Source organism: Carlito syrichta, unplaced genomic scaffold (assembly GCF_000164805.1).
Source record: "Carlito syrichta isolate Samal-C Ts95f unplaced genomic scaffold, Tarsius_syrichta-2.0.1 Scaffold315821, whole genome shotgun sequence".
In the NCBI taxonomy this organism is placed as follows: Eukaryota; Metazoa; Chordata; class Mammalia; order Primates; family Tarsiidae; genus Carlito; species Carlito syrichta.
Genome location: NW_007259917.1, coordinates 569,670 through 641,758, shown reverse-complemented (window position 1 = coordinate 641,758; position 72,089 = coordinate 569,670). Strand labels below are relative to the sequence as shown.

The 72,089-nt window shown below is 39.9% G+C and overlaps 1 long non-coding RNA gene across 1 annotated transcript; it reads right to left on the bottom strand.

Annotated features, from left to right (window-relative positions):
* Positions 1-27,745: 27,745 nt before the first annotated feature.
* On the bottom strand, positions 27,746-54,448 carry LOC103275917. The gene is made up of 2 exons (XR_505343.1): positions 54,354-54,448; positions 27,746-28,173 (listed from the first exon to the last, which is right to left on the bottom strand). It is a non-coding gene; the product is annotated as an uncharacterized LOC103275917 (long non-coding RNA).
* Positions 54,449-72,089: the final 17,641 nt, after the last annotated feature.

Below are 72,089 nucleotides of genomic sequence, written 5' to 3'. Positions count from 1 at the left end.
ATTCTAATAACATTTCATTTTTCATATGTGGTCTTCTCTTGCTCTTGCTTTTGGTCATCTTGCTAAGGATTTACTGGTTAATTTCTTCAATTTGGCTTTGTTGATGTTTTCTATTGTATGTCTGCTTTTTACTTAATTAATTTCTTCTATTCTTATTATTACCTTTGTTCTAGTCTCTGTGGCTTTAGTTTCTTAAAGTAAAATAACAGTTTCTTGAGATGGGTGCTTGGATCATTGTTCTTCATTCTTTTGTCCCCTAATACATACATTTAAGGGTATATATTTTTTTAAGCTCTGCTTCAACTTTATTCCACAATATTGATATGTTATCTTTTGATTAAAATCCACTTCAAAATATTTTTTAATATCAATTGTAATTTATTCTTTGGCCTGTGAATTATTTAGAAATATTTAGAAGCATATTGTCTTACTTCAAAACACTTGGAGGATTTTTGAGTTACCTTTGTCTCCTATGTCTGGCTTAGATTTTTTGTTGTCAGAAAGCATACTGTATATAATGTCTACATTTTGATATTTGTTAATATTTTTTCTTTAATGCCCAACATATAGTCAATTTTGGTAAATTTTTTACATTCGCTTAAAAAGTATGTTTATTCTTCAGTTGCTGGGTGCAGTGTGCTACGTATATTTTTTGGGTATATTAGTATATTGATATTTTGCATATTTGATTTTTGAGGTTTTGAAATAGTTGTTAACACCTCTGGGTATGATTGTAGATTTGTTTATTTTTATTTTTAGCTCAGTCAATTTTTTACTTTATATATTTTGAAGCAATATTATTAGGTGCATACAAATTTAGAATGGTATTTCTCCCAGCTGTACTTATATTTTTATTATTGTAAAATATTCCTTTGTGTCTCTCCTAATATGTCTTGCAGTAAAATCTACTCTGTCTAATACAAATATAGGTCTATCAGTTTTCTTTTGGTAGATACTTTCATGGCATATCTTTTATCATCTTTTCACCTTTAATCTTTCTGTTTCTTTATATTTAAATTATACTTGTATATGAAATCTGTAGTTGGGTTTTGTTTTTTATCTAACCTAACAATCTTTATTTTTTAATTGCTTGGCCCATTTTCCACTTAATATAACTGCTGATATATTAGGAGTTAATTCTACCATATTGCTACTAGTTTTCTATTTGTGCTATTTCTTTTTTGTCTATCTGTTCCTCATTTCTAACCTTTGAGGATTAATGACTTTTGAAATTATTATTGTAAATATATGGGGTACAATTTAGAGTTAGGTAAAACAAACATTGTTTATGCAGGTACCTTTGTTGATGAGGTGTGCCCCTCCCTCCCCTAGCAGTTTTCTTCAACGGCCAATCCCACCCCTCCTCCTCTGACACTTTCCCACTACTGCCAAACACTTTCTTATAGTATTATAATTAGTGACATCTTTTTACTAATGATTTTTCTCTTATTAGATATCGGCAGACAGACAGATAGGTAGATAAATAGATATTTTAGAAGTTACTTTATATTTTACAACATTCATCCTCGATTTATCCTTGAGTCTGTCCTAAATTAGGTCTTTTATCCTTATGCCAAAACAAAGATCTTAGAATATTTCATTTATTCTCCCCTCTCACAGCCTCTTGTGTTAGAGTGGTGTGTATTTTAATTCTATATTAATTTTAATCACCACAATATATTATTATTAATGGTTTAAAAGTTAATGTTAACTTAAATTTACCTACATGTTTATTCTTTCCCGGCTCTATTTCTTTCTTATTTAACATGCTGCCATTTGGGATAATTTTTCTTCTGCTTAAAGAAATCCCTTTAGTATTTACTCTATTGGTGACACATTAACTCTGCATTTGGTTAAAATATTTTCTTAAAAAAATTTTAAGAACATTTTTTACTGGGTATAGAATGGTTAAGAGTTTTTTTTTTGTTTTTTGTTTTTGTTAGTACTTTAAAGACGTGATTTAATTTCTATCTTATTATTTATGGTAGAAAATTATTTTTGTCTTGATTCTTAAAATTAATATATCATTTTAATTTGGATACTGTTTTTTAAAAGAGCCCTTTTTAAAAGAATACTTTTAGATATATAGAATAGTTACACTAATAGTGCATTGAGTTCTCTCATAGCTTATGCCTAATTTTCCTATTACTACCATCTTGCATAAGTATAGCTCATTTGTTACAATTAATCCACCAATATTGATGTTATTATTAACTAAAGTCTATATGCGATTCACATTTCTTTAGTTTTATTTTTTATCTGTTTCTGTGTCCTATTCAAGGTGTCATATTACATTGAATTAATCATATCTTCTTAGGTTCTTCTTGGCTGTGACAGTTTCTTAGGCTTTTGTTTTTAATGACTTTCAATTATGAGAAGTACTGGTCATGTATTTGTAGAATGTCTCCCAATTGTAATTTGTCCTTCATTTTTCTCAAGATTAGACTGTAGTTTTAATTTTTTGAAAGGAAGATCACAGAGTTAAATTGCATTCTTATCACATCATATCACAAATACATGTTATCTAAATGACATCACTGTCACTGCTAACCTTGATCACCTTGCTGAGGGTAGTGTTTGTTAGATTTCTCTACCATAAAGTTACTTTTTTTCTATTTTGTACTCTTTGGAAGAAAGTTGCCAATTGCAGTACACACTGAAGGAGTGGAGAGTTATGCTCAACCACCTTGAACTTGGAGCATGAGCATCTACATAAATTATTTGAAACTCTTCCCCACAGAAGATTTGCTTGTTCCTCCTTGTCTATTTACTTATCTAATCATTTATTTATGTTTGCATGAACTCTTGAATATTTTAAAACTTTCAGCTATAATCCTGTAACACTCTCTTTTTTAATCCTACTGTTCCAGCTTTGGTCACCTGTAGCCTTTTTTTGATGGCTCTTGTGTGTCTATACTCTTTTGCTATACCCTCATCAATGTAGGTTTGTTTGTTTTATCACTTCTTTGTCTACAAGATGCATATACAGTTGCAACTATATGATATCAACATGCCGGTATTTTCATCTGAACACCTTTAAGATTTTCTCTTTTTATTTTATTTTCATCAGTTTGACTATGTGTCCAATTGTGGTTTTCTTTTTATGTACCCTGTCTGAAATTTTTAGAGCTGCTTGAGTGTGTGGTTTGATATATATCTATCAATTATTTTTGGAAAATATTTGGTCAGTATCTCTTCAAATATTATTCTGTCCCTCTATTCTTCCTTATTGGAGCTATTATTTGTATGTTACATTTCTTTATCATATTCCAAAAGTCTGTTATAGAAATGTCTGAATATTTCATTTTTTATTTCTATGCACTTCTATCTAGATATATTCTCTTATAGAATCTAATCTATCTTTTGGTTTACTAATTCTATCTCTTGCATAGTTTAATGTATTAACTCCACCTGTTAAATTATTTTTCAACTGTTTTCTTTCTTATCAACTCAAGTAAATTATTTGCTTTTTTATAGATCAATTCCAAACTGTGATGAAATTCATATTTTCGCTTATTTTATTTAATATATCAATCTTAGACATTGTAAAATATTTGTCTCCTATCTACACTAACCAAAGCACCTATAGATCTGTGTTTGGATTGGCTTGCATAAAATAAATCATAGCGATTCTGGGATGATTTCTCTTCCACTAGTGAACATTTAATTTTTTCCTGAAACACAGTCTATGAGCAAATTATCTTGATTCATTCAGTCAATACTAGTATATTTCCATTTCCTCCTAACTCCTGACTCTTAAGTGGAACTCTAGTTTTTTGTTTGTTTTTTTGTTTGTTTGTTTTTTAACAAGCCTCCAATTTTCTCATCCATAAAAAGTGGTTTACTGTTGAGGCTATCTCATAAAGTTATGAGACTTGAGTTAATATTTGCAAAGCCCTCAGAATAGTATCTGACATGTAGTGTTATATAAGTTGTGGTTAATTTTTAAATAAAAATGTCTTCTTTAATGGTAGCAAACAATGTCCTTAACAGCACCCCAACAATATGTACCATTGCAAGTGTCATTTAGCTAGTTTGTGTGTGTGCATGACTGTGCACATGTATGCAAACATATCAGTTTTGGTAGCATCTCTCTATTCAGATTCATGTCTTATGCCCAAAGTTCAGGCAAGTAAAAAACATCTGTCTGGAGATTTTGAATGATCCAGGTACAAACAAAAGACATATAGAGTCACTGATTTCAAACTATACTCTCTGGCATCTCCTCAGACTCTGCTGGGAATTAGAGTGGAGAGGGAAGGAAAAAAAGTGCGGACAAGGGTCTTAGTACTTCATCCACCTCAATCAGAAGAGATCTGCATATACCTTTTTATGTTCAAACAAACATTTCCATGGTTAAAAAAGCATTTAAATACTGCTTTAAAGGATGATTTGAGTCTGTGTCCCTCAGACAATTATCTACAGCTATTTTTTCTCATTATCGAGTCTTAATAGGTTTTGGATGATAGCAAGTCCAAGGCTGTTCTTCTCAGCAAAAACATGAGGTGAACTTTTTCCAGATTAAGGAGTAAGTTATATGTTTTGATAATCAACTCAGCATATCAGGTTAAAGCTTCCTTATGAAAATAATGAAGCTTAACACATAACACATAACACATAACTGCTTCCAAAAAAAAAAGACATTCCAACTTCACACTGGGCTGAAGGAGAACCTCTGGGCTGGGTCAGCTCATTCTTCAAAGACTGTCTGGGCCTTACTACAATATGCCAGACTCTTAGTTGAATGACGCTTCCATGTCCTAGAGAATCGCAATGTGTTTAACCTGGAGGATGTTCACTACAGGTCTTACCAATCTTCCACCTGGCTTATAAAAATCACACCAAAATCCCACCATGCATTGAATTGTAACCAATGTTGACTTCATTCTAAGACTATAAAATAATGACAGCCATTCAGGAAAAAAAAAGATACACCAAAACATTAAATATACACATAGGTTGTAAGACATGCTCCCATCTTAAAATCATCTTAAAGAAATATGGTATCTTCAAATTTGTACCTGCAGATATTATATTGAATTATCTGTTATGTGCAACTGAATGTTGGAAAACATTAGTTGGACATGATGGTTTGGGCTTTGAAATAAGTTACTTTTAACTGTTAGGCAAAAATTACCAGCCAAGTCATCCTTGGAGCAATGCATAAGATTATTCATCACAGAGAATAATATTTATCTTTCTAGTTTAGTTGATAAGTTTCTAGTTCTTTCAGAAGTCAGATTTAACTGTTGAGGTCACTGTCAAAAAAACAATGTCAAGATCTTGCAAAATAATTATAATTCTTTTTTTTCCAATTATCTCCTCTTTCAATTTTTTTTTCTTATTTTGTTGTGTTGGTTAGAATTTTCAGAACAATGTTAAATAACATTGTTTAATAGTTATCTTATTCTTTCCATAATTTTGAGATAAATATCTTTAGTGATTCATTATTAAATATGACACTGGCGGTAGTTTGAACAATTATCCTTTTGGAGAAATATCTATCTATCTCTAGTTTACTAAGACATTTAAAAAGTGGAAATAGAAGCAGAATTTAATCCAAAGCCTTTAAAAATATCTAAAGAGATCATATAATTATATTTTTTCTTATTTAACACATTAGCCCCTTATAATATCGAACTTTTGAGTATTAAATTATGCTCAGAGTTTATAATGTTAAAAGCACATAGAACTATTCTGCTAAACTAATCGTTTGTTTTGTGAATTACCTATGACAAGTTTCTAAATCCAGGCAGCCAGTCTCTAAAAGTCAGCATGTGGTTGGTGTCTCAGGGACCTGAGACTAATTATAATAGCATCAGCCTGGGCTGGGCACCATTAGGAGGTCAGACCTGCCAGAAGAAATCAATTATAGGATATGAACCTTGTTTGGATGTACTTGGTGACACTGCCCCCTCCAAGGTCCATGGCCTTGCTTCCTGGTGCAAAGATCATGAATGCCAGAGCCTGTCATTCGTATACCACTTGGCGCCGACCTTCCCTCCCACCCCTCCTTGCCTTTCTGTTCATTGCAAAGTTAATGATGAGATGTGGGGAAAACGTGGGGATAAAGACTCCTCTTTATGGAGTCGCAGACTTCAGCCAAAAGAGCAGATTGCAGACAAATCCAATAATCTTCCAACTGAAGACAGGCATGTGGGCACATTTGCACACATGTTCTTAGAGATTATATGCATATTCATACACATATCCTTCCCCTCACATTGGGAGATGTCAGGTACAGTGAAGGCTTACTATGGGCTTTTCTCTTTTTATAAATGAGTAAACAAGTAGACTCAGTCATCCAAGAATGTCCTCTACTCACTCACATACCCATGTATTAATGTATATTCACAGGTGCAAAGGCAAGTGGGCAGATACCCTCTCCACAGTCCCCCACACACATGCCCAAGCTCTCTTGGGCCCCTCTCAGCTGAGACAGGTATCCTCTGGAAGTCTCTGCCACAGTTAAGTTGCAGATCTCATTTAACCTCAAGGATAAAAACCTCAACCCCAACTGCCTCAATCCCAGATATATTTACTGCTGCACATAATAGGAAGTCCAGAGAGAGAAAGACTACTTTGGGGACTGATCTGGAGGTTGTCATCAAGGGTTTAACTTTATCCCGCCACCCTTTCCGCCTTTTGCGGGATTACACTCACTCTGATTCTGGTTCCTCTGAGGGTACAGGATGACTCCCAGGAGCAATCAGGGCTACATGTCTCCGAGTTCATATCCAGGAAGAGAAAGCAAGAAGCCTTTCTTGGCTTTCTTAACAGCCAGGAAGAACCTTCCAAGGCTTCCCTAGACTTTCATAAGAGCAAGGAAGAACTTCTCAAAAATCAACAGCAAACTCTTACCGCATATCAAAGGCCATAAATAGGGCCGTGCTTTTTCCTGAATTGGGAGCTGGGATTGTACTTACACCAGGCAGTTTCTACCTTCTGAGGGAGTCATAGCCAAGGAACAGTTGCTGGGAAGTCAAGAATTAAAATCATAACAGTCTGAAAGCTATCTGCACCCAGTAAGTGGGTCTCCACTACTAGCCTCATGGATGGTAATAGGTGGCTGTGATACAGACTAAAGATTTGTGTGCAAGGCGGCCCCGTCTGTCTCCCTTGAAATTACACCACTGAGGCAGCTGCCTTTTGCAAACATAAGGCAGGAAGGATCAGCTGGTCCTACTAGACCTCATTATTTCTTTCACTCCTGGGACCTGTGCATGGAGGCTGCTGACTGAGAACAGAGTCTCACACATGCGGTGAGTAAGAAGTTCAAAATGAGATGTTGTCTTCATCCCTTCTTTTCTACTCCCTCCTCCTACTCCAGGGAAGATAAAGGAAGACAATTGTTTTGGTACAGATTTGTAAGAGTCCCTGGCTCTGTCTCACTTCCCCCATCACTGCTGCCCTGATCAGAAAGCCAGAGTAGTTCCTGTAGCCAATGAGCTGGTGTGCCTGTGAGGGTGTATGTATGAGTGTGTATGTGTGTATGCATATGTATGTGTGAGTGTGTATGTGTGTGAGTCTGTGTATGAATGCATATGCCTGTGTGAGTGTGTGCTTGTACATGTGTATTTGTATATCTGTGTTTGTGTGTGCATATACACGCACTCAGCATCTGCTGATCAAGCCATTGGCTGGTAAGCACAAAGTACAGGCTGTGGAGGCCTTGGGAAGAGAAGAGTCCCCAGATAAAAAGAAAAAAAATCTAAGTAGAGAGGACATTAACATTTTTATTTTTTAACAGTTTATTGATATATAATTTACAGATTATACAATTCACACACTTGAAGTGTACAAAAGTCCAATGGCCTTTAGTATATTCACAGAGTTGTATATCCATTACCACATTTTAACCCATTCTAACATTTTTAGAATGTTATCATTACCCCCCAAAGAAATGCCACATCACTTAGCCATCTCTCTCCAGTCTCCCCATCCCTCTTCGTTCTAGACAACTATTAATCTACCTTCTGTCTCTATAGAGTTGCCTATTTGGGACATTTTATGTAAATGAAATTATACAGTATATATCTTTTGAGTAATTTTCTTCACTTACCATAATGTTTTCGGGATTTATCCATGTTGCAGCATGAATCAGTACTTAATTCATTTTCATGGCTGGATAATAATCCATTGTATGAATAAACCACATTTTATTATCCATTAATAGACTGATAATCATTTGAATTGTTTTCGCTTTTTGACCATATGAATAATACTGCTATGAACATTCATGTACAAGTTTTTGTGTGGACATATGATTTCATTTCTCTTGGGTATATATCTGGGAATAGATTTGTTGTCTCACATGGGAACTCTAGGTTGAACTATTTGAGGAACTGCTGAACTGTTTTCCAAGGCAGCTGTACCATTTAATATTCAGCAGTGTATGAGGGTCCCAATTTCTCTGCCTATTCACCAACATGTATTTTCTAGTTTTTTGGATTACAGCCATCCTAGTGGATATAAAGTAGTATCTCATTAGGGGTTTCTGCATGGGAAATGCAAATATGATGCTATGCATCTTTTCATGTGCTTATTGGATATTTGCAGGGCTTCCTTGGAGAAATGTGTCTATTTAGATCCTTAGGTCAGTGATTCCCATTTCTGAGCCTCAGACTCACCTAAAATGAGGATGAAGAATGGTGAACTGAGTGATCATGAAGGAACCTTTTCATTCTAACTGTGTCTGGCTCCATGGAGGAGTCTAGAGAAGAGGTCTTGCCCTTTTCAACTCTTTGGCCTAGCATGATTTTCTAGTTCTCACTCTGCTTCCTGAAGAGGGCTCATATTTGGCATTCAACTTGAGCTGTTTGGAAGATTCAAGTGTCATTCACTTTGGCTTTGAGAGAGTACTCACAAGCTGCAAATATTTCTGCTCCCACTGTGGGGACAAGGTCAGTGTCTGATATTCCACTTACTGAAGTTCTCCCCTTGGTCTGCCCTTCAGGCATGCAATGCATTATACTTATCAGTGATCAATGACCTATTCTTCTTGGATAAATGGATATGAACAGTGCTTCCCAAATGTGAAAGGTAACAGTAATTCTTTTCACGATAATAAATGCTATTGACTTAGACAAAAGAAAAATCTTCAGCAGCCCATCTTTATAGTTTGGGGTCTTACTTGAAGATACAAATCAAATACGTATAAGCATTTAATGGCCTATGCAGAATTGAAATCTTATATCAGACTACTATATTTCTTGATAGGTGATAGAATAATATTTCTTTAATCTGTTATGGATTATTCAGCTATTCTAGATTTTGCAAAAGGTAAATCTTTTAGCTAGAATTTCTTTTTTATATTTGGAGCAAATGAGAAATTCTTAGAGCTTTTAAATATTTTGAGAAGTATGTACATTTCACCTTTTCCCAGCTTTGATGAGTACTTCCAACTAGAAATCTTCATGGAGAAATGAGAGAAATCTGAAAAAGAAAGACACCAAACCACTTTCTTCAAATCACCTTAGGCCAATGAGGTCGCTTAATAAGAAGGTGAAGACCTTGCTAACCTGAGTATCCATTTATTCAATAAAGTAGACAGGAGATGAACTTGGTAGCAGGGAATATTTAATTGCTGCAGGCAGAGTTCTGAATGCTTTTCTTTAAGAAGAAAAACTGCACATCTGATTTACAGGCTTTTTTTTAAAAAGTGTTCCCTTTTAGATATACAAGCAGATAATTTTACCAAAAGAAAAAAAAATTACTTATGGTGTATTGTTGCTTAGTAACAAATACTCAATATCTTTTCTGTGACTTCAGTCCGGGGGAGCTCTCATCCTAGCTGTGGAATCATTTCCGTTTACATTGAGCATCTCTGGGCTTTGCTTTCTTTTTCTGTGCACCTACTATGCACCAGGTGCTTTACATACACTATCTCATTAAGCCAATGCCGGGAAACAAAATGGTAAGTCCTATCCACAGATGCTCTCGCCCATTTTTCTTTCCCAAAGTAGTGAATAAGGTTGGGGTGCACAACCTAATACTTAGGTTTGAATCTCAGCCTTACCGCTTATTGACTTGTTAATATTTGAATATGAATCTGAGCCTCAGTTTCCCCAGGAGCGTGTGGCAGTATTCTTAGCTTGAGCCTAATCTACCCTCACTCTGGAAGTCAAAATGATTTGGACATGCCTAGAAGGGTCCACTGAGTGAAGAGGAAGATTCTGTAATCAGTATTATAGCTTCCCCCAGACAGACTGCTGATGAAAGTTTGGTGGATAACACTGAAGGCAGTTTCCTTTCCTTTAATTATTTATATGCTTGCTTTATCTGTAATAGTGCTAGCTATGCCAATCAAATGTTAGGCAGAGAGATAAGCACTCTGCATGGACTGTATATGAAGAATTTAATGAGTTAGCACTTTTTTTTTCAGTTAGTTATATCAAACACTATTGACTGACTAACCAACATCCATTCCTTCCAAATAGTACCCTAATTTTATTTGGGTTTTCACTCTTTTATATGTAACCGGGTGGTTCAGGGGAGGTGGACTCCATCTTCTGGGTGTGAATGCTGATTGGTCATTCTGGGTGTGAATGCTGATTGGCTCCATCTTCTGGGTGTGAATGCCACTTATTATAATGCAAAATTCCTTGCCATTGATTGGCTGGAGCATGAACAAGAGAGATAACTCAGATCAATCAATCATAGAGGGAACGTGGTATAGATAACAGAACAGATAGATGCAAAGAACTTAGATCCATAAAGCTACCATTGTAAGCTGAATCAACCAATCTTATGGGATAATAAATGTTCCTTATTGTTTAAGCCTTTTAATTTTGAGTTTTCAGTTATGAAAAAGTACCCTAACCAACACAGAAGGCTTCTGTTTAGCTATTTTTTTCAGGCCTCTTTCACACGAATGAGAAAGGGAGAGCATGCTTCCTCTTTTAAATCTATCAGGAATCTTTGCTTCTAACCAGGTGTTGCTGGGGACTCGAGGAAGTTTGTCATGTGAAAGGTAAAGTGGTCCAGGTGTAACTAGCCTAGAGAGTCTATCTACAAGTTTCTTTAGGTGAAATTGAAATATAACATATAGAAAGGACAAGCCATCACACTGATGGCCTGAGGTCCAGTTGTCTTTTGAAGATAATGTTTTATCGTCTTAGGAGATTCAGAAACAGATATACTTGATTTTAAGTTCCTACTCTACTGTTTCCTAAGTGTGGCTCAGTAAAGATCACATACAGTCATTCTGAATTTTAATTGAGCTAAGGCATATAAAGGTAATAGCACAGTGGTCAGCACATTAAAGTGCTCAGCACTTGTTAGTCACCATCATCCCCATCATTATCAACACTATCATCCTTCTCTTCCTCTTTCTAATGTTGAAATTAGATTTACGTTCATAAATAGGCAATGCTGATTAACAACTTCTTGAAATGTAGTCGACTAATGGTTCTATTTCTATAGATAAAAATAGTCTCCAATAATAATACTAACAATAACAATAATAATAATAATAGAAGATACATTTTATTAAAAGCTAACTATGTGCCAGGCCCTGTTATAAGCATGAAATGTGCATTACCTCATTACAGTCTTGAGAAAACTGAGATACAGAGGTGAAGTGACAGTCCCAAGACCTCACGGTAGTAAGTGACAGAGTCAGGTTTGAGCCCAGGCAGTCAGATTCAAAAAACATACTTTAAAGACCCTACGCTTGCTGCCTCATTAAAGAGACCTTTCCTGAGTGTCTATCATAGGCCAGACACTAGTCAAGGACTTTATAAGTATTAACCTAATTACTCTCACAACAACCTTTATGCTGTGGGTGTTAAGAACTGTGAAGGGTCTGAGATTCACCCTACAAGAACGTTAGCAAGTTAGCCTGCCACCATTTTATGGATACTGATAGAAGTATCCATAGGTTAGAGACCAAAGACAATGTATTACTCATAGCAATAAAAGTAGCCAGAGCATCAGAATTTTTGTGCCAATTTCCCAAACCCCAATTCCCACAGAGTGGTGAGCAGAGAGCCAGATAACACCTGTACACATAGTGGGTTCAGTTCCAGGAGACAACTGAGCTTGGAGAACCTGAATCTTTTATCATGGTCAGTAAGCATGCCTAACCTTTGCTCTGGAGGAGGCACAGTCTCCATCTTCCACGGCTGCTCATTCTACAGACATTCTTGGAAAGATAATTCAAAACAAAGGGCAGTAAGTGCCTTGTTCACAAGATGTGTGGGAATGAATGACCCATGGAGAACTGTCTCTCAACGACAGGGATGATAAGTCTTATGCAACCTGCTCAAGGTCACACAGCCTGGTTGGAATTTCTGCTCTGCCTCTTCTTTGCTATGTGATCTTGCTTCGTATATATAATCTGTGGATTCTAACTCCTTAATATCTTTACTTGTGTCCCAACCTCTCTGTTTCCATTGTCTCTCTTATACCAGACTTGTGCGACTTCTTACCTGGATCATTGTACCAGCTTCTGACTACCTTAAGCTTGCTCTCCTTCAGTTTCTCTTCCAGATTTTGACCAGGGTCATCTTTCTAAAGTGCAAATGTGATTGTCTGATTCCCCATCCTTTAAGTCCTTTAATGACTCTCTCCTATTTATAATGCTTGTCATGGTGTATGCAATCCTTACACATTTGGCCTCTGTCTTCCTTTCTTATAGCGCCTGCTAGAATTAACTTCTGCTAGAGCTAATTACAGCTCACAATTTTTCAGGCTTCTATGCACTTACTTGCAGGTATGGTTCCCTTTGCTTGGAAAATCCTTTCTCTTCCAGAGCATCTGGCAAGTTCCATCAGCTTTTAAGAATCTCACACATGACACAAGCTCTGTGAAACTTTGTCAGAATCTCTCTCCCTCCCACCAGTCAGATTACCCACTCCTTCTTCCCTCTTCTTTCCTTTCCCCGATTCATACCCTTTTGCTATTTTCTTCTCTCTTGTGTCTGATTCATTCAGATCCCACATCCCCAGTCACCCATGTCCTGCCAGTGGCAAAGACCTCTGATCTCCAGGGTGTATGGGCATTTCATTGCCATTTCTGGAGTCTTGAGCCTGCATTTCTGAAGTGTGGCTTGTCATTTCTCAAAATTGAGTGATGCTTTGACTCCTAAAACATGCAGATATCAGTGGTTGCCTGGGGGTAGAAACTAGAAGTAAAGATTGACCGGAATGGGCATAAGGGAAACTTTGGAGTTAATGAAAATGATTTATATATTGATTATGGTGCTGGGAACAGTTTGGGTCAATGGGATAGAAGCTGAAGTCGCAAGGCAATTTTTTTTTTTTAAGGGAACAGACTCAGACTCAGCAAACACATGTCCTTCTGCCTCTTCTTTGTTTCTGCCTGCATCTTGGAAGCAATGGTAAAGGAAAAGCAGGCATCTTATCACCATGAGGCAACAAGAAAATAAGAAAGATGACAGAGGAGAAAACAAGAGTCTGGGTCCCCAACGGCATCATGGAGTCTTTTTAGCAGTTCTCAGTAGCCGCCTGCAGATGCTTCATTTGTGCATAAATTGTTTAAGCCATTGTTTTTATGATTCCTGTTGCAGGGACCTGAGTGCAGTTTCTAACTGATACATCTTTTGAAGTTGTGTGTCTACACTGGCAAAAGTCAGAGAATCAATGAATAATGTATTCAATCAGTGCAAATCACCCAACTGACTTGGGATTTTGACTGAAGGCAGTCAAAATCATGTGCTTGCCCCACCCCTTCTGCAATGAGTGGAATTCATTGCATTTGCTTTGTCTTCTTTGCCTCTGCTGATGTGGATGCCTCTTTCTTGTTCTCAGGCTTCTGCTCAGCTGGAAATCAGGCCCTCCCTAACTCCACAAGGTGGAACAAGTTCTAATGCAATCAGCCCAGGCCAGCCCTGGGGATTTGCTTTTTGTTCTTTATTTTTATATAAAAATCTGCCAACCGGAACCAAAATAAATCAATAGTGGCTAAACATGGAGGTTCCTCTTTTCAAATTTCTTTGAGCCCCTTAAGAAATCTGAAAACAAGAATGAAAGAGGTTTTATCAGGGGTCCTCGTGGAGGCTGAGAGGTGAATGGTAACTGCCCTAGGGTGGGAGCAGAGAAAAACACACATTCTTCATTAAGCCTTGCCCTACCTGCCTCACCAGCTCACCTTGATGCCTGGCTCCTTCCCAGGCATGGCAGAGGGGAAGACTTGGGTCCAGCCACGCTTAATCTCTGATAGAGGACTCACAACGTGCACACACTTGAGCTGGAAACTAGTCTATGGAAGCTAGTTCCTCTTCCATGAACAAGAAGTCCAAGTGCTTTAACCTTTGCCTGATGGTGCCCTAAGTGCAACCTCTTTATCTCTTTCTCCTCCCCATGGCCATGTCTGTCTGTTTCCCTTGCCAGCTCTGAGCTTTCACTCCATGTCAGCTACTGGAGACTCATGCCAGGCTGGAGACCCCAAGAGGAAGCACTTGTGGTCCCATTCTCACAGGCTTCTGGCGATTGGAATGTCCTGGGCAGGCAGAAGACAGCTGTTTGGGAATTACATTGACAATGCTTTATCCCAAGAGAAGCTGAGTTTGTCAGTCTGATGAAAAGGGAGATTGGGAGTGTGTGTTTTGACTCCACTCCCCATTGAAGTCTGATGCAGACTTATGAACTACATCCAGATTTTGGGACATTGTTTCTAGTGGACACCAAATCCTCCAGTGACTACTCCATTCCTACCCCACCCAATCATATTCTTGCCCACCTTTGCTCATGCCCTCCTTTGGTTCTATCCTATTTAAATTCAACATCACTTCAATCCCTAGAGCCAAATGATCTTCACCATCTTCATGAAGCCATCAGAGGAAACCCCAGTTTGCAGTGGTTTCTCTTTCTCTGGCCTGTTGAATGTTGGACCCTCCGCTCACTTGGCAATGAACCCACAGAGCCTTGATGATTTCTCTTGTCCTGAGTATGTTTTTTCTCATCCATCAAAGTGTGAGCTCTTATAGGCTGCACCTCTGTGGTATAATTAATGGTCTTACAGGGCCTCAACCGTGTGGCACAGCAGAGGCACTGGCCCTGGGACAGTTTTTAGACAGCTTTGCAATTGTCCACACTATAAGAGGTTTGGCATTATAGAAGCTCAGGTTCAAATCTCAGCTCAGCAACATCTAAGGTCTATGACTCTGGTCAAAGTCCTACGTCCCCTGGGCCCTGTTTCCCTCAGTTCCCAAACAAAAGGGCTTAGCCCAGAACCAGACCCCCAGCAACTGTTGACTAAATGGAGGTTATTGTTAGGATAGATCTGGACATTTCTTTTGTTCATTCTTCTAATCTACTTCACCCTTCGGACAAAATTCCGGTTGCTGGTGTGAAGATACTGCTAATTTTTTACTAACATGAAGCTGATGTATGACATGTTGGCAGTTATGTTTCAGTTGTTGAAGACCACAGGTCACACAGTGGTGTTACATTTGAAAATGAGACACAGTCACACCATGGATATGGGTTTAGCATGTCAGCTTAGCACTTAAGGAGCTATTTATTTCTTTGTAGAGAACCATACCTACAGTTGAACTATTCTGATACCAGGTAAGTAATATTTTTTTTTATAGTTTCTTTAGAAAGATAACTGTATCTATGGTAAATAAAGAAGATTAGTATAATGTCCCCCACTCAAATATGCATATATTATGCAAATGTAAACAAGTCTAAAAGCAGTTAATCTGAGAATGAAATGTAAAGAAAGAAGTGCTACAGATTTGTGATACTCAAAGTATGATCTAAAGATAAGCCAAATTGGCATTGTCTGGGAGCTTATCTGCAATGCAGAACCTCAGTTCTCTTCCTGAACTGAGATCAATAGCTTGTCTTGACTTAATCCTGAATTAGAATCTGCACTTTGACAAGATCTGCAGGTGACTTGTGTGCACACAGAGTTTGAACAGGAGAAACTTTAACAATCTTTAAAAAAACAACAAAAGGTCTAAGATACAATTTGGTCCCTCTTGTGAGCCTTAACTGCTGTCATGCCCTGCTTGATGGGACTTCAGAAGAGGCTGTTCCTTTCTCTCTTGATTTATGCTTCATGAGAATCCTAAATAGAAAATGGAAGCAGTTATTGTTCCCGTAGTCCTGACCCTCAATACGTTTGACCACCATGCTTTAGGTAATTGATTCTAGAAGGATGAAGTTGTGACTGTGTTAAAAAAAACATTAACATCTATATCTCTTAGTGGTGGTAGAAGTAAATAGGCTTGTAATTCGTTTATTCATCAACGATCTTACTTCCCATCTGGGCATTGGGCTAGGCCCTGAGAGAAAAAAAGGGGCAGAAGATGGCCCTTGCTGTGCTTGTGAGGAAGGCAGATGTAAGAAACAGATCATGACAGGCCCATACATGGGTAAAATGACGGGGAGGCAAAAAGCAGGGAGTGACTTTGATCCCTCCGCCATATTGCTGAGAAAGCTCTTCTGCCTTTTTCTACCCTGTAGTAAGGAAGACCTGAGGAGGCAGCAGTTAAAATAAAAAGACACCCACAAAAGACCATGGGGAATTCAACTCACAAAACCCCCTTTTTGAGCAGTCCCTCCTCTCAAGCAGGTACAACAACTTTCTATATCTTTATTAACCCTTAATTCCGGGGACCAAAAATGATGTCTTTAAATTTGTTTCCTCCAGAAGCTTGCTTGCCTTGACTTTATTCTTACTATAATTTCTCTACTAGATTTTTCTAAACATTTTACAGCATCTCCACTACAATTAGATTGGGAAACAAAGAAATAAAGCTTATCGGTGATTTATGCCAATATCTGGCAATACCGTGGAAGAGATGTTATGATTAGGCAATTTTCATTACTAAAAACACTAAAGCACAATAAATTAATTCAATGTTGTGCACTTATCTATTAGACACCTTACTATAGGAGTATAAAAATGTTAATTATTCATTATCATCACTCTGATTATTTGTTGTGGCTGATAATTACATTGAATATATTTTATATCAGTAATAACCTTCTGTCTACATTTACAACATGTCGTATCTTGGGGGCTTGTCAAGTTTTTTCCCCAAGCCTTTCCTTTATTAAGACACAGACCTCAGGAGTACATAACCTTTATGTTGAAGGCTGATTTTCTTCTTTCATATAAAGAGCAAATATTATAGATTAATTAATCCAGGATGATTATAATTTAATCACTCTTCCTCTGGCTTCACAAGGGATTTGGCTTTTATTCAGTTGCTCATTCATATTGTTATGAAGAATAAATGCAGTCATAAAATATTTGTGTGCTATGAATTCACAGAACAACTAACCTGAGAACCTAGAGGGAGGCACGCGCCAGCCAAGCACTCACTTGAGTTTTACACCACGTGATCTTAGCCTCAAATACAAGCTGGTGACCCACAGGTCAAGGGATTTCACAAGTGCAAGAGAGCTTGGTCCCTAACCCAGCTGAATTTGGAGTAGTTCAACCACAAACAAAATATTTCAGTCTCTAGCCGGGCTTGGTGGCTCAGCCTATAATCCCGCGCTTTGGGAGCCTGAGGTGAGTGGATTGCCTGAGCCCGTGGGTTCGAGACCCACCTGGGCAACTTGGCAAGACCTCATCTCTACAATAAAAATCAAAAATTAGCCGGGCGTGGTATCGCGCACCTGTAGTTCCAGCGACTTGGAAGGCTGAGGCAGAAGGATCGCCGGAGCCCAGCAGGTCGAGGCTGCGGTGGCCGGGAGTGGCCACTGCACTCCAGTCTGGGCGACAGAGTGAGACTCCAACTCTAAAAAAAAAATATTTCAGTCTCACAAAATTTACCTGGCTCATACTATATGCCAAGAACAGAGTTAAATTATGAGAATAAACTATTTACTAACTGCTTGATCTTGGGACCCCCCAGGTGAATCTCTCTTGCCTTGGTTTCCTCTTCCAGAATAACAGAATCTACTTCACTGGGTAGTAAGGATCAAGTCAGTTAATAATATATGTTGAAGGGCCTTGAGTGGTGTCTAGCACTGGCAAGCACCCAACACATGTAAGCTGTAATTATTGCTATTATTATTCAGATGCTGTTTGTCTTATTGAAGTGGAGACAGATGTATAAGAAGTAGCACAACAAATTGTTCCCATATAGTGCTCAGAGTCTATGGAAAGGCACAAATGAAGAATGAGGTTGATCTGCTTGGGGTGGGATGGGTTAGGAAAGACTTCAAAAAGGAAGAGTCCCTCAAAGCTGATTCACACAATGAATATGTCATGTAGGTCCACTGTTAGGTGGTGGTGGACAGGTGGGGGCCATTTTGAGAAGAGAGTGAGCTGCCAGTAGAGGCTGTAAGCTTGTCCGTCACTGTGGGGATACAGTCAGCTGGCTGTGCCAGCAAGGACCAAGTTGTGTGGAGACAAATATTGTGGGACGGCAGCTTGGACCTCACCCTGAGGGCACCAAGGAGCCCTTAAAAGGTCTTCAGTAGGGGAGTCTCAAATCAGACTAGTATTGCAAGAATGTCCTGCTGTAGCCTGTGTGTGGGATCAAGCAGGAGGTTAGCTGAGAGTCGATAGAGGAGAAGATGGATGGCAGCTGTGAAATCTGAACAGAGACAGAAAATGTGGGCTCATGGTGCAGAAGTTGTACAGGGCCATAATTAACTCCACAACTGGTCCAAGGATGTCTTCATGTCTTCAAAGATGAGGCAAAGAGGCCCAGCTTTAGAGTTCGGTGTAAAACAGCTGTGTTATTGGTGGGGTCCCCCCTTCCTATAAGACAGAAGAGAATGGAAGAGGACTACAGGCAAAATGTACAAGTGGGAGACAATCACCAACATTCATTATGCACCTACTGTGCGCCTGTATGCCAGGTACTGTACAAATGCTATAAGTAACTTCTAGTACCTTGTTAAATCAATGAGGAAGATACTATTCTGATCCCCATTTTACAAATGATGAAACTGGGGTTCTGATGGTTGCATTTCAGGTCCACGGAGCAGGAAGGTGGTAGCTTAGAATTCTGGAAAAGTTTCCCCCCTCATTCTCATTGTCAATGAAATGAGAATATGTTTCCAGTAATTTTGTAGTGTTTTATTCCATGTCTTAAATGGGAGCCGTTAAAGCCCCCATGCATGGTGGATCCTGTGTGGGTATGGTAGGGGCTCCCGAAAAAACCTATGTGGCTTTTGAGCAGTCGTGGGCCACACGTCATGTACGGTTTAAACTGTAACCACTGTAGGAAATGCTGCTCCGTTGAGGTGTGTGTTCTCCCTGGACGAGGGTAGGCTGGATTTCGAGGGACAGTGACATCCCAGCCAGCAGAATAGGACGGCTATTCAGGGAAGTGTGGCATTAATGGGCGGGGCTCTCTAATTCATGGAGAGAAAGACCTATGAGGAGATCGTAGGGTGCATGAAAGGCTCCAGCTGAGAAAACACTTGGGACATCTCAGCTCAGGGCACTGGGGTGACAGGTAGAAGAAAGCAAGTCCCAAGTTTCCTGTCTTTCTGGGCCTCAGCTTCCTCATATGCTAAGTGGAATAACTCTTCACAAGACTGTGATAAGGATTAGTGATTATGCTGATTAACCAGTGACAGGCCACATATACTCCACTAATGTTACTCCTTGTCCCGAGGAGGGGAGTCCAAGAGATAGCAAGATGTGCAGTGAAGACCCTGTGAGTGGCACAGGGTGGGGGTTGGAGGGATGTGGGTTGGGGACACTTTTGGAAGACAGCTTAAAGAGGTTAATTAGCATAAAGAAAGCCCTCAGTAATCAGTTCTCAGTCCTGACTGCATATTAGAATTGTTAAGGGGACCCTAAAGATAATAATGTCCAGGATGCAACTCCAGAGATTGGGATTCTATTGATTTCAAGTGACCCCGGGCATGAGATATTCTAATATGTCCCCAGGGTTGAAACTACCAATTTAGGCAAAGGGTGAAAGGTGACTGTTCAGACCCCACCAGGCATCGGCATGAGTTCCAGGGATGTTGCATTAAGTGCAGACACAATAACAGGCAGCTTTTCAAGAACAGTAACAAAACTTACCAAGCCAAGGAAGTTCCTCCAGACCATCTCCTTGGAGACTCAGCTAGGTGTTCAGTGCTTCCACTGGAGAATGGTGCAAATGTGGATGCTGCAGTTTGGACCAGCTACAAAGTATGGGAAAAATGCCTTCAGAATCTTCTTTGTGTAGAGCTCAGAGATTGGGGAATGGATGAGAAAACCTAGGATGGCACCTTCTGGCCCCACATTCCACTCCTGTGTGATAGAATGTGGTGCAGTTCCTGAGCAGAAGGGATGGCTGCAGAAATAATGACTTCAGCGTGCTCACGACCTGAGCTCTGCACAGTTCAGGGCAGGCCTTGACTAGCTTGGCCTGTTCTACATCTAAGTAGACAACTCTCAACTCTACAGGAGAAGATTTTCCTGTTTATGGATTACGTGTGCTGACTTTTAATTCAAGCCTGGGTTTTTCCACTACTCCACACCCTCTGGGTCTTTCTCCACCTTTGCCTGGACAGCATTCAGACTTCTACAACTCGTACCTGAGCAACAAGAACTAGGATGTCAAACTGCTTCTCAGTGTTCATTTTAGTGCTGAACCTACCACAGGCACCCAATGTCTGTTGATTGACTTGTTGTCATCACCAGACGTTGATGTATAGCTCAAAGAATAAGATAATTATTTTTGAACTGTCTTCTTCCTTCCTATATTGCGCTGATGAGCAAGAGTTGACTGTGATACTTCCTAGATTGAGTAATTGTCCTTTCTACAAGTGCCCACTAAGTTCAGAAATAGAGAACAGAAATTTTCTGTGATATCTTTCTATAATCTTGTTTCAGTTACGTTTAAACCTAATATGTAATCTAGCAGAATTTCTACAATAATCCAACCTGAAGTTTGTTTGTACTACCTACCTATTGAGAAACTATATTTAATAATTATTATATTCATATTCCAATGTGTTTCAAAAAGGTTTGAGAATAAAGGCAAAACCTTATGAGAACAGATGTCTAAACTCAAGTGCTGGAATAAATTTCAGAAACCATCATAGATTAATGAAGGGCTTGTATAATGTTTGATTAAAAAGGATGAGAGTGAGGTAGCTTGGTGGACACAGGAGCCAATTCCTAATTTTGAAAAGGTTATAATGGGTTTGATGTATACATCTGGGAGTCAGTCTGCAGACTGCTATTTATTCTAAGAGAGTAGGTTTGGATTTTAAGAGAGAGGAATTACATAAAAGAAAGTTTTCTCCTAGAAAAAAAAAAAAGATGATGCAGACTTTTTCGGTCCTTAGGATGGGCAAATTATATCCAAATGTTTGGTCATATTTTGGAGCCATTATTTTGGGCAACAAAACAAAATGTTGTGAAGGCTTTTATGGTTTTGCTTTTATGCTCTTGTCTTTATTGAATTATTATTTTATTATTAATTATGCTCTCTCGTAGCATAAAGTAACTGTGGGATACCTGCTACTGTTTCTTCAGTTGTATCTTCTTCCAGACTGTTTTCTTCATCTGCTTCTTTGCAGGTTATGGGCATTTTTTATTTGATCATCAATTAGTAGATGTACTAGTGTTTCTGGCATAGTATGTTCAAACAATTCTTGTGCCATCTATTTTTATCTTTCACATGATTAACCTAGACATGTATGTCTGTCCAGATTTCTGGTTTTTGATGTATTGTGTGTGTGTGTGTGTGTGTGTGTGTGTGTGTGTGTGTGCTTTTAAATCCTTTCAGCTTCTCTGTCTTCCCTCAGAGCTCTATTTTGGGCAGAGTATTACATATCTATTACTTCTTTATGGCTCGATGATGCAGAAGTAAAGAAAGACAGAGACCAGTGCTCCCTAACTGGAAAGTTTGGATTCTGTTTTTCCTTCTGATATCTATCTACATGCTCTACACCAGGGGCTACTCTACTCAGTCAAAGGTTGCATCCCATTCCATAGGATTAGCTAACCTCTCCTCCTGACATACCAGAGTGTTCTACACTATGACAAGCTCCCGTGACATTTCCCACCCGGATATACCCTCCTTCCTCTGTTGAGACTGTAGCAGGATGTCAAGGTCCCTAGTCGCTATGAATTTTTCTTCACTTTCCTAAGACCTGCTCCACTTGACTCTTTGGTCCTCTTCTCTTCAGGCCAGAAAGTGTTCCTGAAATTCTCATAACTTTTAAATTGCCACCTGCCTGTTTGGGGGTATGTGTCAGAGACTCTGACATGATGCTTTCTGCTTGTCATGGGCAATCTTTCTCTTGCCTTGGCCTCCACTTCTGTCAGTTACGGAGTGGGGCGATTCCCCTTTCACTATTCTGTTGCTATTGGTGGGCTAGAGCCAGAGTTCCCAGCGGAAGTTGAGCATAAGTTCCAGTATGCAGGAGAACTAAAGGCAATCTTCCCTGGAAACCGGAGAGAAGATAAGCAGTGAATAATTATAGTTAAAAATTTGGTCCACGTTCAACTCGAATTTAAGTGTTTGCAGTTGTTTAAAATTCTCTAAATTATTGCTTGTTATTTATAAATAGGAATTACAGTTCAATTAATATTCATGCTTTCATCTTTATAAAGAAATGTCTTTTAACAGGAAGCACGTTTGAATAATTTTTAATCTTGCTTTCTCTAACTTGCCAGAAGTGAATCCAATCATTTGTTCATGAAATGAAATCACCCACCACCTTGTGGAAGCTACCAGAATTGCAAGCACATTATAAAAACCTTAAAGGATGGTGGCATGGGTGGTAAATCAACTGGTGAGATATTATAAAGTACTGTGACCCGGGTCCCATCACCTTAGATTCAGAGTTAGTTGGTCTGAAGTGTGACCTTGGCATCATTGTTTTTGGAAGTAGTGCTGATCTTCCTCCTTATTCTTCTCTCTTTGACTGACATTCCTCCCGGCCACATCCTCTCAACCAACCCCATTCCTAGGTTCTCCAGGCTCTCTCTAAGAAGGTTCTCCTCAAATAGTCCAAGTTTGCCATCTGTCCTTCTATCATAATGCTCATTCTTTTCCAACTCGTTGACTAAAAAAATCCAAGTTAAGTTTAACCAGGATTATTGCATGTTAAATGAGAATACCCAAGGAAAATGCCTTATGTCATCCCCAATTACTAGCCTGTGATGGTGATTTTGGCTGGTACAGAGGACTCCATGCCAATTAGACAGGGTCTCTCCACCCACTGGTCCATCTGATTGTTTCCCAAACATGTCTCTTTCTGTTTATTCTTGACACAGGAATTTCCAGCAGAAAGCCACAGTACAATTAGCCCATCCAGCAGACACATAGTTAAGAGATCATTTCTAAAAATCTTATTTGTTTTACCCAACACTTTTGTTAAGTGTACTTGTCGGGAGTTCTCTTTTTCAGAACTTTAATTAGCACTTGATGAAACCTGCTTAATGAATAAGAAATTCCACTCTAGACATTTCCCTTCTAAGAGTCCACTCTTTATGTCATTGCCTCATGGTTCTGCCTTCCTGCAGAAAGCAATACTTTCCGTGGAATGTTGTAAAGGCTTTTATAGTTTTGCTTTCATGCTCTTATTTTTATTGAATTATTATTTTATTATTAATCATGCTCTTTCATAGCATAGAGTAACTGTGGGATACCTGCTACTGTTTCTTCAGCTGTATTTCTTCCAGACTGTTTTCTTCATCTGCTTCTTTGCAGGTTATGAGCAAACAGCCCCAAACATCTACAGTGTTCTCGCTGTCAGATATTTTAAATCTTGATTCATATTTTCAGACTGAATAGAGAAGTCATAAAACATACCTAGGCCAGGAAAAATTTATAAAAGTTGCTTTATGCCCAGGGCTGTAAGAATGCAGTCACTTCTGTTCGAGGGGAAAAATGGCTACTTCAATTGGTGCTATTATTAGTCATTGTTCATTGGGACCTGAAGGTTATAACTTGCATGACTCGCCCTGGCCACGCTGTACCTCTGCATTTTCCCCAAAGAGCTACAGAGGGTTTGTGCATGAGGGACAGTCAAAGACTAAAGTCTACCAGTGCTTTTTCTCTCTTCTTTGGTTTTCTGGCTGTTCCCGGGGGGAGGCGCTGACACCTGGTCTTTCTCCTTCTTTCCCAGTTGCTTTCTCCAGACTAAAAGGCAGAGCACAGCAGGAAACAATTCTTCTTCAGAACCCATCTTTCTCTCTCTTTCTTCTTTCCTACCCTCCCCTTCCACGCACCCCTCTCCCCCAGCCACCTTCACATCAATGTCCCCAGTAGAGTCCTACAACAGACAACACAAGCACATGCTTCGAGATCAGCAAATCCAGGGCACAAAAGCCATGAAAATGCCAACAAAAGTAGAATGTGATGTTGTGAAAGTCTTGAAGGGAATTGGAGGTGGGAGTTGAGAACTGCATTGCCTTGTCTTATTCTTATTGTATGAGCTGTTGTTGGCTCTCTTTTGGAATTGCTTATGGGGGCCCTGTAACTTTTTTCAGTTTTGGTCACCCAGTGGTATGATACTGCCGATCGTAGTACTGGCACAAGTTGCTCAGAGAAAGAAAAGATAAAAAGAGACAAGTATACCTGGGAAAGACTCCTAAGAGTACACAAGTCTCACAAGAGCCTTTAGGAATGTGTTGCGTTTAGACAGAGCCAGAAGTTTGCAAAAGTTTAAGCCTGTCTGTCTTCCAACTACTTTGATTCCTTCGGCCCCAAATACAGCTGGAGCAAAATGGGACAGGCCTCAACCCTTGTGCTTGACCCGCTGGCAGACATCACTGCTGTTCTGTGAAGGCCCCAAAGTCTGTGACATCTCTGGAACATGGAGAAACACCTGGTCCTGCTGAATCCACATTCAGATAATTCCCCAGCCTAATGACAAAACCCCTGTGGCGTCAAAGCAGCAAACGCTGGGAGGCTAATGCATGGGTTGCTTTCAAATCATTAATAACAATGACAATGCTAATAACATTAGTGTGGAAAAAGAAGAAAGGGGAGGAAAAGAATGACTGTGCTCTTCACTTAGGTCTTCTAATCTGTCATTCTTGGAGCCTTCTTGTTTTATAGCCAGTGGGAGGTGGTTTTCCTGGCTCTGTTTTTTCGCCTCTGCATCCCAGACACAAGTGTGAAGAGGATAGGCATGCTTGCTAGTGGGTCCTGGAACAGGGTCTTGCAGACCTTCAGAATATTTGCCTGAAAGTCACAGAAGCCAGGAGGGCAAGGAAGCAGGGTTAGAATAAGGAGAAACTCAAGTCATTCTGCAAAAAAGATACCTGCACACGTATGTTTGTTGTAGCTTTAATTACAGTAGCAAAAACATGGAACCAACCGTATTGCCCATCGAAGCTGGACTGGATAAAGAAAATGTGGTACATATACATGATGGAATATTATGCAGCCATAAAGAAGGACAAACATGGACTTTGCAGCAACTTGGATGAATTTGGAGTCGATCATACTCAGTGATTTATCACAGAAACAAAGAACAGTGTTCCATATGTTCTCACTCATAAACGGGCCCTGAACAATTGTAATGCTATAAGAAAGCAGTTGGCAGTAGTGGGAAACTGTCAGGGGAAGGGCGTGGGATTGGCAGTTTTGGGAAACTGCTAGGGGAAGGAGGGGCATACCTCATCAATAAGGGTATCTGCATGACCAGTGTTTATATACCTAACCCTGAAATGTACCCCACATCCTTATAATAAAAAAAAATTTAAGTAAAAAAAAAAAAAAGAATAAGGACAACCTCACAGCACAGACACCAGGAACAGACACCCTGAAGCAGAGAGGACTGAGCCTCCACTCGGGTGCTGAAGGGTCGCTAATTAACATATGCAGCACATCAGCTACTTATCCTTTTTCTTGCCCTTAGAACACTTCTGCTCTCTTAGCAGTTTTCCAGTTTACAATATATGGTTATCAACTCTAGTCACCACGATGTACACTAGTTCTCTTGAATTCATTCCTCCTGTCTCGCTGAAACTCGTGTCTCCCCAACCTCTTCACCCCAGCCTCTGGTAATCACCCGTCTAGTATGCTTCTGCGAGTCTGACTTTTGTACATATAACAAAACATCATGTTGTATATCATAAATATATATAACGTTGATTTGCCATTTAAAAATAAACTTCAAAAGAGAAATAAGTATTCACATTAAAAGTAAAATAAAAGGTAATTGTTTTGGATCAAACCATCAACCCACCAGCCTAGCATCCCAAGTCTTGTGCAAAACAAAAAAATGGAGACCGTTTCCTCCATAACCTCTCCCCAGCCTAATGAGAGTTTCAGTCTCCCCATGAGACACCCTTTGCCCACATGACCTTTACCTGGGAGCCTAGACTCAACATTTAAGAGACTCCTTGAGGTTTTACAGTTGAAACCTCTCTGGTGCAGTTGGGCACATACCTCAGCCAGAATCACTCTGTTCACCAAGGCCAAATCAGGACCAAAACCCAGGACTTCTTGTCTTGAAATCTTTCCACCGTGTCAACTCCACTGTTGTTCTTTTTCTCTTCCATAACCTGTTTCTAATGGAGGATTTTTAATTCTTTCACTTTGAAGTGTAAATCACTATTTGCTTAAAAATGTCGTCCTTCTATTAACCTTGTATGAAAGGAACGAGGTTCCAGTTATAAAATAAGAGAAAATGTCTTCTAGAAGGTGGCTCTTGAGCTAAATTCTAGAGAGGATGGGATGGTAGGGAGATGCATCGCTGACAAAATCAGCAAATTCAGCAAAGGTGGAGGGGCAAGAAAGGACCTGCCTTCAAGATGAGAACAAGTATGAAGGCTGCTGGAAAATCTGAGAATGAATTCTTCCCAAAGCCTCAGTTAGTTTTTCTATCATCCCTAGGAACATTTACACTTTAACAGGTCCTCTGAATGACAGTCAAAGCTCTAGTGTCAGCCATCCCAGCCAATGGCTGGCCAGTGAAGGAAATGCTTCAGACAGATCCCTTCTAGCCTGTTATGAAACTCCCTCCTGACATCTCTTTGCTGGTATGTTTTATTCCAGCCTAATGGGTCCTGAGGCATTTGAAACTCTCGGCAGGTGGGGAGAAGGTCTCAGAGGCTTTCCTGGGTAGGTGAATTTTAGGAGACAGCTCAGGGTTGCGGCTAAAAACAGATTCTGAAGTCACATGGCTTGAGCTCAGATCCCAGTGGCCTTGGATGAGTATCTCAAACTCTGTATGCCTCAATTTCCACTTCTGTAAAGTGGTGTTATTTGTACCACTTTATATAATACTACCTACCCTCTGCCTTGCTCAGAAGATTAAAGGTTAATAAACTTAGTACAGTGCCCGGTATAAAATGATGACAGTTATTTTTGCTGATGATACTGATCTCTTTTTCCCCAACCCTTCTTCTCTTCTATGAAGACTAAACAAATCATAATCCTCCTATTTGAACAACATTTTACAGTTTGCAAGTACTTTCATATACACAAGTTTATCTGGCCTTTAGCAAGGGTTGTTAATAGATTAAAACAACCAGGTCTGAAGAATTCTTAAGCACACAAAACCAGTGAGACCTCATAAGTGACCTGTCTCGCTTGATTTGCAAACTTACAGGTACATTAGCTTGGGCCATTTCTTGCAATGCCTGTATTAAGGAAAATCAGAACTTAAGCTCAACTAATCAGAAGTAGTCAACAGACTTATAATTATATGACTAAGGACTTCCAGTGGGATAGATCAGATAAAGCAACTTTATAACTGTAACCAATCAAGCATTTTTCTTTGCTTTACTTCTATGTCTGTCCTATAAAATTTTCCCATTGCATTCCCTCCGTGAAGTACCTGAACCACTTCTGGTTTGGAGCCGCCTGATTCATGACTCATCATTTGCTCAAACAGTCTCTTTAAAACTTTATTGTGCCTCAGTTTACCTTTTTAACAGAGTTAACACTTGCACATACAGTGAAAAACAGATGATTAAAATAGTCCCAAGAGTAACAAATAGACTTATCCTAGGTTGCCATGACAGCAAATGACATATGAACCAGATCTGGCTTTATAAATTCATTTTTCTTCATTCGTGTGTTATTCGTCTGCCCAGTTTCTTGAGCACCTGCTCTGTGCCAAGCATTGAGCAAATTGCTAGTAATATGGGTAGAAGACAGTTGATCCCATTTCCTGAGAGGACATGGTCTCGGGGGGAGCTGGAGATAATATAGACTGTGTGGTGGTGCAAGTAGGTTGGAACATGGGTTACCCTAAAAGCCCAGAGGAGCTGGAAGGGAGGTCAGCAGAGGTTTTGAAGAGAAAGAAGCCGGAGATGAGTCTGAAAAGAGAAGAGAAAATCATTAAACACAGGAAAGGGAAAAGGGAAGTCATTTCTTCCTTCTCTAACGTCATTTGTTCCCCCAACACACACTACTTCTATAGGACTGGCAAAATCCTTGAGTTAAAAAAGCAAACAAAACAAAACTCTCAATGCTTGCTGTGTGCCTCCTGTGTGCTCAGAGTGCAGAAGCTCAGTGCACAAGAAACTCAGTATCTAACTCAGGGATTGAAACCTCACCAGGGTAAATCATGAGAAAATGAAGGCACCCAGGACAAGGACAGAGTCTGTGTACCCACGGCAACCTGTGAGTGTGACTGGCCCTGGGTGATATACACAGAAGCCCAAGAAGAAGCAGCCTATAGGGTGCGTCTCTGACTAACCTTGGTCACTTATAATATCACATCGGCTCCCTTTTACATGACACATACTATGCAGGACACTCCTTACATTAGCTATCTCTTTTTTGTTGCTGTTTCATTTGATAACCTTCAAGAGAAAACTCTGGAGAGAATTAGGAAACTGAGACCAAAAGTGTTCACCATTTGCCAAAGATGACTGAATTAGTTATCTATTACTCTACAACAGATTACCCCAAAACTTGGTGCCTTTAAGCAGCAATAATAACTTATTATCTCTCACAATTTCTGTGGGGCAGGAATTCAGCCTGGGCACAGGAGAAACGACTTGTCTCTGTCCCCGCAATATCTAGGGCCTCAGGTGGGAGAGTAAAAGGCTGGAAGCTAGAATGATCTGCAGGCTCCCTCACTCACATATCTGGAGGTTGATGCTTGCTGTCTGCACAATGCTTAGCTCAGATTGTTGCTTGGAATACTATATGTGTCTTCTTTATGTGACCTGAGCTTCTTCAAAACATGGTAGCAGCATTTCAAGAGCAAGCATCCAGAGAAAGAGAGAGCCAGGCAAAATAATTGCCTTTCTTGAGCTTAACTCAGAGGTCATGCAGCACCACATTCACCACATTCTATCCGTTAAAACAATTACAAATAGTCATCTAGATCCAAGGTGGGGAAAAAGCATAGTCCTCACCCTCTTCAAAGGTGTGTCAATGTCTCCTTAAAAAGAGTATGCAGGAGGGAGTATACAGTGGACATACTTGCAAAGACAATCTCCTACAAGGGACACAACCATCTAACGACAGAGCTGGAGTCCCACCCAATCGCTTGCCTCCTCACAATAACACCAGCTCCACCACTGGGAGAAGGACACACTTGTGTGTTGATGTCTGAGTACCCAGAGGCATGCTGTAAGTCTCCAGAGCTGAGTGACCTTCCCTTGATTCAGAGAAGGTAGTCATTCTGAGAGCCTTGTCTTCTGAGCTCCAGTAAGAGCATTCGGAGAAATACGTGCACTAGAACCCCAAGCTGATCCAGCTCAGAAGAATGCACACCAGAGTAAATCAGCCAAACAAGGTTGCCTTCCTGCCTCAATGTTTTTGGGAGGACACCCTTAACCTTATTTCCAGCTGTTTCTGCATTTCTGTGCTGCTTATCACCTTTTAGACCCAGATGTGATATGAATTATTCATTTGATTTGGGGCAGGTGCACCCATTTCCTCCCAAGACCCCAGGGCAGGCATAGGAAATTAATTCACAATGTCTGTAGCTGAAGTCACTTGCAATTTCCACACCAAGGGGTAAAAATGAACTGAAGATGTGGGACTTGAGAAAGCTCCAAGGCATTGAGAGTCATCATCAGCAATTCTTCACTGCCTCTGTAGAGACAAAAAGCAGGTACTGATACCCACATAAAAGGCTTATGCTTGCCGTCAAGAAACAATCTCTCAGTCCTGGAGGTTACAAGGTCCCATACTAGTAACTGGGAAGTAGCGTCACAAAAGCTCTTCTCTGGAAACCTTGAGACAATGGCACAAAACTATCTGGACACAAGGATACACCTGCTGTCTTCTCAAGGGTCCCCTCAACTTGACTCTTCTATTATTAACCGAGTAGCCCAGGACTAATGAGTTGGGTCTCTGTCCCTAAAGAGGGATAGAGTTGGAAGTTTCTTCACCCTGGGCTATATGAGCTCGAAGGGCGAGCCCTAGGTACTAGCAGCACTCCAGACTGAGGACCAGCCCCTGCTGCTCTGAATGTCCTAAGACAACACATTAGGTTACTAAGTGTTTTCCATTATTAGAATTGCCATTTGTGCTGCTACCTTTGGCCATTTGTTGTTAGAAGCTGGCTTTCTCTTGTTCCAGACTTCAAAATATCCTGATTCCCTAACATGTCTTCAATCATAGGAAATTTCTGACTGGGAAGATTGTATTTGAATGTAAGAATAAAATAATTGTAGACTTTTTGACCAGGACAAGGAGAGGAAATACTTTAGTAATTTTCTAATGGTCTCTGTCAAGTTCTAAGGGCTTCTACAGGTTTCCTTAAGGTCCTTCAGGTGGAAGGGGAGGCAGGTAGTGAATGAACCCCAAAACCACTCCATGCCAGATCGAACTGGAGCAACTTCTGCTTATCTGTTTCAGGCACGTACTGAATCAGGGTGTCCTCATTAAAGAGGATTTAACAAACACTAGTCCAACTCCTTTGGTTTATAGAAGGCATGATGGATGCTAAAAGAGGGTCACTTTACTCACAATAATTTAAATGGCTTTTGCACAAAGAGAATTATCTAGAAATCCAGAACCCCAATTTTGTCACATTTCCTTCTAAAAAAGTCACATTTACACTGAGTATTTTGACTACAGATCATGTGGTTTTTCCATGACTCAAAAATCACTATTTGTTGAGGACCTATGGAAACAGAAGGTTTACAGGGGCTAAACTGCCTTCCCAGAATTACCTTGATAAGAAGGTTCTTTTTTTTTTCTCCTTTGCATCCATTTTTGTTATTTCAGTAATTGCTCTATCTGGACTCTTGGGACAGTTAGGCACCTGGCTGAATTGATTCTTTTCACACTTCAATTTGAAAAGAGTCTTATGCCATAAAATACATCTACCCTGATTCTTTTCTTCATTGCCATTTTATCTGGGAACTGTTTGGCCTTAGCAACCCCTACTGATTGATAAGTGTGAACTACAAGGAAGCCATGTAGCTATAATTCTAAGTGGTTATGGCTATTTATGGCATGAAATTTAGCAAATACATCTGCTGCTAGAAATATTTGACTTATAAAATTTCCAAGAAAAAAAAATGTCCTTTTATCACTGAAGGCTGATTTTTTCTTTTTCTTTTTTTTGGGTTAAGATTCTTTTGTTATGACCATTCCCAGGTTGATAACTAATATGACTATTAATCTTTGCTGTGATCCTGATTATTAATATATTATTATGGTGAGATTGGGACATGCAACATAATTGAATTTTCCAAATAAAAATAATAAAGGACTATTGCTACTGGATTCCTATTATGTGGCAAGCACCTTATTTACATAATACTTTTTAATTTAATCCTACCAGTCAACCTCAATTTTTAATAGGTGAATAGACTGAGGCTCCACTATGTTTAGTCACATGTCCAGTGGCTCATAGCTGACCATGAAGGACCTGGATTTGGACTCAGCTTTGTTTGACTCCAGGGTCCATGTTCTTTGTCACTTTACTGGGTCATCTATCCATTTACATGCCTTTAGAGAATCTTTCAGCTAGAAACCCACATATTTTTCTTTTGAAAGCATATTCAGAGCATCCTTTAAGTTTTTCTTGGAAATGCTGAGCTATCATTAAGAATTTCAAGTTGTTTAAATATTAAAAAGTGAATGCTAATGGGCTATGAGATCTTTGTAAGGAAGTTTATCGCTGTACGAATCGATCCTGTTAGATATTTTTAGTGTGTATGTCTTTTTATTTTTAGCAGTTTTTATGCCTTCTCATCTCACTTCTAGTTTGGAAAAATAAATTGCTGTGCATGTTATGATTAGGTGCGAGATAAGAGCTAATCATTTCCAAGTGGGGACAGTTGCTCTCTAATGCACAAGCACTAGGACATCTATGTCAGCCACTCAAGCATTTTCGTTTCTACTTGGGTCCTTAGCAGCTTTTCAGATCACTACTTGCAGGGCACGTGACTGTGAATTAAGGGTTTTTTGCTTTTGTTTTTGTTTTTTTACTGTAATTACTACAGCTGCTGCCATTTCAACTACGAGAACTCTTCCTATATCTTGTCAAATACTGAGGTACTGCCTAATACTCTTTAAAGGAATTTTGGTTTGCAAAAGACAAAAAGGCCCTGTTACCTAGTAAGCTCATGTATAGCATGCATCATCGCAAGTAGACCTTAAATGGTAACGGGACTCCATGGTTTTATGATAAATTATATTAATTTATGATTGGTATTATGCAATTATTGATTCACTGACTTGTCAAATTAATTGAACACCCACGCAGTGCCAGGTGCCGATCTAGGGTCTGGAAATGTTGCAGTGGGCAAAACAAAATCCTTGCCTTCATAAAATTTACATTCTATTAGAATTTTCTATTCGAATTGCCTGCAAAATTTATTCATGCTCATCCTCACATGTGACCTTCAGGAAAGCTTTGAGAACTAGACACGGCAGGTATTGATCTATCCATTTCACAGATTAAGAGACTGACTTGGATTTTCCTCTTCCCATCTGGCAGGACCCAGGAAGTACTGAACTTAATGAACTTTGCCAGGAGGCACAAAAGGGCTGCGTGTGTGAGGCAGTGTTGGCAGGCGTGTGCACACCTGGGGTCTCTACATTGTGAAGCTTCAGGACCCCGAGCTGATCTGGATGTGGATCTAACCTGCCCTAGTGCATGTCCTCTTTCTCTCCCATGTCATCTTCTCTCTGGCTTTTCAGCTCTGCAGGCATTTGTGTGGAACTTGGAGGAAGGTTCTGCTGGGACTGAGTGTGCCTTTTCTCTGCTATCATTTTTAGCAGGTGGGTGGACCCATAAGGACCTTCAAGTGGGAGCATCTGTCCCCATGGGCCTTGCACAAGAGCAGAGCAGTGACACAGCCATGTGCAAGAAAAGACATGCTCGCCACAAACAGGGCATTATGCCTCTACAGAGACTCACTGAAGAAACATTTGCCGCAAGACACGAATGCATGCGTCTCTTGTTGAGAAGCATTTCTTAAGTGCTCAGAGGCCCATTAATTCCCCCGCAGTGGGATGGCAGGTTGTAAGGGGTAGCAACAGACTTCTCTGGCTACCAATTCCTTGGCACACAGCTTCCATATCGTCTTCACCCTGAGAACACTGGGAAGGAGTGTCCCTAGTCAGTAGAGAAGGGAAAGCTCTCTTCCTTCAGGATATCTCCGGGGCAGAGATGAGTGGAGGAGCTAAGAGACTCCCAGGGAAATCCTCCCACAACCCCCTTGGATTCCTGCTTCCCACCCCACCCAGGGCATTTCATAGTTTCTCCTGAGAACACTTCAAAATACTCATACATGAAATTCAGTAATATTTTACTTTCATGATTCCTCAAGATCTCAACTCTCAAGTGGGAGCGACTCTGCTACCTGCCCAGGAAGCTGTGAAGATGGAAAAAGTTGCAGTGAGAAAATGACAAAGGGTGCAGTGCGCTGTATGTCTACTCCAGGGTGGTTCATCACCAGGTTGCTTCCCACTTGCTGAGGCAGGGCCCGGGCAGGGCAGGGTTTTCACCTCAGCTCTGCACAAACGGGTCTGAATTGAAATTTCCTCACCTGAAAAATGGAACGAAGACACCTATAACACCTACTACACAGGGCTGAAGTGAAGCTTCCATTAATATAATTTATATACAATCAGCCCTCCATATCCATACGTTCTGTATCCATGGATTCAATGAACTCCAAATAGAAAATATTCAGAAAAAAAGATAGTTGTTCTGTACTGAACACATACAGATTGTTTTTGTCTTTATTCCCTAAACAAGATAATATAGCAACAGTTTAACTTTTGCACTGTATTAGGTATTATAAATACTTTAGAGATGATTTCACTATAGAGGAGAACATACCTAGGCTATGTGCAAATACTGCACCAGTTTATATCAGAGTTTGAGCATCTGTGTTGGTATCCGAGGGGCATTCTGGAACTAGTTTCCCGTAGATGTCAAGGGATGACCATCCTCCTTAGCACGAGTTCCAGCACAAACTAAGTGTTCACGAAACAAAAACTGAAGTGGGAGAGGTATAAATCTCAGACCTTTGGCTTCATCCACACACCATGTGGTTTAAAGAAAGATTAATTTGTATAGCACAATAGACACCTGAAAGAATGGTCATCTGCATTTTTCAGTTAGGCTATTACAACTTTTTTTTTTTTTTGAAGTGGAGTCTCACTCTGTCCCTCAGACTGGAGTGCAGTGGCCACTCCCGGCCACCACAGTCTCGACCTACTGGGCTCCGGCGATCCTTCCGCCTCAGCCTTCCAAGTAGCTGGAACTACAGGCACGCGCTACCACGCTCGGCTAAGTTTTTGATTTATTGTAGAGATGAGGTCTCACCAAGTTGCCCAGGCGGGTCCCGAACCCACAGGCTCAGGCAATCCACTCACCTCTGCCTCCCAAGTCACGGGATTACAGGCTGAGCCACCGAGCCCGGCTTATTACAACTTTTAATGGCAAAGGCTATTCATTTCCTTATAATCACTCACCCAACTGACCAAAGTTTTTTTTCTGGGAATGTTCAATTACATATCAGCATATGTAAAGGCACTACTCTAGGTTTTTCCTTCAGTATCCAGAGAAAGGAGTCCCTGATACTATCATCATTTGAAGGTAAAGGTGAAGAAACTGAGGGCCATAGGTGGTTGGTGACATCCACAGAGACACAGGTTGCTGGTCACAGTGCTGCCCCATTTTCTGGCCTGAGGTCTAGACGCTAGAGGATGCAACAGTTCACACCTCCCCCTGGGTTAGTCTGAAGGATTCTCTTAGATGCAAAAACAAAAAAAGTAAGAATCAATCTACTCCCCAATTCTCTGTTTTCTAAGAAGTGTTATGAAGGTGGTCAGCTTGGGAGCCCTGGGGGTGGAACTCTGTAATGAGAGCGGCAGTGTGCCCAAGGCTGTCCTTGCTAGCCAGGCAGCTGCTGACAATCCACTACCAAATGGGGCCATTAGATACTGTTGGTGAAAACCCTGCCAACTCAGTCCCTAAGAAAGAGTGTTCAGGTGAGACACCTGACCAGTGGAAGAGAAGACAGGAAACATGGATTTTACGTGTGTTCAAAATAATCTGGATTTGCTCTTTGGGTCTAGAAATCAGGGCTAGCCCATGATGTTCCTATTTAAAGAGCAAAGCCTTCAAGAGAGGGGCTCTCGTGCTAGTGTCAGGAGAATGCATGGTTGAGACTGGAAGTTTGTATTACTGCAAACCACCTCAAAAGCCGATTTTTTTCCCCAGCTATCATTTGGACCTTATTGGTTCTAGTTTGCTTAAAAGGGGAGGAGAGGAAACACCCGATACCATCTGCTTCATTGTTTTGTGGGAAAATGTATGCAGTTTACGGGGGAGGGACACAGTATTTGCCCAGTCAGAAGGTTTTGGTGCTCTCTCATAACTATTTGACCTGAATATATTAAATATTGTAATGTTTTGTTACATGTCCCAGGACAAAAAAAAAATCAGGCTATCACTTATTAGCTTTCTGTTCCCGGATCCTTCCACAGTTGATTCGACAGTGCAAAAGATAGTGGGGAAATCCAAAGGTAAAGGTTAAACTCTGTTTTATTATGTTTACAGGATTTAAAGGGTAAGTCAGGAAGTGCTTACATAACATCAAGTGAAAGTGGTGGATTAGTAACCAGAGCGGGACTTAAAAGCGGCCTTAATCCTCCGAATCTCCAGGGGTGAAAGGTCAACCTCTAACACCAGGTTGTGTAAAGAATGGAGGAGGCACAAGCTTCTGTTTCATCGTGGTCCTGCTAATCCACTGAGGAAATGAGCCGCCGGGGGCTTGGGGAGAAGTAAACGCCTCCTCCAAGGAAAGCCACCTGTGAATTCAGCCAAGGAGGACGTAATTAAAGTCAGGAGGGCCTGGTGCAGCGGGGCGGCCCGGGGGAGGGACACGGCCCCCAGCTGTAGCATTTGAAGGGAGGGGCTTCCACAACCTCTGAGGGCCCCCCCTGTGCCGGGCCCCCAGCCAAAACCTGCACATGGACCACTGCATTTTCCTGACAGGTTCTTGCTATTCTGAAAAGTGGGCTGGCAGACCAATGACAATCACACACATGGACACACATACACACAACCGCAGTCTAATCAGTAACTCTGGAAGAGATTAGTTGACATGCTAAAAGAGTCAGCTGCCAAGAACAGGGACCCAAAGAAATATTCATAAATCAGGTCTTTCTCGCTTGCTTTCTTACTTGCCAGCTCCCTCTTGCTCATCAAAAATGGAAAGAAAAAAAAAAACCTTTTCTTACTCATGAATATAAGATTTAAATAGATCCTCTAAAATTATATTCAGCCTTGTCCCCTAGGATTTTAAGTACTTTTGGAAGTAATTGCCTGTAATATATTGAAGTGTGTTTATCTAGCTTTCCAAGCTTCTGACTGTCCATCTCTATATCCATCTCACTGCCTAGCTACTCATTGATTGGATGTGTGTTTAAAGCATCTTAAGACACAAAAATAAACCCGAGTGTAGGGTGACATCATATGGACTTAAACGCTTTCTTTCTTTTTCTTTTTCTTGAGAAGCCTAAGATTAGGGACAGCAAAATCTTATGCAGACTCCTCTTCGCCTCCATATCTCTTTGCAGCCATTTCAGTCCAAGGAAAGTAGAGTCAACTTTTGGATTCTCAGCTCCTGGTTTTGCCCAAGGAAGCATCTTTCCCTAAATTCTCCATAAAGCCACAGTGTGTTACATGGAAGGTTTAAAGTCCACGACTTAGTAAACGTCTCTCTTCCATGCCTGGACACATCGGAACTTTGGATACAATCAATTTACAGAAGAGAGTTCCAACACATTTCAGCACAAAGCTAAAAAAGCTTTCGGAGTAGCCGTTCCATATTTATTCTGAGCTGGCCTTTATTAAATCACTGGTGAAAAACACAGAGATTCGTCTCAGCTGTAGTTTCATCATCTTAAAACAGCAGAGGCATTTATCTTATGAAATTGCAGAAGTCGAGCCCTGTGCAGACTGATGGCTCCAAGGTGCTTTTGGCATTAGTATCTGATTGTCTCGCCTAAGGTGTTTATGACGCGTACAGCTGTTAATAGCTCATGCTGTTCATTTTTTACAGAATTTGTGGTTTAAGCATTATGCTTAGAATATCTAAAGTGTTTCTTTCCTTCTTTTAAAAAATGCTATCAAACTGTTTAACGTGAAATATGAAAAGTGCTTAGTTGTGTATATTTGATTCTTTGCTACTTCGTTCCTCCTACAGAATTCTCAACTCTTTCCTCGGTGTTTCAGACCTCAGCTCATTTCCACATTTTATTCATTAAGTCAAAATTAATAACCTAACTGCATTTGGAAAATGAGGGGGAAGATTGAGTGTTTGCTTCCCTTGGGATATGGATTTAAAAAATAGATTGTACATAGGATTCAGGTGCACACTTTGAAAATAGAGTCTAAACCTGCTCGGTATGTGAGGTGAGACTGACGATAGCAGCTTTATTCAAACACCTGATGTATCAGAATGCCTCAGAAAGTGATGCCTTATTATGAATTGACTTGGCTCTACAAAGGATCAAATTTTGTCCCTTGAAACAAACACTGGTACAGTCAAATCTGATCTTAAAATTGTTCCCCCATGTAACTGGCAACACCCCACACCCCTGCTATAGCATTACATTACTTTAGTGGGGAAAAGAAGGAAGTGCAGGCATCTTCAAAAACTCAAAGTCAAAATGGATGCAATCTTTAAACTGGAAACTCCACTCACAAGGGACTGGCTTGGGAGGGAACTTGGCTGAAAAAGCTGAGGAAAGAAACTGGTTATGATAGATGGGTATGGGGTCAACAGTCAAGACACAATGATTTATTTAGGGAAAAAAATGTCTAAGTTACGGCCCCCAAACTAATTCTTAGTATGAGGCACCCAAACAGGAAGCTGATTCCAGTGTATTTATGGGACCGAAGTCATGGAAGACTTCAGTACACCGGCCACAAACCTAACCCGGATATCCAGATGGCTTGTTGAGGGACCAAACGAGACTTAGAGCATAGGGGATGTGAAGAAGGGATTATGACCTCCTGATTCAAAACCTTTCAAACCTCTTTCCTCATTTCTACATTTGGAGGCTGGTGTTGAAATGAGGGCAAGCCTGATGGGACAGAATTCACATATTTTCATTTTGTCTAAATGCAATCAAGTGGGTTCAAAGAGAAAACGCCGTCATCCTATTAAATCCTCAATTTGAGGCAAACTTCAGCAAAGAGCAAGCAGAAAACAAAGTCTTAGACCAAAGAGGTCTATATTTACATCTTGAGACTGTCACAAATACCAGAAAACACCAGACAGAATTGATAGCAGGAATCCAAGAAAACAAGATCCCTTATCTGAAAGATAAACCGTGTACTTTGTCCAAAGTCACACAAGTAGATGCCAATGGGGCCATGGCTCTAGAGAAGCCCATTTTCTGGGTTTGAAGCTCACATGCAACTTCTTTCTCTCAGGTAGATCAGGGAGAAACACAGGGGAAAATCAGGCAACAGCTCCATGGTCCTGAGTCGCATGGGGGTGGGGTGGTGGGGAGGGACGCTTTCAGGCTCAAGTTTTAGCTTTGCCCCTGGCTTCACCTTGTGAATCTCTGAGAAACAGGGGTGATGATGGCCTCTCTGTAGGGTTACTATAGGGGATTTAAAGAGATAATGTGTGCAAAGCACTTAACACAGTGTCTAGCACAAAGTAAACCCTCCATAAGGACAGCTGTTATTATCAATTAGCCTGGCTAATTTCCTTTTTAAGAATCCACTTTACTGACCCAGCAGAAGTCTCAAGCGACAGAGTCCTCCATTCAAGAGAGTCGTGCCACCTATCACAGAGGCCAATCACAGATCTAATTCACAGACCTAAGTCACCCTCAGATCTCCCTCCAAGTTGATGGATTGTGGTTCTGTACCTTTGCGTAGAGTAGTCTCTTGCAGCTTCCCGCCCCTTTCAGACCTCACCTGGTGTCTAGCCCTGTGGCAAAACCAGGCTGTGAGGGGATGGAGAGTGAGGAAGGGTAGAGCTAATTCGGAGACTTCAAGGTGGGGAGGGGAAGAGTTGATGACCTTCCAGAAATTTAGCAAGCAGTCCAGGTGCTAGCATATGTGCATATTTTAGGAAAGGAGCTTAGAAGGGGAAACACAAATATAACTCTCATTTTCGTTTTTTAAAATACTTATTTAGTTAGTTAGTTAGTTTGTTAGTTATTTACGACAGGTTCTCTATATGTTGCCCGGGCTGGTCTTGAACTCCTGGACTCAAGTGATCCTCCTGCCTCAGCCTCCTGAGAAACTGGGACTACAAGCAAGAGCCACTGTGCTTGGCTTAGTTCTCATTTTCATAAAGCAGTTTTCTTTTAAAATGACAAATTCTATAAAGTTCTACAACATGTCCAGGAAATAAAAGTGTATCCTTACATCTTCTTAAATAAGGACACAAACTGCTTAGAGGCTCAGCTGTACACAGGATGCTGAAAGACTTATTGGTTGTGTATTAGCCAGCATCTACATATTAACGTAGGAAAGGGATTGAAAGTAGCGAGAAACTGCAGGAAGGGGAGTGGTGAGTAGGGAGCTGGGATTGACAGTAGCTGGTATCCACCTGGGGAAGGGGCGGCACACTTCATCAATAAGGGTAACTGCACAAGGAATATTTGTATACCTAACCCTGAATTGTACCCCATAATTTCAAAATAAAAATTAAAAGAGAAAAAAAAGTTTTAACTCTGCTTTTTAAATAGGATTTCTGACCATGGCTCCAATCCTTTCTGTATTAGTCCAGTTTCTTTTCCTTCCTTCCTTCCTTCCTTCCTTCCTTCCTTCCTTCCTCCCTTCCTTCCTTCCTTCCTTCCTTCCTTTCCTTCTTCTTTCTTTCAGTAGAGAGATTCAGGAGGAAACATTTTCAAACCAAAGAGCTCTAATTCCAAAGTCTTGTTTTAAAAATGCTAACCTCCATGACTGTTAAAGACCTAGAGAAAACGTGAATTATTTGCATTCCTGTACAGATTCCAACCCAAGAACAGCGATTATTCCGGTATCCTTGTCTTGGCATTCTGTTCAGTGCTAAAAACCTTTCACTGTCTCATATTCCTGCTATGAGTAACTTTCATCTGGGCTAATCAAAGAAGAAGAATAGACAATCTCTAAGCCTTGGGCACTGTTCTAAACACTTTGCATGTATCAACTCACTTCATCCAACACAATCCTTGAAGTAGGTGCCACTCTGGAGCTGGTTCCGAAGCAGCACTCTGGCTTTCTTTGTGCACCAGGGGAGCACCGTGCATACACTCCCCAAGCTGCCACTCTGGTCCAGAGCCTTGGGTTCTAGTCCCAGCACTGTCTGAGCCCTTTAACTTTAATTTCCTCATCAGATAAATAAAAGACAGGAAGTATATGACTTCCACCATCCTTTTGAATCCTGAATAGTTATTACTTTCACAAAACCTCAAAGCCAAGAGCCATAAAAAAGTCAAGTGTTTATTTCTCCAATTAAGTCCTGGTTTGGATTTCAGGCATGGGTATCTTATCTGGAGGAGAAGTATTGCTCCATTGATTTGGGGGGTGGGAGTGTCATTGCCAGCTAGTCTGCTAAGAAAGAAAGAAAGGAAAACAATCAAAAACTTGGTAAAATCTGCTTGCCAAATCTGATTTTATCGCATGTGGCTCCAGTTACTTCAAGGAGTGTCGAGAGAATTTAAAGTCAAATTAATTTGTTCACATTTTAAAGTTGGGCAGGGAGAGGAGCTCAAAAGACTGTCAGAGAGGGGGGTCTTTGAAAAAGTAGATAGTATCAGCCTGTGAGTACAAATATTTCTTCCTGTAGTTACTATCTGCCTCTGCACCTAGTAAATTTATGGAGATAAACATCAACCCATCAGAGACAGCCACAGGTCCTGTAATTCTGAGCACAAACCCTTTGAGGTGATGAGGTTTTGTAGCTGGAATTCTAGTTCAAATCCCAGTGCAGGTGTTAAAACTAGGGGGAAAAACAAGGTACAGAACTAGAAATGTGATAGTTCTCTAGGTTGTTGCAACAGGGTGGTGGCTGGTGAGGGAAAAACAAACGTTGGAGTCAGGCAAAATCCTGCTGTCTCACTGACTAGTTGTCTATTTTTAGGCAAGCTGCTTCCTATCTCTGACCCCTGGCACCCTTTTAAAAGAGTTAGTGCCTACATTAGCAGGTTTCTATTTTAAAAAATCATGCGTAAGCACATGTGTGCAAAGTATTTAATGCAAATAATAGAGTATTCAATTATTAGTTTTTGTGTCTTCTTCCCTTACTAAAAAGAAAAAAAAAGAGAGAGAGCATTTTGCATTTTTAAAATGTAGAGCCAGGCCAGGCTCAGTGGCTCAGCCTGTAATCCCACGCTTTGGGAGGCCAAGGTGAGTGGATTTTCTGAGCCCGCAGGTTTGAGACCCGCCTGGGCAACTTGGCAAGACCTCATCTCTACAATAAATCAAAAATGAGCCAGGTGTGGTAGCGCGTACCTGTAGTTCCAACTACTTGGAAGGCTGAGGCGGAAGGATCACCGGAGCCCAGCAGGTCGAGGCTGCAGGGGCCGGGAGCGCCACTGCACTCCAGTCTGGGCCACAGAGTGAGACTCCAACTGAAAGAAAGAAAGAAAGAGAGAGAGAGAGAAAGAAAGAGAGAGAAAGAAAGAAAGAAAGAAAGAAAGAAGGAAGGAAGGAAGGAAGGAAGGAAGGAAAGAAAGAAAGAAGGAAAGAAAGAAAGAAAGAAAGAGAGAGAGAAAGAAAGAAAATGTAGAGCCAAACTCCTCTAGCTGGGGAATGTTCCTGGTTGGCTAATGCAGATTATAAAGATGAAAAAATTAAGCCATTTGTGCAAAATATTTGTCACAAATAATAGATGATTCAATTTTAGCTTTTACCTTCTTTTCCTTAAGAAGGAAAAATATTTCAAGTTTTCTTAAGGTAGAACAAAAATACTCATGGCAGAGACTGCCCCTTGGCTGAGTAATTTAGGTCCGAGGAGTTGGGAATGGGAAGATAGAGAGGATGGGGTCCAAGGCACAGAAATGTAGAAAGCCAGGTCTCTCTGAGATGGAATAAAAAAAAGATGTCTGATACCCCTGTATTAAAGTATTATCTACATTGTTGTTGAAGTTTTTCATTTTCACTTTTTCAACCTGCTCCTCACCTAAACTATTTTTAAAAAATAGGGTTGTTATGTTGATAATGACCCAGGAAGAAAATTATATTCAAGAAGCTTTATAGCTCCCAAAGTATGTCATCCTCTCCTGTGCCACACCCAAGTGGTGAGGACAGTCATTTACTCATAAAGATTGATAGTTGGCATTCGTATGGAAGTTATTCAGCCATTGCATGAGAATTAAAATAAAATTATCTTCTCACCAAAGGAGTTAGTAATCACCCCAGGCTAAGGCTGAGGTAGAGTTCAGAGGAACCTGGGTTCTGAGGATCTTTATTTCTCTGTGAAATGAGTAACTTCCCTGCACACTAAATGAATTACATACAACCTTAAATACCTATTTTCAAAACACATCCCTTCCCATCCAGGTCTAAAAATAGATCTTTCTTCTGAAAAATCAGCCCATTTTGACCAGCTTTGGCTCTTGTCATTGTCAGAAACATTTTGCCCAAGTCCTGATTGCCTCTTCACAGCCGGCAAAATGCCGAGGAATGGTGTTCTCTTGCCACAGCAGCCCCTAGGGCTGGACAGCTCATACAGCAGTCAGAGGAGAAGAAGCAGGAGGGAGAGGGAGAAAAAAGGGTGCGGGTATGTTTGTGTGTAGGGAGAGTAGGAAAGACTGGGGGGAGGTGAGAGAGAAAAGAAGGGACCCACGAATGGTCTCTATTGTCTCATTTCTCTCTCAAACCCTCAATCTGTTCTGGAAAGAGAATGTGCTTTTGATAGACTGTCCTGAACTTTTTCAGTCTGCAACACACCTTTGAACTCGCCAGTGCACACAAAGGGTCTACAGCCTATTCTATTTCCCATCAGTCTAGCCATCTGTCCATCTCCCCCCACCCTGACTATATTCTTGCCCAATGTGTGTGTGTGTGGGGAGGGGGTGAAGTGTCTTTCATATGTATATACAGATGTGATACACAAATACTCATGTTAAAGAATATCTATAGGGATTCACATAAACACACACCCCACAAATATTATGAATACGTGTTTAATATATTCTAAATTATCAGAAAAGGGAGAGAATTATCGATTACAGATAATCCACTAGTTAATAAATACAAACTATAAATACAAATTGCTTATTTCTAGAAAATGCTTTGATCAACGTAGATATATTATACAGTTTACAATGTCACTGCTTTTCCATGATGCAAGTTGCTCATAGTCATGAAATTTTGAAAAGTAGAACAAAGAAAGGAGGAAAAAAAGTCATAAAACTAGGATTTAGAGAAAGCCACTATTAAGAGTCTAGTGTGTTTGTCACTCTGTATGTATAACTTTAATAGTTATAATGTTGGGGTTTCTGAAATTTTCTGTCATCACCTTTTTCACTAAAAGTGAAACAAAAGCATTCTACCTTGTTTTAATGTCTTTGTAAGCCTAATTTAAAATTATTATAAATAAATGCATTGAATAAAGTATCATAATTTACATAACCATTTTCTTATGGTTGAATATGTAATTTGTTCCCAATATTTTGGCATCAATTCTTTTGCTACCTGTCCTCTGCTTATAGTTTTTTAAAAAAATCTATCTACCTAAAACACTTTTCTTTTCTTTTCCCCAGCAATCCTCAGCAAACCTTCTACACACTCCACTCATTTAACACACACTGTTTTTTTGAGTAGTCACCCTGACACTTGTCTAGGCAAGGGACATACAACAGTTGATTAAAAAGACAATGTCACTACAGCTACAGGACTTGCATCCTGCCTGACTTCACTCTCAGCTTTCCCCAGGGTGGCCTCAGTGCTTCTGGAATCTCTGTGCTGAGCTGATAAATTATGTGCTGCACCCTCTCACCTAGGCCAGCAGAATGCTAGTCTCTGGGGTCAGAGAGCATTTCAGTATGCTTCCTCCAATCTCCTCCACAGCACTTTGCATGAGGCTGCGAACACTGTGGGCAACAGTGGGCAGCACATGTGATGAGAGGCCCTGGGCCTCTAGTTCATACTCGTTCACTTCATTCTGCATTCACTGAGCATTGGTTATATCCCAGGTTCTTTGCTGGCCAGTGTGGGTAGAACAAAATATTATTTAATAATACCCCTGCCCCAATTCCTCATCTAGGAGGGAAGATAGGCCAGGTCCAACGGTAACTATGATATGAAAAAGCCTTTGTTAAGCAACAGTGATAATAAAATATCAGGCATTTATTAGGTGCTTGTTGTGTTCTGTGAAAGTTACAGAACTTTACACAGCTTCCATACTTTCACACAGCTCCTACAGGGTGGGTGTTATTGTTCCTTTCTTCTAGGCTGCAAAGCTGAGACCCAGGGATTTCAGGAGGAGCCCACACAAAAACCAGGAGAGCAGAGGGGAAAGAAATGCCACTTTACTGAAGGGAACTGGGTGGGATATCACAGGGTAGATTCTACTAAATAGATGGGTACTTAGGCTTCTCAGTTCCTGAAAATCTGGCAATCAAAGGAAAAGGTACCCCAAGTAGAAGAAATCTTATGAGCAAAGCCTTCGAGTCAGAAATCTCATGCGTATTTCAGAATTGGTGCCTGCATGTGGTATGAACATATGGTATCAGTTAATAATGTTCAAAGGTAGGACAGGGAGGCGATGGCCAGGGACTTTTGAACATCTACTGTAAACCAGAGACTTCAACAGTGTCATCTCATTTTGGCCCCCATACGCCCAGGAGATCTCCATTTTAAGAATAAGTAAACTGAGCCAACTAGTAAGTAGCCAGCTCTGAATACAAACACAGTCCTACCTGGCAGTTCCACAGGGTGGTGAAGGGCACAGGCTGGAGTTCTATCTTTTTCTTGGTAACTGAGACCTTGGGCCAGTTACTTAACTTCCCTGTGCCTCTACCTCCTCATCTGTAAAAGGATCATGACAGCAACACACTCCATACAGGGATGGCGCAAAGACTAAATGAATGAACACATTAAAGTGTGTGAAGTGGACAAAGTGCTCAGTGTACACTGGTGATGGTGATGATCCTTTCTGTGCACTCTGCATGTCCACCACTTGGCTCTCCCTCCATCCTGGTTTGCATCCTTGACTATCGCAGGGCCACCTCCTCCCTCCCCTGTCTGCTCATGACACGCACTTCCAGGGCCAAGCATTCAACTTTGCAAACACTCTCTTGTTTGCGCTATTAATTTATTCTTTTTTTTTTTGAGTTGGAGTCTCACTCTGTCGCCCAGACTGGAGTGCAGTGGCCACTCCTGGCCACCGCAGCCTCGACCTGCTGGGCTCCGGCGAACCTTCCGCCTCAGCCTTCCAAGTAGCCAGAATTACAGGTATGCGCTACCACGCCTGGCTGATTTTTTGATTTATTGTAGAGATGAGGTCTCGCTGCCCAGGCGGGTCTTGAACCCGCGGGCTCAGGCAACCCACTCACCTCAGCCTCCCAAAGGCGCGGGATTACAGGCTGAGCCACCAAGCCCGGCTAATTTATTCTTGATTCTATCCAATATCTGGACCTTTTCTCCCTTCAACTCTCCTGAGCTCTTGGAAGGCAGTAGAAAGTCAATTATTTATCTCACACCCCATAGCAAACCACCCTACCTGCCCAGTATTACCCAGGTACCAGCCTAAATTCATGCTTATGGATTAGCACCAAAGTCTTTGGTGCAGAGGGGCCCAGAGGATATACAGTCAGCCCTTTGTAACTGTGGGTTGTGCATCTCTGAATTCAATCAACTATGGATTAAAAAATACTTGAAAAACAAATGCATGGTTGTATCTGTACTGAATATGTACAGAGTTTTCTCCCTGTTACTCCCTAAACAATATGGTATGACAACTGTTTACATAGCATTTATACTATATTGGGTATTCTATGTAAATTAGAGATGATTGAACGTATACAAAAAGATGTGCATAGGTTACATGGAAATACTAAGTCATTTTATATCAGGGTCTTGAGCACCCGTGGATTTCAGTAACCTCAGAGGTGCTAGAACCAATCCCCTATGGATACTGAGGAACATTTAACGCATAAGGAGGGTGGAAAATCTCTGTCATTTCTCAAGTTGGGTCTCAAGTCTTAAGATGGCACATGGGTGGGCTGGTGGGCTGGTCAGTGGGAAGTTGACTGAGGAGCTGAGTATTCTGGGCCCCTCTGGGGAGGGCAGACAACGGGTCTGAGTCAGATCTCCCAGAGAGGGTGGTGCTGACATCAGGGTTCTTCCCAGAGGCTCACAGAGAAACGGGTGGTGAAAAAGAAAGCCCCTGCCTGGGGCGGCAGAGCTGGCACCAGGTGGCTGATATCCAGGCTAGGAGTTGTGGGAACAACTCCATGTGGAGATGAATCGCCTGTCTCCAATGTGGACCTTCTGCCAGCAAAGACTTCATCAGCTACTGGATCCGTTGGGCCACCTCCAACCAAAGGGATTTTCATCCTCAGTTTTGGGGAACCTGAGCTCACAGTTGCTGATTTTATTTATATCTCATTTCCCCTTATTGCTCACCAGAGACTTGTGTGTTTTAGTGCAGTATGGGGAGTGGGGGAGTATTTTGTTTCTACTTATTTATAAATTTTATTTTTCTGTTTTTGAAATGTGTCTTCTGACTTTATATCTTTATTGCCTTCTACCTACTTTCTTTGGGATTCCTTCGATTGGATTTTTGTCACTAATAATACCTTTAAATATATTTGTACTATGTACAAGGCCTTCAATTGCGCTTTGCACGTATTAACTAATTTAATTCTTACAACAACTCTATGATGTAGGTACCATTATCATTCCCATTTTCCAGACAAGCAAACTGGGGCACAAGAGGTTAAGTAACTTCACAGAATCACGCAACCAGCGAATGGCAAAGTCTGGATTTAAAACCCGGGCACTCTGCCTCTCTAGAGTTCACCTTCAAGTCACTACCCTTGGTGCCAACCCCTGTTAGTAATAGCCAACATTCCTTGTGGGCTTACTGTGTGCCTGGCCCTTGTCGAGTGCTCTGTATTTGTTGCCTAATTTAATCCTAAAGTAGAAAGGTATTACGCTTAGGGTTGAGAAGTCTAAAGCCAGAGATTCAAAATCTGGCTCTGCTTACTAACAGCCAGCTTGCCATTTGATCTAAGAGTGTCGACGCCAGAGGCTGTGCCCGTAACCGTCCTGCAGACCATCTTTGTTTTCTTTGTTTCTTTTTTAAATAGTGAAAGTTTTAAAACGATGAGTTTACTTGAGTTATCTTAAAGGAAGATTGTAAAATTCCAAAGGGAAAAAAATACAAGCTAAACTCTCTTGAACATTAATGACAGCAAGGTCTTGTCACGCAGTTAGGTAGGAGAATCAAAACAGGGCCCACAGATTGTCTCCACCCGCACACAGCTGGGACTGGCGGCACTCCCTAATAGAGAGCTCAGGCTCCCAGGCTCTGGCTCATGGCAGAGCTGGAACTTTACCCACTATCGACTGAACGTTCATGGCTCTTTTCTGTTTGGGTGCCCACACCCAGAGGCCTGCAGGTCATAGGCGTGTGTCTGTAAATCAAGTGATGATGAAATAAGGATTGGCAAAGACCAGGCTCATCCCATGAGAGCCTCTGGGGAGCCCATTCAGTTGCCGGGATTGCAAAGCTCCTTGAAGTTGGGCACCCTACCATGGAGGGATGAACTAAGAAGCTAGAAGAGATGAGACTGAAAGTCTTATTGCTATGGTATATCACATAGCAATAAGTCCCTTCTGTCCCTTCTGCCCACCACCATAAGAGGGAAAAAAATAACTGAAAGGGGAAACAAAAAGCAAAGGAAAACTAGCATTCCTTGATCGCTTACTAAGGACATATATTATCTCATTTAATGTCTTCAGCAGAATGCGGAGAAAGGTGTTCTTACTCCCATTTTGCAGTTGAAGGTACTGAGGTCGGAAAAAGCGAAGTAGGATCATCATCCAGCAAGTGATGATTTAAAAACAGGTCTCCATAATTTTCAAATCAGTGTGCTGTCTTACCACGTCAAATGCCTCAGAAGACAGATGTGAGGAAACCCAATTTTTAGTTCTTTTAGATATTGCTGCACTGCTTTCCATAGAGGTTGTACTTGCTTACATTCCCACCAACAGTGTAGTAGCGTCAGCAATCCTACTCCTGGGAATACACCCGGAGGAATGTAAATCTTTCTACCAAAAAGACACCTTCACATGAATGTTTACTGCTGCACTACTCACCATAGCAAAAACATGAAACCAATCCAGATGTCCATTGAAAGTGGACTGGATGAAGCAGATGTGGTATTTATACATGATGGAATACTAAGCAGCCAGAAAGAAGAACGAAATCATGGCCTTCACAGTAACTTGGGTGCATTTGGAGACTATCACACTAAGTGAACTATCACAGAAACAACGAACTGAATACTGCATGTTCTCACTCATAAGCGGGCCCTGATCACTAGTCACACTAGTACAAGAGTGGAATTGGCAGACGCTGAGCTAGGAGAGGGATGGGTGGAGGAGGAAAATGGGCTTATAGCAACATAAAGAGCACCAGGTCCACTACCAAGGGGAAAGGGGGCCAGCTAGAAGCTCAAATTTTACCTGCATGCAGCCTACTTATGTTGCAAATTCTCACTTGTGCCTCACAACTCCAAATACAATACAATAAAATAATAAAATAAAATAGAAGACAGACATGGCATGAAGAACTCAGAGAGAACAGATTGCAAGGAGACCCGTGCCACTCAAGGCAGGCCAATAACACGCCAGAGAGAGAAATATATATAATATATTTGCATATGTTTATACAAGTAAATGTATAAACATATTTATGCATTATATTTGTATAAAACATATTTTACACAAAAGACTATAATATAACACTCACCTCTACATGATGTTTTCACTCTCACATCATGCCAGCTGTCAATCCTTTTCTTATAGTATTACGATAGATGTTCAAGGTTCACTATATGAGTGAGAACATGTAATACTCGGATCTTTGTTTCTGTGAGAGATCACTCAGTATTATAGACTCTAGTTCCATCCAGGTTGCTGTGAAATTCATGATTTTGTTCTGTTTTATGGCTGCCTAGTATTCCATCCTGTATATGTACCGCATTTTTAAAATCCAGTCCTGTTTTGATGGATAGCATGTTTGGTTCCAGATTCTTGCTATTGTGAACTATGCCGCGATAAACATTTGTGTGCAGGTATCTTTTTGATAGAGTGACTTGAGTTCTTCAGGGTATATTCCCAGTAGGAGGATTGCAGGGTCATATGGGAGGTCGATATTTAGAGCTTTTAGGAATCGCCACACTGCTTTCCACAGAGGTGGTTGCACTATCTTAAATGTCCATCAGTGGTGCATGAAGCCAGTTTTTCCACACAATCACCAGCACTAAACACCTTCACTCTTTAAGTTTTATCCAGCTGATAAATTATAGCAATGACTATTACTTTTATTACATTATGAGAGAGATTGTTCATTCTTTTTCTGAGTTGCCTATTCACAATCTCCACATGTTTGTTTCTGCTGGATTGTTACTTTTTTTCTTATTGGTTTTTTATGAGCTCTTTATTAATAAAAAAATTTAGCCCGTTGTGAAATGTATAAAATATGAGTTCTCAGTTTTTCGTCTTTTCACTTTCTGCACATCATTTTGTTTACAGATTTAATTTTTTTCTTTTATAAGCAGAAAAGAATAGTTGGAACCACAGGGGCATGCCACCAGGAGGAGACAGATTTAAGATTCTAAATCACCAACATTATTATCTATTTTTTGTGGTCTCTCAATTAGGTATCTGCTTTATAAAAGCTTCTTATACTTTTTGTTTTCTGAAATTTACATAGCTTTGTATGTTCACATGTTTAAATCTTCACACCAACTGTAATATCTTTTGTTAAAAGGAATAATCCAGCTTATTTTTTTAAAGTTCTCACAAGATCATTTAAAAAAATCTTTCTCCCACTGATTTTAAATGTTATTTAATCTTATATTTAGTACTTTCATGTCTATTTCTGTTCTTTTCTTTCTAGTCCATTGATTTCCCCCCCTGAATATATGTTCTTGAGCTCAAAAGTATTTTACTTACTGTTAACTGCATAATACATCTTAATATTGGGTAAAAACAATCTCTCATTTTTCTTCTTGTTCAGAAGTTTCAAATGCTTGCTTTTTTTCAGATGAATTTTGCATGTTTTTGTCAAGTTTCAGAAAAATCCCAACAACAAAAATTCTCTTGGTATTTTTATTTTATTTGGTGGAGAGTAATTTATGATGACTTTATCAAATTGAAGGTTTCTAGCCAAGATTTCTGTGACTCTTTTGTTGATATATAACTATTTTTGTGACTCTCAGGCTTAAAGTTGTGTTCATTTAGGACTTGCATATATGTTAAAATAAGTTTACATGTAGATATTATATCTTTGGTTGCCATTATTAATGGTTTTCTTATTCTATTATATTTTCTAAATTTTGCTTCTCCACAGAAAAGGACACTGATTTTTTCACATTCATTTGTTGGTCAATATCCTATTAAATTTTGTCTTTTATACTGGCATTTTTTCTAACAATTTTAAATTGTCTTAGATTTTCTAGGTATATGACTATAATTTCTGCAATAACAAATTTGCCATCTCTTTTAAAGAATTTTAATCTAGTAATTATTTCTTTTGTCCAATTGTAATGGTTGACATGTGCAGTATAATATTAAATAATAACAGCGATGAAAATCATTCCTGGCTTTAAATAAAGCATTTCTGCTATTTACCATTAAGTACGATTCTCACTTTTGGTTTGAGAAACACACACACACACACACACACACACACACACACACACACACACACACGATTTATCTATTCCCATTTTTCTAAGACTTTTATTTCATTGTTCTCAGAATTAGAAATGAATGTTGCATCCATACGTCATCATATTAAGGACTTGTCTATATATTCTTGATCTTACTAAGTGTTTTTAAAAATCAAGAATAAATATTTACTTGGTTGAATTCCTTTTCAATGCATGTTGAGATTATTAGGTTTGTACTGACATCATAATGTGATGTAGTACATTAGTAGATGTTCTCATTTTAAACTCTCTCTATGCCTTCCAGGGTGAATCTTAAAGCAAATTACTTCTTTTTGTTATATTCCTAAATACTTTCCAATGTGCTAACATTTTATTGATTCACATGTATATTTATATTTATATCCATATTCATAAATGAGATTCACCTACAGTCTGTGCCTGCGCATGCATATTTGGGTGAGTGTGTGTGTGTGAGCTGTTGTCAGTATCAGGATGTACATTTAAAAGCTGTTTACTAATCTTCACCTTCACTAGCCTTTGAACCCCCTAAGGGGAAAACCTGTATCTGTTTCACATTTGACTCGGTGGCACCTAGCACAGCGCTTAGCATGAAGATGACACTCAATATTTATTTGCAGAATTAAGCCAGTGGGAGGCAAAATAATAAGTTTGTTCCTAAAGTTGTAGGGGGCATAGTTATACTGAACAATAATGTATTGTGGATCTAAAATTAAGATTTAACTGGATATCTTGCATTTTTTATTCACTTAATCTGGCAACTCTAGTTTTGGAATACAGAAACAAATTACGTGGCCGATATTGTGCACTAAAATAGTAATGACTGATACTACCAGTCACACATATCTCCCAGAGGAGCTCTGAAAAGCATAGTGACAAAGTGCTCTGGGAGCCTGTGAGGGTATATGTAGGAGGGCTGCTTGTGGGAGTTTTAGCTGACATCTCTGGATGTGTGTTATGGGCCTGTCTCATGGTGTAAGTGTTCACCAGGCTTTGGAATATTACGATCATAAAAGGCAAAAAAAATAGGTTATCCTGGGTTTATAGCAATGACTAATGCAATAAAATAGAAAAACAAGTAAATGGCATGTTTAGCGAATGAAAGTAGGGATTCTTTTTTTTTTTTAATTTTGCTTTTGGCACTTGGTGGAGACAGACAGAATAAAGCTCCTAGACCTTGTCACGCTCAGTGGAAACAATAGCAGGCCAACAAAGACTTAAGTGTAGGCTTACAGACATCAAGTCATCCTTAATTAAGCCTGGAGAAAACCATTTACTGGGCGAGCCTGGTGGAGGTCGGCACTGAAGGCTTTCTTGCCCTTGCCTGGCTTTAGTCCGGGAACGCGTAGGGCTGCAACTCCATAACATCCACTCCTGCATGGCGACAGACCAGTCTGCAGAGAGGAGGGGTTGCCTTTGGCCGGTCAATGAGTGGAGACTTGTCATTGGAGGGGATTTCCCGGGAAAGAAAAAATTTGGAAGCCTCAGGGATGGGAAAGAAAAGTAATGATGCCAAAACTTCCTGCTGGTTGGGAACATCTGGAGGTAGCACATCCTTAGTCTTATTAGCTTTGTTTTACAGCTAGAAAAGGCCACATTTTTTAGCCGCTCATAACATGTCTCCTTCCTTCCTCTCAGTCTCATCTCTCAATGTTACCCACCTTGCAGAGCCTACTCCAGTTATAACGAATTTTCTTCATTTTCCAGGAGGCACCAAGTTCTCCCCCCAGACCCTCGAGCATGTTTTTGGCTCTACTGCAAGTTCTCTTATGGCCACTATCACCTCCATAATGACCATCGCTTCAGGGAGACACAGTGCATGGATGTACCTTTGCACTCCAACAGAAGACTGACTGTGCCCCGAGTCCAGCCCTCAGTGCAGACTTTGCATTGCAATCGCTTAAATGTCTGTTTCTCCAACTACTCTATGACCTTGTTAAAGGCAAGAACCATGTTTAGTTTGCTTCGTGCCCCTGGGCCTAATCCCTGGCATAAGAGAGCCTCAATAAATAATACATTTTAAAAGTTTAATAAATGATGGCCCAGGATTTTCCCAAAAGACAAAGAAGAAAGGATTCTCAGTGAATGGGGCACAATCCCAAACTGAGTAAGTGAGTCTGCGTGGCGGGCATTTTATTCCACTGATTAGTGGGTTGTGGCCAATTGTGAGCTCCTGGAGTGGGTTCAGCCCTGCACGGGTTGCCGTGCAGCACAAGAAGAAGAAAAGAAAAACGGACTACCAGCACATTGAGGCCCACAGTTCAGTGGAGCACATGTAAGTAGGGAAAACAACTAAGGTTAATATTAAGGCAAACTACTTTAAAAAACTTATAATGCATTCATTTAGCCACCAATTCACAAGAAAATATTCAGTGAAACAGCTAGATGCTTTTAAGGGAAGAAGAGTGTATTGAAAAGAAAGCCAACTCAGGTATGAATATAGGATTTCCACTCACAATTGTGTGTGTGTGTGACTTTAAATATATTAAGGAAACTCAATTTAATCTCAATTTCCTAACATACAAAATAGAAATAATAATAGAAAGTAAGGATCAAATGAGATTGTGCTTTTGAGTACTTAACACAGTACCCACACTCAGTATTATCTCAATAAATGGCGGTTGATGTTATCACTCTACAGGATACCCACCCTCGGGATATTTGTGGACACTCAAATATTTGATGTGATGGAAACAAAAACCTTAAAATACTGACATTTTCTATTTTTCTCTGGTAGTATGTTTTTAAATGTGGGAACATACTGTGGGCTCACACACCCCACTCTTTATAATGGCAGAGGGTCGTTTTTTGTGCTCGTTCCTGGGTCTCGCACACTGGGGAGAAAAACCTCATCTTAGTTCCTAGAGGGCCAAACCAAGGCATGGCATGTCTGGATAAATGTTTCCGACAGGTCTTGTATGCCTCATACTTGCTTATCCACCATCCTTCCCAGTGATGGGAGGTGAGGGTAAGAAGAGGGCAGGCCGGGAGATTTGGTTTTCTGAAGAAGATCCAACAATGAGTTTCCCAACACTACTTGCCCCGAGATGTAGATTTCCCTCACAGATCTACATTTCCTTCTCATATTGGGACACAAAGGCTGCTATTCTTCATCCGTCTTTAAGGAAAATATAAAAGAAGCAACCCCCTCTGGATAGTGTGGATGAGAATTCAATACCTCAGCACTCCTGGGTAGCACCATGGAGTCCCCTCTTCTGAGGGGGACATTCTGAACACTTCTACTCTTCTTCCTTGTTTACTTGTTTACCTGTCTGTCTTCTCCCTAGAAGACAAGGACAGTGTCTTGGTCATCCATATTTCCAGCACCTAGAGTATTACCTGACACAGAGGAGATAATAAGTATCTGATAAATAAATGAAAAATGTAAGTAAATGAATCAATCCGTAAAGAAATGTTATAATTGTTTAGGTGTGTTTTTATTCTCTTTCTGGGAGATCTTTGAACCTCGGAAGAGTTAACCCGGAATTGTCCCCATTTCTGTGTTATGACATTTGGAAGACACTTGCTTTTATACCAGAACCAGTGTCCATGAAGTATGCATGGATTCCCAAAGCATTCCCATGCTCACGCTGGGGCCAGCTGTGTCTTTGGTTGGGAAGCTAGGGAGAAGATGGAAGAGCCCAGCTGTCCAGCTGTCCTGATGCTGTGACTCCCAGAGCCTGGACACACACATCTGCATGGAAGCACCTGGTAGGCACACAAGCTGCTTTTATCCACTCTGTCCTCCCTTTGGGAGGTTCTCCCTGACTCTCACAATTATATGGGCATCTCCACACGCATGCCTCTACATACCAGATGCTCTTTTTGGATGTTCCAGGTCAGAACTGCTCCTCCGCAAAACTGTAACGTTCCCTCAAATTTTCATTGTAGAATCCTCCTATTCAACCTAGATGTTTTTTCTCCTGTCTGTCCCAGCGAATGGCAACCTCCAGCCCACTATCTCTCAGCAACCTGGAGCATCTTTATGGGTCTTATAAACAGCCCCTTCTCATGTTCATTTCTGTCCCATTGAAATCAGGGCTAAATTCATATCACCCAAGGTATTATGGCTATTAGACTTTTCACAAAGAAACTCCAGTAAGGTATTTGACTACAATAAAATATTTTTCCCTAAGGAGAGTAACGGTGGGCATTTAAAGAAAATAGGGAATATATTTTTAGGAAAGCAACAGGAGAGGATCCTGAATGGATACTGTCTGAGGTCTGTGCCAATGTGCTGAGACAAATCCTCATCTCTGGGCTATGCTCAGTAAGTTTTTCACAGACGAGAAATGAGTGAGCCAAGGATAGATAGAAAAATCGGAATATTTTTACCAGTTGGCCACAGACAAAGAAAAATTCAAACTTGCTTGAGGACTCTGCCCTGTTACTTATTAATGAAATGGTGAGGAAGTGCTGTTTAGTATATACTGTGTGTTAGATGTACCTCACCATGGATTGAGGGTACATGGAGGTTTTGTTTGAATCTCATTTTCTTTGCTCAGGAATTTTGTGAACAATTACATCAATTTTCCAGGGTTGTGTGTATGTGTGTGTGTGTGTGTATGTGTGTGTGAGTGTGTGGAAAATGACATCCTGAAAAGGTGACTGATACAGCATGCTAAATGACATCGAGAGTTCTTGAGTGATGTCCTAGTGAGGTTAAAAGATTATGCCCACTGCTAGTTAAAACCAAAAAACACTGGCTAAAAAAATCTCAAGTTCAACTTTTGGAAAAAATTGCATTGTTATGTTGAGCTTTGAACAAAGTCATCTTCTCTCAACTCAAACGCATAGCTAAGATGGATAAAACATAAAAATTTAAAAAATAAAGTTAAGCTAAGAAACATGACAGACATATCCACAGAACAATCAAAGGGCAGAAATACAAACAGTTTAGAAAGAGTGACGCAGAGGACCTACTGAACTCCAAGTCTAGAAGGAGATAAAAGTGGAAAGAAATTCATATCCTCTGACTAACTGACTAGAAATACTCCACTCTTCTCCCACCACCACCACCACCACCACCACACATGCATAAAGCAGAATAGCAGAACCAAGCTCTTTGACCAAAAGCACTGAGACGGATCATACCTGCTCATCACAGAAAGCTGGAGAGGTTGTTGTCTACATTGACTTGGGAGGGAGAAGTTTGCAATCAAAACTTAAGGTAGGCATCATGCTGCATCATAATTCTCAGGGGAATGGGAACCCCAAACCACCCATATAAAACAGTTTTTGTTTGGGAGTTACCAGGGGAGAGCAGGAGTAACTGTGAATCCACTAGGCATTTAGTGATGAGGAGAGAGAGAGACAGAGAGAGAGAGAGAGAGAGAGAGAGAGAGAGAGAGAGAGAGAGAATAACAGTGCAATAAAAAAATTCAATTCAAGATGAGCCTGCAAACCAAAATGTTAAAAAAAAATGAAGAAGACTAATCAAAAAAATAACAGGTAGGAAAAAATTAAATGAAAATGAAAATAAGAGAAATTTGAAAATAACTTTAAAGTATGATTATGTTCTAGGAATACTGTAGTAGGTACTTATAGACTATGGATTTTATAGCAACTAAAAAATTCCAGGTAAATTGGAAAAATTATGTTTTTAAAGATAGCAGAGAGATATAGAAATGAAGAGAAACAAATGAATTAAAATTTCAGAAAAGAGAGTCTTTCTGATGAGTGTAGTCAGTTATTGGCTGTTTTCTCCCTGTGGGTGCATTTGCCAGTTTTGGATTTGGTTGAGGATCAGACCTAGCAAACACAAAGGGATTTGTTAGAGAAAAGAGAAATGAGCAAGGCTTTTGGAAGATGTGCAGGACTGGCATGGAAATTTGGAAACCTCAGGAGTCATTAATGCACAGCTGGCTTTCCCTGGGATTCATTTTCAAAATTCTAAGGCTGTACAAAAGGCTATGGAATTTGACAGAGTAGGTTAAAAATCTCTTGATCTCACAATATTTAGGAAAAAATTTCCTGCTTTGAGGAGTATGGCCCACCCCAAACACATGCCTATTCTCTTCCCCCAAAATGTATATGTATTTTTAAACTTAGAGGGACAAGATTTCAAACTTCTGAAGGTTGAAACCGGATTTTCCCCTAGTGTTTTAAGATTAAGAAGATAGAAACCGACAGCCTTCCAATCAAAAGTTCAGGAGAGATATGTCCAAGAGATGGAGAAGAAACAGAAGTGAAAGAAATGAATCTTACTAAAACTGTAAACAGTTTCAACCCAGCTTAAGCTGTGATTATATCAAGGGTATCAACTCCTTATTGATCTAACATAAGAAACAAGTAGCTTTTGCTGGTGGAAGATATTATGTGGAGCTTCTACAATTCCTTTTAATACCATGTCTGTCAAACAATAAAAAAGTACTAGATATGTGAATCTAATCCTGACTTGTACTCCACATCCTTATAATAAAATTAAGTAAAATAATAATAATGAAAACTAAATCAACACTGAAGCTGATTATAAAAAATTTTAAAAATGAATCAAATGGACATTCTAATACTACAAAATGCAGTATCTGCAGTTAAGAATTTTAGAAAAGAATTGGAAGATAAGTGAATAGAAATGCCAATCTGAAGCTCTGAGACAAAAATGAATAGAGAATCAAAGTAAAGCATAAAAGGCATTTAAGAAATAATGTAAAAACCTGAAGTACTTGTAACTGCAGTCCCATAGGAGAGGAAAGAGAATAAGAGTAAGTACTATTTGTAAAGAAAATTTTACAAAGCTGATGAGAGTTATCAGTCCACAGATCCAGAAACTCTAAGTAGACACAAAGAAAATAACAGTTAGGCTTATTATAATGAAGCAGCTAAAAAATAAAGGCAAATAAAAATATCAAGGCCTGGAGAGAAGGTGGAAAAGGCATATTACTTTCAAATGATCAGCAACATACGAAAGGCTAATTTTTCAGCAGAAACCGTGGAAGCAAGAGAACGATAAAATAGCATTTTTTAAACCCTGAAAAAAAAATGTTCTGACCTAGAATTTTCTTCTCATCAAAAATAATTTTTATAAATTTAGGATAAAAAAGAACCAATTGGAGATCTTAGAAATGAAGTATAGCCGTTCAAATACAGTATTTAGTAGGCAAGATTTCAAAACAGACTATAAGTTGGAACACAAAGAGCAAATTGTGAAATGCAAGATAGTTCTGAGAACTTAGCACAGAAATATAAAGATATTCAATACTGTAAAATGAAGCTAAAGCTGTGCGTATAGGGAAATTTATAGCCCTAAATATATTTATTGAAAAATGATATATCCCCAGAAGAGAGATTGCTGGGTCATATGGAAGGTCAATTTCTAGATCTCTTAGAAATTGCCACACTGTTTAAGAACTTAAATCATTCTACAAAAAAAAGATACCTGCGCATGCATGTTTATTGCAGTGTTATTCACAACAGCAAAAATATGGAACCAACTGTGTTGCCCATCGAAAGTGGACTGGATAAAGAAAATGTGGTACATATGCATGATGGAATACTATGAAGCCATAAAGAAGGAAAAATTATGAACTTCGCAGCAATGTCAGTGGATTTAGAGTCGATAGTACTCAGTGATCTATCACAGAAACAAAGAACTGAGGACCCATGTTCTCACTCATAAGTGGATCCTGAGCATTTATTACAATAATGCAAGAAAGGGATTGTCAGTAGTGGGGCACTACCAGACGAGGGAGAGAGGAGGGGGCACATCACATCACCAAGGGTTCCTGATCCTAAACCAGGCAAGTGAGGACCAGCGGAAGGCTCAAACTTCACTTGTATGTAGATCACTTATGTACCTAATCCTGACTTGTACTCCACATCTCTAAAATAAAAATTTAAAAAATTTTTAACTTTCTCTAATTAAAAAAAAGAAAAATGAGCCAGGCTCAGTGGCTCAGCCTGTAATCCTGTGCCTTTGGGAGGCTGAGGTGCGTGGATTGCCTGAGCCCGCAGGTTCGAGACCTGCCTGGGCAGCGAGACCTCATCTCTACAATAAAAAAAAAAAAAAAAAATCAGCTGGGCGTGGTAGCACATGCGTGTAGTTCCTGCTACGCGGAAGGCTGAGGCAGAAGGATCGCCGGAGCCCAGCAGGTGAGGCTGCGGTGGCCGGGAGCGGCCACTGCACTCCAGTCTGGGCGACCGAGTGAGACCTCAACTCAAAAAAAAAGAAAATGGTTAAATGTTTCAATGAAGAAGTTAATCGTGAACAGAGCAGAAAATAAAGGACTAAAAAAGCAGTAATAAATCAATTAAACGAATTATCAAAACCAAAATTTGGTTCTTTTAAATAGGGACAAACTTTAGCAAATCCACTTAAGCAAACAGTAGAAAATATAAGGAAACAATATTAGGGATTGCAAATTAGACAAAACTACAGACACAATAGAAATTTTCTTTCTCTCTGTCTCTATGTATCTGTGTGTGTGTATGTATGTATTTATATATATGAATATATAGTATCTCTGTGTATATATTCATTTATATATTCACCTATATGTATATATTCATTTTAATATAACAAACAATGAATATCTTTTTTGAAACAAATTTTGAAAGTTAGAATGGTCAACTGTCTGGAAAACATAAACTATAAAAATGGACTAAGAAGGAAATAGAAAACCTAAATGAGTTATAATCACCAAAGTAATTGAATATATAGTAATATATCTTACCCAAAAATATACCAGTAAATATTTTTAGGTAAGGTTTTACAAATCTTCACGGAGCAGGGAAGTTTCATATTGAACAAAATTGTTTCACAGAATCTCAGAAGCAGGATAGTGCTTCAACATATTTTATGAGGTAACCTAAGCATGACATCAAAACTGAACAAACATGGGTAAGAAAATAAACATGACCAGCCTCACTTATGAATAGTATACCAAAAAAAGCCTAAATGTAGCATATCAAGCTCATCATTTTAAGAATAAAAATGTCTCAAGACTAATAAAGTTTATCACAAAAATATAAGAAATTTAGACAACTCTCCATATCTATGTGTATTTATAAGGGTATGTATGTATATATATAAAATCTTTTACAGTAACAGAAGAAGAAAAGATGTGATGCTTCTTTAGATGCTGGAAAAAAGCAGTTATAAACTTCAACATTCATTTCTGATTAAAAAATAAAAATAAATAGCTGCTAGATATCCAGGAACCTTTTTAACTTTATAGACTTTATCTCAAGAAAGATAGAAAGGAAGGAATAAAAAAAGAGAAAGGAGTGGGGGTGGGAAAATGAAAGGAAAAAAGAAGAAAGAAAAGAAAAAAGGAAAATTCTTTCTGAAACAGTAGCAACATTTCATTTAAAGTTAAGAACAACATAAGGAGGTCTACCATCATACCCATATTACACAGATATTATCAACGGGAGAAAAAGATAAGAAAAGGTCTAAAATTGGTGTAAGATTTCTTTTTCAGATTTATTGAAGTGTAGGTGTTATAAAAATAAGTTACACATATTTAAAATGCACAGTTCGCTAAATTTTGTCTTATACAAGGGGGACCTTAAAAAACACAGAAATATATTTTGGAGGATGGGCTCCTTATAGCACAGGCTTTTCCACTAGGTAAGTGTTCTAGGAACCCATAGGCATCAGTGTACCAGCTAGCATTGTTGTGAGAGGCTGCGTTCAGCTTCAGTGAATTTTTGTTTTGGGGATTTCGTGTGTTTTCCCATTTCATAGTGGATGATTTATGAGTGTACCTTCCCACACAAAACTGAGTGGTCAGCAGTTTTTGAGCAAAAATGGTATGACTCTGCCCCGCCCTTCCTATTCACCCCATCTTACCCTCGAGTGACTTTTTTGTTTGTTCCCTTGGATGAAAAAAGTCCTCGAAGGGAAACATTTTGCCCATGTGGAAGAGGTTAAACAACAAACGACAGAAGCACTAAAAGGCATTAAAATCGACTCATTCAAAAACTGTTTTGAGCAGTGCAAAAAGCATCTCCACAGGTGTATTGCATCAAATGGAGAGTACTTTGAAGGTGACTGAAATTTTAACATATAAGAATAAATATACAATATTTTAAACTATGGGTTTTTTGGGGGGTCACCCCCCCTTGTATATGCATTGTGAAATGGTCATCACAATAAAAATAATGAATATATCTATCACTCCCCCAAATTTATCCATATCCTTTTGTAATTTTTCCCATTTGTCCTTCCTGAACCTAACTCCAATCCTAGTAATCACCGTTCTGCTTTCTGCCACTATTTCTTAAGCTGTAGTTTCTAGAATTTTATATAAATGAAATAGTCTAGCCTATACTCTCTTTTGGGGGGGGATCTTGTTTCACTAACTCAGCATAATGATTTTGAGATTCATTCATGATTTTGCATATATCAATAGTTCATTCCTTTTCATTGCTGATATAGCCATTGTATGGCTATATCATAATTCGTTTATTCATTAACCCATTTATAGACATTTGGGTTGTTTCCAGTTTTGTAATATTACAGGGAAAGAAGTGCTGTGAACTACATATTAAACATATTACCAATCAAAATCCCAGCAGGCTTATTCTTTTTAAAAATAAACAAGTTGAGCCGGGCTCGGTGACTCAGCCTATAATCCCGCGCTTTGGGAGGCTGAGGTGAGTGGATTGCCTGAGCCTGTGGGTTCAAGACCCGCCTGGGCAAATTGGCTGGAACTCATCTCTACAATAAATCAAAAATCATTTGGGCGTGGTAGCGCGCGCCTGTGGTTCCAGCTACTTGGAAGGTTGAGGCAGAAGGATCGCCGGAGCCCAGCAGGTCGAGGCTGCGGTGGCCGGAGTGGCCACTGCACTCCAGTCTGGGCGACAGAGTGAGACTCCAACTCAAAAAAAAAAAAATAGACAAGTTGATTCTAAAATTTGTATGAAAATGTAAATGATCTAACATAGTCAAAATGATGTTTCACAATAAGGTAAAAGTTGAAGCACTTAACTAACTGGTTTCAAGATTTATTATAAGGCCACCGTAATCAAGACTGTGGTTTTGACAAAAAGTGAGGCTTGTAGATCATTGGAACAGAATTTCAAGTTCAGAAATAGGCTTCATATTTATGGTCAATTAATTTTGGATAAAGTTGCCAAGGTAATTTAATAGTGGAAAGGACAATCTTTTCAGCAAATGGTGCTGGAACAATTGGATAGACATATGCAAAAATCATAAAACTTTAAGAAGAAAACATAAAAAAAAAAACTTAATGACATTGGGCTTAGCAAAGATTTCCTCATTCCAACATGTACACACAAATGAACTATGGAAAAAAATTAATAAATATGACTTGATCAAATTAAAATTTTATTCTTTTCAAAAGGCAATGTTAAGAAAACAAAAAGACAAGCCACAGACGAAGCAAATATTTGCTAAACAAAATATTAACAAAGCACTTTTATATTGAATGTAGAAAGACCTTTTTCAAGTTTATTACAAAAAAATAGACAACTCAATTTTTTTGTCTTTTTAAGTCAGTTTTTTGAGATACAATATGCTTGCAATAATAGTTTATCCATTCTAAATATGCAAATAAATTAGTTGTAATAAGTGTATATGTTATATGATAATAGATACAATCATGATATAGAACATTTCCATGACCCTAAATAGTGCTTTCACGACTTTTACAGTCAATTTCATTCCCCCAGCCCTGGCCCCAGGAAATCACTGATCAGCTATCTATCACTACAGTTTTGACTTTCCTAGACTTTCATATGTAATCAAACAGTATAGAATCTCGCTCCTTTTACTTAACATAATGTTTGGTTATCAGCAGTTTGCCCTCACTTAATGCTGAGTAGTATCTCAATGTATTACTATGCCACAGTTTGTTTATCCATATATCAGACAACTCAATTTTTAAAACTAGACAAAAGATTTGGACAGTCAGCTCTTCAAAAAAAGAGAGGCCGGGCTCAGTGGCTCAGCCTGTAATCCTGCACTTTGGGAGACCAAGGTGAGTGAATTGCCTGAGCCTGCGTGTTCAAGACCTGCCTGGGCAACTTGGCAAGACTTCATCTCTATAATAAATTAAAAAAATTAACTGGGCGTGGTAGGCGGGCCTGTAATTCCAGCTACTTGGAAGGCTGAGGTGGAAGGATGGCCGGAGCCCAGCAGGTCGATGCTGTGGTGGCTGGAGCGGCCACTGCACTCCAGTCTGGGCAAACGAGTGAGACTCTAACTCAAAAAAAAATTTAAAAAAAGAGGTCCAAATGACAAAAAGTACACAAAAGGCACACAACTTCATAAGGCACCGGGAAAACGCAAGTTAAAACCACAACGCAATGCTTCTACACACCAACCAAAATGTCTAAAGTTTAAAAAAACCGACCATATCAAGTGTTGACAAGGATGTGAAACTACTGGAAACTTTATACTCTACTAGTAGGAATAGAAAAATGATGCAACAAATTTAGAAAACAGATTGGCAGTTTTGTAAATTAAACATACATCTACCACGTGATCCTGCCATTCCACTATTCATCCAAGGTAAATGAAAGCTCCTGTCCACCCAAAGATTTGCACATTAATCATCATCATAATGGCTTATTTATAATAACCAAACACTATAAGAATTTAATAGCAATAAAATGGTCCTTTATTTATACTGTGTCTAGTTAGAAAATCCAAGCAACATTTTGAAACAGTGAGAAAGTTCATAAAGATTTCTAGATTGACATAAAAAATCAATAGTATGCCTAGGCACCAAAAAATTAGAAAATATTATAAAAAGATAATATTCTAAATGTTAACTAATTATGTTATTTAGAAATAACATTTTTTCATGGAGTTAAAAAATATGCTAAAACTCATATAAAGTAATAAAAGATACACAGTAGCCAAGTACAAGTGGAGAAGAACAAGAGAAAAGACTGACTTTTCCAGTTATTAAAACCAATTATAAAACTATAGTAAGTAAAACAATATAGCGTTGGCCCAGATAAACAAATAGGACTCCAGATTAAAGTAGAAATCTTAGAAGGAGAACTATCCATAGACAAAGACTTATGCAAATGATACAAATGGCATTGCAAACCAAAGGGGGAAAAGGATTATTTATTAAATACTTTGGGGCACAGCAGGGCTCGGTGGCTCAGCCTGTAATCCCGCACCTTTGGGAAGCTGATGTGAGTGGATTGCCTGAGCCTGCGCGTTCGAGACCCGCCTGGGCAACTTGGTGAGACCTCATCTCTATAATAAATCAAAAATTAGCCGGACTTGGTAGCGCACGCCTGTAGTTCCAGCTACTTGGAAGGCTGAGGTGGAAGGATCACCGGAGCCCAGCAGGGCGAGGCTGCAGTGCCCGGGAGCGGCCAGTGCACTCCAGCCTGGGAGTGAGACTCCAACTCAAAAAAAAAAAAAAAATACTTTGGGACAATTGGAGAAAAATTAATTGCATTTTTTCTTTTCATATTTGGGAAAAATATTTGCTATTCATATAATGAATAAATAGTACAGAAATGGTTGGTATACAGAATATATAAGAAATCTTACAAATTATTGATAAAATACCACCTAATATAAAAATAGACCCAAAATACAGATAGTCATTTCATGTACATGAAAGTCTGATTGAGCAATATATATGGGAAATAATGTTCCATTTCTTTAGTAATGAAAAAAATGAAATTTAAACAATTCCACATGCATCAACGGTTTTCAAAGTTTCAGAATACCTAGTGTTGCCAAGTACGTAGGAACTTGGAAACTCCCATATACTGCTATTGGGAAGGTAAATTAGTGTATCTTTTTTGGGATTCATTTGGCAACTTCAAGGAAAGCTGAAGACACTAACAGCCTGTGATCCAAGATATGAGTCAGAGACTCGGAGAAAGGCATGAATTTCAATCTTGTAGTGGGGATTTGATCGGCCTATTGCTAACCTTGCATTTCCTTCTCTTTCCAAAAGTTTTTCTTAAAAAAGAAATAAAGGAAGATTGAAAGAAAGGAAACAAAAGGAAAATTTTAAAGAGGAAAATAATTGCAAGATAAAGTTGGGGTCCTTGACATAAAAGTACTATAGTCTATTGTTTTTCAAACTGCTGGCCTCAACTTCATAGTTTATGTCAAAAATACATTTAGAATGTTACAACTAATATCTTTTAAAAATGTTGCTTGCAAGTATATGGTTTTCTACCATATTACTTGTTTTTTTAACCTTTTGTCACATGTAGTATGAATATTATTTTGTAAAATTTTCGTTTCAGGTGTGTGTGTGTGTGCACACATGCACATGTGTGTTTACTAATTTGCAATGCAAAATATATTTCTGCCCGTTGCAGACAAAAATGCTTGGAACACACTGCTATAAGATGCCATGGGGAATCATTTGCTTACATAAAGAACGGTACCTGCCAGGAGACCACCTTTTTTGACAAAGCTATGGACCCATGTGGAGAAGGATTTTCAGTGGTTTTCTATCTACACTATGCTCTCAGACGCTGTGCTAAGTAAACAGCACCGAACAAGAAATGGATCAGATAAGGTAGAGTGGTCACCAGAATGGGTTCCACAGTGCTGGGAGGGTGAGCAGGCAGGTGTCCAACTGACACCAGTGTGAAAAGAATACTATTTAGAAGGTGATGAACTCTAAACCCATCTGTATCGAGGAGGTAATTAGTATGGATAATTTACTCCTTAATGTTATCAGCCCACTATACTCTTCTAGCAAACAGAAGAAAAAATCCTAACAACAGTATTATTGCACAACATTTCCATAAAGATCAAACTCAACCAAAGAGAAGAGACTCCCTTTTCCTTACTCCTTGACAGTGATATGTCTAGACCTGAGAATATCGCATATAGTTCTGTCTCTGTCCTCTAAAAGAAGTGGGGAAAATGTAAGAGGTAATTATGATAAACAATGGGATAGGGACACTGTTATATGAAGTCTGATAAAAGGTACAGATCTTTTCACTGTGAGAGCAAAGGCTAAAGAGGGAATAAATTGGCATTTATTAAATCCAAAAGAGCTTGGCCACTTACTCTGAGTCTGTGACCTATTCTGGAGTCACAATACTTCCCATTAGCATACCAGGGAAAATAAAGACCCACTTTGTGGGCTAAACAAATGGAACCCTACCTAAAAGATAATACAGAAAATGTGCTGTTTTAAAATGTTTTGATAAACTTGAGAGAATTTACCTCCTTAAACTGACTTCAGGAGGGGTACACATTTTTCCTTGGTGACCATCATTAAAAAAAAAAAATTCTGGCAGGGTAAACTATGAAACTGACCTCCAAAGACACTTCGAAGGCTCTTAATGTCTGATCAGAGAGCTGTTTAGACCAGTGACATCAAGCCACTAAACAGTCAAAGCCCACTGATTCCCTGTAAGCAGGAGAATGGCAATCTCATCTTTATTCAGCCCTGACTCCAGCTGTACGAAGAGACCTTTTCTCTGCTCTCCTTTGCTTTTCCCAGCAAATTCCCAGAGGCCTTCCAAGACCAGATGTGAAAAGAGGTGAGACACAGATGCAAACATAAATTCTTCTTTCTGTGACAGTGATTGCTCGGCCATGCATGCCCCCATCCATGTCAAATGCACGGTTCACTCACAAAAATCAAGTACACATGGTACTAACATTGCTCAGGTTTCCAGAGATGGAGCTGGGTCACAGGTATTGTGTGTGACTATGGGGATGCCTGTTCAGGTGGTGTGGCTCAAAAATGCAGTGTGCTTGTGTAACTTTATGGAAATGAATTTTTCCATATAGCCTGAGTGTGAACAGAGAGCCACATGAGAAGTTAAGGGTTATCGTGAAAGAAAAGTCAAGGAAGGCAATAATACTAGCTGGAGAGTCTAGGGGACATGAGACATGTACTACCTCCATTACTGCCGCAGGGCTTAAGGTCAGTCGCTTGACCTTAGACCTCACTGTCCTCTGCTATTAAAGGACAGAATGGGAGGGTTCTGACCACTGTGTGACTCCATGATCCAACCTGGTATCAGAAAAACCCTGTAAAATGCTGCAGTGCAAAAGCGGGCGTGTGTATGCCCAATCCAGAAAAATGTAGTGGCTCACTCCAGCAGGTGTGGTCAGCGCTCCTGTCTCACGGTATTGCTCCTGTTACCTGGCTTGCTTTTCCTGATCTTTACCCTCGGGTCCCACTCCCTATAGGATTAGCTACTCCTCAGTTGGTTTTCCTGCATCCCTCAGTGACCTTCCAGGAAACAATGCTGACCGTCCCAAGACCATGCCTCTTGGAACACAATGATTCTGATGCCACGTTCTGCCCTGTCTCCCCCTTGTCCCTGCTGTGTCTGGTGTTGAGTTAGGAGCTAAACCTTGGGAGAGAGCCAACCAATGCAAAGGCTTGGAAAGAAACCCAAGCCTTCATGTCCCATCTCAGCAGCAACAAGATTAATCTCTGAATGGGGTAAATAAGATTAGTTGCCAAATAACTTTTTCCTGAGATTCTAACTATATGAAAAGAGAAAAAATAAATTGCTTTCAGGATATAGTATCGGGAAAATTGGGATCTTGCTTTTAAAAACGAGACGGTCAGAATCAGTGCTATCTAAGCTTAACATGCACTTTTATCCTCTCTGATTAGTGTAAATGTCACCACCAGCCAGTAAACAATAGATTAATTACATGATGAGGATTTGATGACTATGATGATGTCATTTATTGAGCAATTACCATGTGCTCTTTTCAGCACATTGCATGTACTAACCCACTTATTCTATCCTATTATGTTATTATTCTTCTATTATTATGTTTGCATTTCACAGATGAATAGAATTTAGGGCACAGAGAGGTTAAGCAACTTCCCTAAGATCCCATAGCTAGTAAATGGTAAAGCTAGGTTTCTAACACAGTCAGACTCTAGAAAGTTTCTGTGCTTGAATATATTTATTTTCTGCCAGCATGTACCCATTCATTCAAATATTTATTGAGCTCTTACTATGTATTAGGCACTTGTCTAGGGTAATGGCTTATTGGCCTCATAAAGCATTTTGTCTAGTGGGAGAGACAGAAATTAAGCAGATGATTACACAAGGAAGTATTTGAGTTATAGCTATAATTAGTGCTATGAGGAGCTGAATACTTCTTGGAGAAACTATAACAGGAAATAGAGCCCTGCCAAAGGGTCAGGGTGATATCCTTGAGAAAGTGACATTTAAGCTGAGAGTTGGAGGATGGGAAGGAGGGAAGGAAGCATGTACCATATCAAAGGAATAGCATATGCAAAGGCCCTGAGTCAGGAACTAGCTCAGTATTTGGGAAACCAAAAGGATGAAACAATAAAGTCAAGTGGGAGGGGGATGAATGGAGAGCTGGGAAGGAGACCAGTTGTGCAGATCTCTGTGAGCCAAAAGAAATCTTGGCCCTTTATTCTGAGAGTTATTGGCAGTGCTATTGGTTATTCTCCCTTTGCTCCTCCAAATTCATCTCCACCCACCTCCAGCCTGCTCTGGGCCCCAGAAGACTGATCAGGATGGTCTCTATCCACAAGCTTCCTGAACTTCTAGCGTTCCACTGGGTTCAGCTACTGGAAAGCACACATAGTCAATCGGGACAAGAGGGTGGGAGGTCAGGATATCTACTCCCCAGGCTCCCTCCTTGGGGTTATGGCTGCATTTCTCTACACAAGGCTATATGTATGTAAATGTGTCTTTAATTCAGGAAGCACCTAAGAAACATTTTTCTGGACATTGGTCCCGGCAACAAGTTTATGACTAAGTCCTCAAAATCAAATGCAGCCAAAACAAAAATTAACAATTGGGACCAAATTAAACTATAAAGCTTCCGCACAGCAAAATAACTATCAGTAGAGTAAATAGACAACTTACAGAAGGGGGAAAAGGACACAGACACCTCTCAAAAGAAGACATACAGGCTGCCATAGATTGTGTTAGGCAGCATAATCCCTCAGGTACTGCAGTAGGTTTTAATGCTTTTAAAAATTATCGTCGCCCCCCTCCCCCCAGGAACCTTGTAAGACATTTTGTCTTCCTGCTGGTTCTCCAATGAAGTTAGTTGTATGTACTCTGTGTATATCTGTGCTTTATGCATATATCTTCATCCCTTTGGGGGTGGTGATGTCATCCCGGTTGAGAATGCCTGGGTCACAGACACTCCCTCACCTGGCCCCTCAGTCTGGAAGTGGTCATGACTTTGATAGCCTGGGGGTATGCCATCATTCCTTGTTGGTTTCCCTTCCCCCACCCATGCTTTTGAAAATAGTCCCTTCATTGAACTCTCCTGTTTACTGGTTGAGTGAGCTATCTCTTTCCTACCAGAATGCTGGCGAGTATAGCAGCCACCAACAGCTCAAAGAAAGAGAACTCAGGTTTACATTTCAAGACATGTTGGAATTGTGTGGAGAATGCACTGAAGTGGGTCAGGAGCAGGTGAAAGCAGACAAATTTCAAGGCCATGAACAAAAAGTGCCAATTTCAGGCAATGGTGTTCTAGATACTAGAGTACGTTTTTCAACTTTTATCCAAGTGGCAGGTGTCACTACATTGAGCTCAAGCCTCTGAGCCAATGATGACATCTTGAAGGAAAACACAGTATGAGAGAATCCTCAAGTTCATATCATATAGGCCTTCGCAAAATGTACACGGAAACGTTGGAAGAAAACAGATGAAGTCCCCTCAGCATTCTAGAATCACATCTGAAGAAGGGAAGGCTTGAGCTTGATTCTGTCTATATGTAGGGTCATGGACCAAATGTGTTCTCAGGCCCATCAGGACTCAGAGCAAGTCAAAGTGGAAACCACCATGAATCCAATGGCACAGGTACCTACCAGGCACTTTTAATATGTAGTCTGCTTAGTTGCTCCAATAACCATGCAAGATTTGTCATAATTTCCCCTCTTCAGAGATAGGTAAACAAAGGTTCAGAGAAAAGAAGTAACGTATTAGTCCATTTTGTGTTGCTATGAATACCCGAGGCTAGATAATTTATAAAGGAAAGAGGTTTATTTTGGCTCATGATTCTGTGTGATGCTGTCATGTGGTGGGCTCTGGTAAGTCCTCAGTAAGCATAAGTCATGGCAGAAGATGGAGAGGAAGCAGGTGTGTCACATGGCAAGAATGGAAGTGAAAGAGAAGGAGGAGGTGGTTCCAGACTCTTTTAAACAATCAGTTCTTTTGTGAACTAATAGAACAAGAACTTACTCAAGCCATTCATGAGGAATCCACCTTCATGATATAATTACTTCCCACGACCCCCCACCTCCGTCAATGGAGATCGTATTTCAACATGCTATCTGGAGGGGACAACATTCAAACTATATCAAGTAACATTCCTAAAGTTAAGCATATAGCATATAGATGGTACTTTTCATCATTTAAAAGCCAGACCCATTTTATCTACTAAACAATACTAAACTCAATGCAATCCTGTCTATCGAAAGAGTATAGTTGGCAAATAAGTTTTGCTCCTCATTCCAGCTCCATCTAATTGGAAATGGCTGCCTACAGAACTGTAATGAGAAGAATTCTGAGACTGTACTAGGCAAAGTGGGAACGATTGCCACAATTGGTTAGCAATGTCTGTCATAGGCAAGAGGGTGGAAAATGGGGTGTATATACCACTTATCTTCCATTTCTCATGGGCTTCTGCTACCCAAGGAGATATAAAAATCAATGGCTCTTATGTGGTGGTACTCACCTACAGCCAGGCTCCAGCTTTCGCTGACTGTTCTCATGGTGCTAAGACTACTTGGAAGTATAATGCTATATTTTCAAACAAGATTTATTTCTATTATTCCACAACTTGAGCCAATAATTCCATAAAAATAACGCGTGGGGAAAACCCTCTTTCATTACCTGTCATGCACTCAGCATGCTGACATCTCCGAGACTCAAGGAGCTATTTTCTCACGTCCTATCACTCAGTTGAAGAGATATGAACTGAATTATCTGGCATCTTTCCTGCCGCCCTCCCATGGATCAATTCTAAGTTCTCTCGTGGGATAGAGGGACAAGAGGGAGAAGCCCTCGAAAGCAACTGTTACCCAGGCATTCTGAGTTACCCTAGAATTCTGGTGGGTGGCAGTATTTTTATCTGGAGGAGGAGCTTGAAACCAATATAGTAGAATAGAATCATCAGCTTTCCCAGTAAGAGAAGGCAGTTGAGGATGGAAATGACAAACATTTAATTTTAGCTAAATATGAACAGATCGAGCAAATCATGAAGTATTCTCTGGTATACTGTCCGTATTCAGGTATCCATTCATTGAGGGTATGGGAAAGACAATGTAATATGAACAAAGTGTCCTCCCCAGATTGGAGTTAGGATGACAGATCATTCACCAAAGAACAGAAACAAGAGAAAATACAAGAATGATGACAAGATCACACGGCAACTCTCAAGTCCAAGACCAGCCGAAAGACAATAATCTCAGTAAGTGGGCTATGTTCATAGATGTAGGAAGGTTTCTGCTGCCCTGCGGATCACAGGGACCTCATGGAGGGAACAGGGCTTCTCTGAGCTCTGAGGGTAGGCAGACATTGAGTTGGCTCTGCTAAGACGACTTCACTATGAAATCTTCCCAAATCTCAAAATGCATCATGGGTGAACCAAACTCACAAACTAACAGTGCCTAAAACATCCGTGATCAGCCTAATTTCACAATAAAATGAGGACAGCAAAGCACTTACCTTGGAAGTGGTTATAAATGCAGAAATAAATTAATACAGTGCCGAGTGCAGAGTAAGTACTCAATAAACATTAGCTGTTATTAAGAGTATTACTATGATAATTCCTAGTATTATGTGTGGAGCAGCTGATATTCACAATGACAATTATTCATCTCTTAATGATATTCACAAATGTTGGAGCAGCTACTCTATGAGAATCTCAAATGACTCATGTCCTCTGTGTTCAATTGCACTTTCTTGTTTATTCCACACAACAGCTCTCTGCAGGTAGGTATTACTGTCCCCATTCTACAGATGACAAAAG